Source organism: Miscanthus floridulus, chromosome 14 (assembly GCF_019320115.1).
Source record: "Miscanthus floridulus cultivar M001 chromosome 14, ASM1932011v1, whole genome shotgun sequence".
NCBI classification, from domain to species: Eukaryota; Viridiplantae; Streptophyta; class Magnoliopsida; order Poales; family Poaceae; genus Miscanthus; species Miscanthus floridulus.
Genome location: NC_089593.1, coordinates 93,497,588 through 93,569,676, shown reverse-complemented (window position 1 = coordinate 93,569,676; position 72,089 = coordinate 93,497,588). Strand labels below are relative to the sequence as shown.

The 72,089-nt window shown below is 44.8% G+C and overlaps 2 protein-coding genes across 6 annotated transcripts; one reads left to right on the top strand and one right to left on the bottom strand.

Annotated features, from left to right (window-relative positions):
• The first annotated feature begins 38,582 nt into the window (after positions 1-38,582).
• LOC136505288 (acetyl-CoA acetyltransferase 2-like) lies at positions 38,583-44,594 on the top strand. 3 transcript variants are annotated; one of them, XM_066500443.1, is made up of 15 exons: positions 38,583-38,718; positions 38,891-38,957; positions 39,661-39,759; positions 39,859-40,032; positions 40,154-40,259; positions 40,524-40,662; positions 41,391-41,468; positions 41,556-41,621; positions 41,765-41,850; positions 42,556-42,655; positions 42,857-42,967; positions 43,047-43,088; positions 43,374-43,460; positions 43,910-44,029; positions 44,470-44,594. In XM_066500443.1, the coding sequence occupies exons 2-14, from the start codon at positions 38,930-38,932 to the stop codon at positions 43,997-43,999; spliced, it is 1,206 nt and encodes a 401-aa protein (XP_066356540.1). In that variant the 5' UTR covers positions 38,583-38,718; positions 38,891-38,929; the 3' UTR covers positions 44,000-44,029; positions 44,470-44,594. The 3 variants fall into 3 exon arrangements, with proteins under 3 accessions (XP_066356540.1, XP_066356539.1, XP_066356538.1); XM_066500442.1 differs by having other exon boundaries at positions 44,459-44,591; XM_066500441.1 differs by lacking the exon at positions 44,470-44,594 and adding an exon at positions 44,103-44,373 and having other exon boundaries at positions 38,584-38,718.
• Positions 44,595-44,719: 125 nt separating this feature from the next.
• On the bottom strand, positions 44,720-48,650 carry LOC136505287 (protein NRT1/ PTR FAMILY 2.9-like). 3 transcript variants are annotated; one of them, XM_066500437.1, is made up of 2 exons: positions 48,251-48,650; positions 44,720-46,603 (listed from the first exon to the last, which is right to left on the bottom strand). In XM_066500437.1, the coding sequence occupies exons 1-2, from the start codon at positions 48,540-48,542 to the stop codon at positions 44,994-44,996; spliced, it is 1,902 nt and encodes a 633-aa protein (XP_066356534.1). In that variant the 5' UTR covers positions 48,543-48,650; the 3' UTR covers positions 44,720-44,993. The 3 variants fall into 3 exon arrangements, with proteins under 3 accessions (XP_066356534.1, XP_066356537.1, XP_066356536.1); XM_066500440.1 differs by lacking the exon at positions 48,251-48,650 and adding an exon at positions 48,225-48,240; XM_066500439.1 differs by lacking the exon at positions 48,251-48,650 and adding an exon at positions 46,744-48,217.
• Between the last annotated feature and the right edge of the window lie 23,439 nt (positions 48,651-72,089).

The following is a 72,089-nucleotide window of genomic DNA, read 5'->3' as shown; positions in this document are numbered from 1 at the left end:
GTAATCAGGAACCGGATGGTGACACAAGGCGCAGAGACAATGATTTAGACAGGTTCGGGCTGTCTGATCGACATAATACCCTATGTCATATGTCTTTGGTGTATTGTATTGAGATGTAGTAGATAGATCTTGTCCGCTAGGGGACCCCTGCCTCTCCTTATATAGTCTAGAGGGACAGGGTTACAAGTAAAGTATCCTATTTGGTACTATACAATAGCTTATGGTGCACGCCGAGCAGCACCGTGCATGCCTTGATCTTGTGGGCTGGGTCACCTCTGATGGTGCGGCCCATGTCTTGTCTTGAGGATACCAGGGCCATACCCCCACAGTCCTAATACCCCATTTTCTTCTATCTTGGTGAATTTTGATTCCTCGAACCAATGACGCTTCACCAAGATCATTCACATTGAAACTTGAGGACAAAACTTCTTCTTCTCCAATGATAGATTAACATCACTACTAATGAGTAGAGTGTCATCTATTCACAGGATGTGGAAAGTAAATTTTCCATTCTTGTGCTTTGCATAAACGCTATTGTCCTTCTCATTTTCTTTAAAAACCCAAACATTCTCATTGTTTCATCAACTTCAAATACTATTGTCTAGAGACTTACTTTAACCCATAAATGGATTTCTACAGGCGGCATCCCATACGTTCTTTCTTCCATGACAAAAAACTTTTGGGTTATGCCATGTAAACATTTTCATATAAATCCCCGTTGAGGAATGTCGTCTTTACATCCATCTGATGTAACTCTAAATTGTAATGTGTCATTGACACCATTATGATTCTAGAAGAATTCTTATATAAGACTAGAGGGAAAACTCTCATTGTAATCTTTTCATTCTATTTGCGTAAAGCATATTGCCACAAGTAGTGCTTTATATCTTTCTACATTCCCTTTGGAGTCATATTTTGTCTTGTAGACCCATTAACAGCCTACTAGTTTGGCTCCATTAGGAATTTCATCTAAGTCCCAAACATCGTTGGTATTCATCGAATTCATTTCAACTTTCATAGCTTCTTGCCATTTAAACAAAGTAAACGCTTCTCATGGCTTCTTCAAATGAGGTGGGATCATCCTCCATTTGAATTTCTTCACTAACAGAGACTTCATAGTCATCAAAAAAACTGGTTTACTAATTCTTTGAGACCTTCTAGGGCCTCAGCTGATGGCACTTTCATATGGGGTTGTTGTTGCTCTTCATTGCCAAGAGGTAATTGATTCTACAGGCTCCTGTATAACAAGATCATTGTTTACATTATTCATCTTCTTCGAAGAGCAAACAACAGGTGATGTATAAGTCATACAACATCAACAGGTATTGAGAAACTTGTTGCTCTTGAGTCACTGGTGTGGACATGCAGTCCCACTTCTCTTCAAGTCTTAGGTCTCTACATACCTCTATATACCATGCTTCCCCAGATCTTCCCATCTTTTCTAAAGATAGTGTATCTTCAAATATCTTATTTTGGGTTTAATTCGTTAAACTCTCATATGGCGGTTTAAGCACCACCTTAACATCTTTGAGACTGACTACGCTATTTTCCTGTCGGAACTTTTAAAAGGTCCAAGAATTTAGCTATCTCTCTGCTTAGGGGTATCATTGTTGTAACCGTTGTACTCCTCCAATGGTCTTTATCTCTTAATGAAGAGTATCTTTCTTAATTAATCTTTATCTCACTCTTAATGAAGAGTATTTTCTTAATTGATCTTAATATTCTCCCTCTTGAAATATGGCATGAACTTTACTGCCATAATTTCGATAACTATTCAAAAAACCTGTAAACAAGGAGACACTTATAACTTACTTCATTCACATGGTTATGTCATATAAACAAAGTTATTTCTTGATCTATTTATGAGTATACTTTCTTTAATTCACTTTAAGAACTCAACGAGGTCTTTCATTAGCAGTACTTTTGCAAGTCATGCTTGCATCTTTTCCTTATCCTTTGGTTAGTATTGACCATGACGATGCATTTCTATTGTGCCATGGTCAATACTAGGATAGCATAAGAGCTACCCAAACTTCTCTCGCTATGCGGGATACAAAAACATGAGTCATCACAAAACTTCTCCCATCATGCTGGATGGACTAGCATAATTAGTATGTCAAAACTTCTCTCCATGCGGGATACATCTATACAAAAACTTAGCCATGATGACTAAAACATTCACTTATACTTTATTTTCTAATTAAATATTCCCATTGGTTCCAATTTAATCAGAAAATGAGTAAACTAACAAAAATTATCCTGAACTGGCTTGACTCAAGTCTTTTCATTCACATACCCCAGCATTGCAGCCTGTTGGTATGCAGCCGAGTGATTTCGTCAGTTAAAATAAAACATACAATATGTTTCTACATCAATTCTACATCACCATTGGGCAGAAAATAGAATTAATGCATAAAACTCATAAATTAACTTAAAATCCATATAACTACTCTTCAAAATTAAATGTTCCCGTTGGTTTGAATTTAATTAGAAGATAATCAACGTCATTGCAGTGGAAACTTAATAATGAAATACATTCTTTGAGTTTAGAAGCATTTCTTGGTCCTTATCAACGCTCTGAAAAATTCACCACATTGGTGTAAAATTTTCAAGAGATTTAAACTTCAAACTTAAATTCGTTATAATATTATCATCATCAATGTTGGTCAGAAAATGACAATACCATAATCTTCCTTAAACAAAAAACCGACTACTCCTCTAATTAAATTTTTCTGTTGGTTCCAATTTAATTAGAGGATCAACATAATCATAATTTACTAAACATTACTGCTCTTCAAAATTAAATTCTCTCGTTGGTTCGAATTTAATTGGAAGATAATAAACATTAAACTTTGCAGCGGAAACATAAAAAATTCTTTATCTACTTTTCAGAAGCATTTTACTTTACTCATCTACTTTTAAATTGCTGCTACCTCAAACTAGATCTACAAACTAGCAACCTTGGCTCTGGTACCATTGAAGGTCATTGTACCTCTAAAACGGAGATCAGGGGATAGGCTTGACTTAGATGGGGTAACTTGTTCCTCACCATAGCATAGTTGCGTCCATGGCGCCTCAGCGACATGGACGCCGGTGTCATGGCAGTGTAGGCGCGGTGGAGTCTAGAGGGCGGGGGCGATGCTGAGGCGACGGTGAAGTCGGTGGCGGCTTTTCATCGCTGGCAGCACCCTCTCTCTGAATCGGTTAGCGTTAGGGAATCATCGGTAGGGCGCTTAGTAGCTCAGGGGAACTTCGTACCTTGTGCCCCGGCCTCCACCTCCTTTTTATGGTGTTGTGCAATAGGGGCCCACCAACCATGGAGTGGTTGGGCGCCCTCGATCAGAGGGCGCAAATCCAATAACCCAATTGGCCGTTGGACCAATTGGTGGAGATCAAACTAACATTTTTATGCTTACATAGGCTAATAAGGTTGTTGAACTTTTACTTCAGACGCTTTTTTGAGATGTGTTTTCATGCATACGGTTAGGCTAAAAGGTCACTATCTACTACCACCTTCTTGGGTTGGTAGTTATGTAATCAAGATTAGGGATGAAAACGGATCGGATACGGACGAATATTACCGATATTACATTTGTTTTCATATTTCTGTCCGGATTCGGATTCGAATACGGATAGTGTCAACTATGTCGGATATGATACAATTGGATATCGACATCATAAATATGCGATTTGAGTATTCGGATATGGATACGATATCGGATGTTGGATATCTGGACTCAGATACGGACAGATCTCAACCCCTCTAAACGGATTTGGTTTTGAATACGGTCGGAAAATATCCGTACCGTCTTCACATCCCTAATCAAGATCATTGACCACGTCTTCTGGCTAGAACGCGGGGGGGGGGGGGGTTGTTTGTTTTGGTTCCCTCTTGCCAGGTGCCGCCTTCAGACGCCCCGGGCTACGATCCATGCCTGGTCAATCAGCTTCGCAACCAAACAAGTCATATAACAGTATAAGCTTTGACATGTTTTTCTCTTGGAGAATATGTAACGCATGATTTATTATGTTTCATCTTTTGATGCTACTTATTCAAACTTGGCATTTGATTTGGATGAAACTTTTTTTCCTCGATCACCCAAAAGGTCTTTATATTAAGAGAGAATGGTTTGATTACAATAGGGATGACTTAAACATTTTCAACAAAGGTTGTCATCTCAACTGACACGACACGACGTTTAGCCTATTACTCGTTGTAGAAGACAGCCAAGGTGCTTGGCGTCGGCCTGCACCCACAGCTGGGCTTGATATTTGATGACCGCCATCAGTGCTTGGACTTGAGTGTTTGCTCCTCACAAGCACCTCGCATTCCTCTCTTTCCAAAGCTCCTAGACAATCAATGCAAATAGAGAGTCTGAGCCACTCCTGCAATTTTCTGACCACTGCAAACGCCAAGCATCCCACCAGTCGAGGACGGACGACGGAGTCGGTCGGCAAGAGCTGTTGTGATGAAACTTCATTTTAGATTTGACAATAACATCACACTTTTTATTTTTTTTAGTTGGATCTGTAGCAATACATGGACATGATTGCTGGTATGCACATAAAACTACAATTTTTTTTTGCTATTTATAGTCTCTTAATATTGTTGTTTCTTACTCCCTCCGTCTGTGGCCGTGGCCTTCCTCCTCCAACGGCGCCCCCTTTTCTCTTCTTGTCGTCGACGGACAATGGTCAGCGTGGGCACGCCATCACTGAGATCCGCACATCGGGGACGTCCCATAGATCCGCTGCCCCACCGTCGGCGGAGGCTAGGCGAACCTCGTGGCGGAGGCGTGTTGCTGCTCCACCGCCGGATCCCTCGCCTCCTGCCACTGCATCTTCTCTTCATCAGGCGAGACAAGCGCAGAGGTCCGTGAGGGCATGCTCGGCCCGCGTGCCAGTGAGGAGGAGCGGTGCTCGCCACGAGCCCGGCCCGCGTGCCGGCGAGGAGAACGGCGCTCGCCTGGACGTGGGGTCGGTGGGGCAGGCATAGCCTCCGCCGGCGAAGAGTCGTCTCGCTCGCTTGCGAGATCGACGAGAAACAGGAGAGAGACATCGAGATGAGGATGTAGGGAGTTGTAACACCCTAGTGTTAAACATTGCATTTGGCACTTACATTTCATGAGCACAAGCATGATCCAAGCATTCATGAGCATGAGCGTATAGAATTTCATCTTAATATTTACATATTATAACATGTGATGTTAAGTCTGACCAAATTTATATAAAAATTATTAATATTTATTGTACTAAATAGATATTATTAAATTTGTCATAAAATATATTTTCATAGTAGTCCTAACATTAATATTTTTATTTGTATATTTGAACAAACTTTGGTCCGAGAATGCACATAGAATTGTTCTTTTTTTTGAAAGAGGTAGTATGACGATGCAAGTTAGACATTTGATGAATTCTTTTCACACTCTTATAGCTATTCATCCTGTTCGCGTATTGGTTTCAGCCAGGCTTATTCAACCAGCCAATAGTATTTCTCTCTCACAATAAACCAGCACTAGACAGCCCAAACCAGTCTAGAAATCAACCAGCGAACACGCCGATTGTAGTCTAAACTTAGCTATTTGTTGGCAGGCTTTTACATAAAAAAACCAAAAAACAGATTAAAACATCCATAAGCGGGGCCATGCCGGCGGACACCACCGGGACGGTCGTGCTAGTGCTAGCCATGCTGCAGAACCGTGGCGAACACCGCATCCAGACGACGACTCCACCTGTGCTGTCGTCGTCGGTGACATGCTCCTGCCATGGCCAACGTCGTCTGGATAGTGTCGGATTCAGTAACTTTCCTCTGTAACGTCACGTTGTAACTTTCCGTTGATCTGGTGCCTCCATTCAAGATCCAACGCACCTAGTGATTTTAAGCATAAACAATTACCAAAGTTGGCCATTTCAGCATGGGCAACTGCGCTGGGCGTTCTCGCGCACGCGCGCTAGAGGGTCACCAACGATTTATATCGGTTCGGGTCCTCTTGTCGAGTAATAGTCTTTACGTCTAGTCGGCGTGTAGTCTTTTGCGTTGGATTGACTGTATGATTGTTAGGGTTACAAGGGGTGCACCGTACCTCTCTTTATATAGGGGAAAGGGTAAGGGCACGTATCTAGTCCTAGTCGGATACAAGAGAAGAGTCCTAGTCTTATTATAGAATCTAGTTTTCATAGTAAATCAACTAAGTCGATCTGGAATAGCTTAAAGTCCACGGCACCTTGTCTCGCGTCCTTCAAGCGATCATGGGCCATCTCAGTGCCCACACAAGTAGTACCCCCATGGAGAACCCCTAGGACCCTGGTCCGTCAAGCCCCTTAGCGTGTCATGGTTGAACTCGGAAGCCTTCTTGTTCTTCCTGATCTTGCCGAGTAGAAACAAGCGTAGTCCGAGTGCTTTCGTGAGTGAAGCCATGAGGTGCTCTATAAGCCTCCGAGTGACGTGCACTTTTAAGAAAAGTGCACTCACTAAGTGTAGCCCCTGAGCCTCTTGCTATTTGTAAAACAAAGAGTTAGAGGGTCTAAAAGAAAAAACATCCATAGAGGATATGTACCCTGCAGCCCCCGAGCCTGTGTCCGAGTACCTGTACTCGAGACAAGGATCTAAAAAGAATGTACTCGAGGATGAGAGTGTCAGCGAAAATTATTGTCCTATCTGCTTGTACAGAAACAGGTAAGATATGTTGAAGTCACATGCAAAGCTTTAGTACAGTTGGTCCAAAGATGTTTAGGATATTCGTGGGAATATGCCATCAAAGGTGCTATCGGGTGTACTGTGACTTAACATGTGCTGGGAAAAAGTTGTCTGTACACTTAAAAGGTGTAGTGGGACGCACTGTACTGTTGTAGTGTAGCACATGAACCTATGTAGGAGTCAGTAGCTTGTCCATGTATTTCGTGTGAACCTAGTCCATAGACAACATCAAGACGCCTATAAAAACCCTCCTAGCGAGCACTTGAACCTCAGTTATAGAAGAAGCAAAGTGGCTCAGAGTTTGAAGCTTGCAAATATGGTGGTGAGTGAAGTAGCAGCCTGTTCGTTTAGCTGTGGCTTGTCGTAAACGATCGTAAATTTTCAGCCGGAACGGTATTTTTCTCTCACACAAACCAACCAGCAGTACTTCTTCACGAACCAGCAACGATACGAACCAGCCAACCAAACAGGCTATAGACCATCCCCGAGGAGTACTTAGTTGGTATAACCAAGAGCTGTAGTGACTAGAAGAATTCTTGTGAGAGGGTTTAGAAGTATGTTAAATCCGCAGTTGTGCACAATGGAGTAGCCTAGAGCTACAACTAGAAGAAGCCTTATGACCGCTGTTACGGTGGCACATCCAGCAGTCCCATGTCAGTTCTTCTAGGGTGCCTGTCGACATCTGTTCATGAAGGATCATACCCGAACCCGAATGTGTGCAGATGGCATCGGCTGGGTGGAAAGATGTGCAAGTAGCTCATCCTTCATACCAACCAACAGACTTCTTCATGTAGTAGCTATGCACCTAAGGGTAGTTGGCCAACAAATGTTCATAGTCAGACAGTCTACCTAAGGTTCTAGGCTAGGACACATGTACTTTTGTTATCTACCTAGATGCATTACTCTTTTCCTCTTGGATCCAGGTGCATCGGGTATGAAAATACCTACTGAGAAGCACTTAGAGTATGAGTACTCTATTTTATCCGAGTAGGTGTTGTATTTGTTTTTTATTAAAAAAATCTTGTATCCAATATTTGTAACTCTCTAAATAAATAGTCGCTCATTATTCTGAGTGGTCTTGAATCTTGTAAAGTGTGCAACTCTGTATCTATTGAACTGTTGTTGAACAAGAAATCTTCATCCGAGTATTGCGCTGTTTAGTGCATACTGTCAAGCGATTGTCCAAGTACTGCATCAATCATCCGGGTACTTCATGATGTGGCCATGTAGATAATGGTCATAGCGTGATCAGTACCCGGAAAGAAGAAATTCAAAGGATAAGTCTGAACACATTGTGATGCGTTAGAAATCCTAAAAAGGCGTGTGACCGTCGTATCAATATGCGTGGCGTCATTATACTGGTAGGGAAACCAAAGCACCACACCAGTTGGTGTGATTATCGGGCCACATGGTAGTGGAATTCCTGTATCAAAGGTAACCAACCCTGAGCGTCATCTTCCTCTATCACATTTCGCTTTTTGCTGAAGCCCCCGTGCCTGCTGTGAGCATCATCCACCGCAAACCCTAGATCGGTAAAAGAGCTCCGCTTGATGGGTAAGGGCAAGAACTCGAGTGACACCACCAAGAAGTCTGCTAAAAATAGGGTGTTAGAGGTACCGGAGATGGCCGCCGCCTCCCAGATCTAGCCGACATCGAGCACGAAGCCAAAGCACCTCCATAAACTCCGCGATTAGGGCTATTTGCCAAACCAGAAGCTTGGAGAATGGAAAGCACTCGAAGAGCACTGTATTCCCAATCTTGAGCCGAGTGAGATTGTTCTCTTTGTGTCGTTCATCTAGTATGGGTTAGGATTGCCTGCTTGTCCCTTTTTGCATGGGTTTTTTTGCATTACTATGGCATAACCCTGAATCATCTGAACCCTAACTCCAACCTGCATATTTCAATTTTTGTTCATCTTTGTGAAACTTTTCTTGGTATCCCCCCGTTTATCACTCTTTTCCGCTACTTTTTCAAACTGAAACCACACCCAAACGTAGCAAACCCAAGTGTTTTGGGAGGTGCCGGTATTCAGTTTTGGGTGGGGAAGAAGAAAAAATATCTCCACTATACCCTGGTTTGATTCTATGAAGAATTAGAGGGCCAAGTGGTTTTATGCGGGGAATATGTGGCTGCCGCTAGAGGTTCATAGTAACGCCGCACCGGTGCCCAACGCCCGCTGGGAGAAGGAACCAATGAACATGATAGCTTGAAGGAATTTTCGTCCATTCCTCAAACAGCTTTTCGCAATGAAGGATCAAGGCTTGAATGGAGTTGGAGTAGTCGCCAGCTTTATCAGGCACTGAGTGTAGCTGCTTTTGGATAGGGTACACAATGGCTTCGAGTACATTGGGCCAAATGATCTAGCCCAAGTGACAACTGATGAATTGATAGAAGAAAAAGTCCTAGAGAGGATTCAGGGTATACTTTAGGCGGTATTAGTAATACCATACCAGTACCCAAAACTTGACCACCAAAATCCACCTGCTACCATAAGTACTCTGACCTTTGTGACTTTGCAGTGTCTTGATATTGTGGGGACTGACTCCTATAAATTGATATCTATTGATATAGCATTTGGGGCATAACTTCAATGAATTACTCACCCCACCTCCGTGTGCCGGCTTTGGAGGAGTTGGTGGAAGCGAGGCAGCATCTGTCGGAGCAGATGAAGGGAGCGCTGCCTCCACCATCCCTGTGGACCAGGAAGCCGGGAGCAAATCTAAAGGGAGCCCGAACATCGTCATAGTCTAGGCAAACCCAAGTGCCAGGCAGGAAGCCGCTGGCGGGAAATGGTCGTTGGAGACCGATGTAGCCACCAGGAGCGGGGCAGTCCCCAAGAGGCCCTGTTGAGCCTACACACTGAGACTAGGTAAAATAAATCTTAAAATAACTCTATGTAGTCTGACAGTTATCGTATTCTGAGCCTAATCTTGAATAGTCGTAGCTCAGGATACTGCTGATGAGGAGCTAGACTTGGAGGAAGTAGACATATCATTCTCTGTCAGGCAGTAAATATGCTTTCGAGTAATTTTTTGTACTGGACTTTATCATGAATATATTTGAAGATGTTGCATTGATCTTGACAGGATGCTGCCACCAGATCTGTTGAGCACCCAAGTGCCAACTTAGGGTGACGTGATCGCACTTGGATAGGATGCTAGCACTATGAGTCATTAGGAGGACTGAGTACTGTCAGCATCAATATCAAGCCTGGAGCTAGGTCGATCATTTAGTGGTATATCACTTGGAAAGCCCACCCTGAAGAAGAGATCTAGTGCCAAGTAAGTGTTGAAGTTTCCTCTATATGTTACTTCGTTTCTAGGACATCACTTGACTGCTACTCATATCAGGGTAAAAAGACACTGAGTACTCAGGCATAGAGTGAAGAGCCCAAGGTTGAAGAGAACCTGTGTACTGATCGTGACCAGGTGGAAAAAGGCTAGGCAAGTGGCCCTGTGTCTCCATCTAGGTCCACTAAAATGCCACGAGCGTAGGGTTTGATGTCTGCTGATGGTGAAGCAGAGCAACCTACGTAGCCAGGTACTATGGAGGGTGTGGAGGTGCCATAGCCACAGGTAGCGGTGCTTATTGATGATGAAGCGCACCAGCCGCCAGGACCGGAGCCTGTAGAGGCTACTACTGATGAAGATGTGCGAAGCGCGAGGGCTGACCCAAGCACCGCTACGCTGAGTGCACCTGCCTGAGATATGCTGACGACAAGTGCCCAACAAGTGTAGGAGGATGATGTCGTCCCAGTTACTAGACTAGGTACCCAGCTCCAAACATATAGTCCAGAGTTCGCCAGGTTGATGAGGTCATGGTCCGAGCTGCTGAACTAAGCTTCTGTCTTCGACGGCTAGCTGAGGGTAAGTCTTGTACTTTGTTGCTTCTTATGTGTTGATATTTTCTAGGTTCTCATCTCTAGAACATTCATATACCTAGGACGCGGAGCTGAAGGACTCCATCAAGGTTCAGGAAGCCTAGGCGGAGCTAACTAGGTTGATGGAGGAGAAGGCCAAGAAGGAGGCCGAGTGGATGTCTGCGCAAAAACAGCATGAAGAGAGTCTTTGCATCCTTCGGGCTCAAATTGGTGAGGCTGAGTGCCAAAAGGCAGCCACTGAAACTAGAAAGAATGACGCCTTTGATTCTTTGTTGATGATGATAGAGAAGGCTAAGCTATTTGATACCATGCTGAAAGGTAAGAGATCTATACAACTTCCCTACAGTTCCTGATATGTAGTAGTCGGTGATCATGATTATGATCGTGTATGGTCCTCTTTGCAGAAGAGCAGATCAGGACCCAGCGGTTGGAAGGCGAGGTGAAGGAGCTGAATGAAGCCCTGAGATCCAAGCACAACCAAACCAAAGAGGTAACTGAGCGAGTGAGTAAAGAACTTGCTCGGGCAAAGCTAATAAAGCGAGGAGCTGATCGTGATCTAATGCAGGCTCTGAAATCGGTGACCGGCATGAAGGCCTAGCTGGAGAGGGCACAGTCAGAGCGAAACATGCTCTACGAAGCTATGAAGCCACTTGCCCTCCTCTTTCATAGGCTAGAAGATGGAGAAAAAGGTGGGTTGATATAGTGAAAGATATCCCCAACCGCTTCAAGAGCTATGTATGTGGAGCCGCCAAGGTCTACGTCTGGAATGTAGTCGGTACGCTCTGAGTGCTATACCCGACTATGGATCTCCATCAGGTAGCCATAGACTATGATAATGAAGGCCATCTTGCTACCATGGAAAGAGCTAAGGAGGAACTCGACGGACTCGCAACCACCATAATAGATGAATTAGACCTTATGATGGAGAAGCCTGACGAATAGGCTGTGTAAGTTTGAAAAAACTTGTTAAGCTTGTGTGCCGAGTAGGCACGTTGTAAGAAATAATGTTCTTTTGCTTGCATAGGATGTTAGTTGAATGAAAAACTTAGCCTGTAAGTTTCAAAAAGTAATGCGTCTTATTGGGGTACTTAAACACCAAAGACGGTTTTATTCTAGCTAACTTGTCCATGCAAAGTTAGCATCTTTTAGGCTTGGTATTCTTTTGAGTAAGATTGTAGTCTTCTTAGGCTGTAAGTTTGTCTTGTGGAGTCTTTTAGAAAGGCGTGTAAGACTGAGTAGCCAAGTAAAAAGTGATCAACGTAGTCTCTATGATTAGAAACATGTTAGACCCTTCCATCAATGCTAAGTGCTCGAAGTCACTTATTCAAGAAACCCTAATAACGATTGTTTGCTGTTAGGATCCCGTCCCGTAGCCAATGAATCAGGTTACTTGCTTCTGGGAATCACTCTACCTAGGACGACATACAATAGTTAAACTAAATGTCAGTAATTGGCTCCTGGCCAAGGAGATGTAAGCCATCCGAATAGGAGGCGTATCTCGTAAAATATAGCCCAGTACTCGGTTTACAGAATAAGAACCATGTGTCGAGTAAATTTATCATATTGAGATATGTGTAGCCACGCAATTAGTTAGTCATATATCTCGTATATGATGTAACAAAGGCTGCAACAAAGAGAGACGACTGGAAAGTTGTGTATCTTGCACAAAAGTAAAAAGACAGATTCATCTAGTGAAGAATATTGACTCTGTCTTAATAACAAGGAATCTTAAGTACAAAAGCTAGAACACTAAATTTTACTTAAATAGGAAAACTACTGAATAATATTAAGTATAAAATCTCCATAGTTGATTGATGTTCTAGGAGTTAGGCACAGGATCATCGTCCTCTATGATTAACTTGAAAGAGCCTGGCCGAGTAACTTTGGAGACGATAAAGGGACCTTCCCAGAGGCTAAGTAGCTTGTGTCGTCCCAAGGTATTCTAGATACGCCTAAATCTCCGACTTGAAAGGTACGAGGGCACACGTTCTTATCGTAGTGATGTCATAGGCCTTGCAGGTACCTGGCAGACTAGAAGAGTGCGTTAAGCTTGATTTCTTCGGCACTATCAATTTCTAGCCGCCGGGTTTCATCTGCTTCGCCTTCATTATACTATTCAACCTTGAAAGAGTTCCATATCAAATTTACTGGCAAAATGGCTTCTGAGCCATAAACTAGAAAAAAGGGAGAGTACCCTATCGCTCTGCTCTACAGAGTGCACAGTCCCCAAACTACCTTGGGTAACTCATAGATCCACTTGCCGTCGTAGTCATTAAACTCGTCGAATAGCCTGGACTTTAGTACAGCTAGAAGTAGCCCATTAGCCCGCTCCACTTGGCCGTTTGCTTGAGGATGAGCTACAGAAGCATAGTCGATGCTGATGCCACAATCTTGAGCCTAACTTCTGAACTCGATAGCTATAAAGGGTGAGCCAAGATCTGTAATGATCCGATTAGGCATACCAAATCGGTACATAATGTCTTGCATGAACTTGACTACTTTTGTGGCGTTGAACTTGACAAGTGGCTTGTATTCTATCCACTTAGTGAACTTGTCAATAGCTACATAGATGTACTCGAAACCACCCAGTGCATGTTTGAGGGGTCCAACCATGTCGAGCCCCCAGCATGAAAAAGGCCATGATGGAGGGATGTAGACAAGGTTATGAGCTGGGATGTGGGCTTGCTTGGTGAAGAACTGAAAGCCCTTGCAGTGTCGCACTAACTCTTCCATGTCTTTCAGTGTTGTAGGCCAATAGTACCTACCTAGATCTAAAAGCATTGTCTACTAAGGTCCTAGAGGCTGTGTGGTTGCCACAACACCCGGAGTGAATTTCCTCTAAGATTTTCTGCCCTTCTTTAGGTGTAATGCATTTGAGGAGAACGCCAGATGATGCGCCCCATCGATAGACCCTGTCCCTGACTAAGACATAATTCTTGCTTATGCGCATGATTTGCTTTGCTTCTACCTTGTCGTCGGGCAGCTTATGGTCTTAGATGTAATCAATAAATACTTGCGTCCATGTCGGGTTGACCACTAGTACCTTGACACCAGGATTCGGAGTATCGGTGGATGTGGAGGATTCTTGTTTGATTGAAGGGACTTGGAGTTCCTAAACAAACACATCAGGGGGGGTACTTGGGCTCTATCTGATCCAAATTTGGCCAAAACATTAGCCGTAACATTGAGATCTCACATAACATGGAGGATTTTCTAGGCCTTGGAAGTGTTTCTCGAGTTTACGGACTTCTGCATAGTAAGCATCCATGGTCTCCTTGGTGCACTCCCAATCCTTGTTGACCTGGTTGATGACCATTGAGGAGTCACCATAGACGAGCAAACACTTGATACCGAGTGAGACTGCTACTCGAAGGTCGTGAAGGAGGGCCTCGTACTCGGCTTCATTGTTGGTAGCAGGCCAAAGTATTTGTAGGACATATTTAAGTTGCTTTCCATCTAGAGATATGAAGAGATCGCCAACACCTGTTCCTCCTAGCTTTAGGGAACCATCGAAATACATCTTCTAATGGTCAAGGATAACTATCGGAGTAGGCTGCTAGGCTTCGGTCCACTCGGCTATGAAATTAGCCAAGACTTGAGATTTGATAGCCTTATAGGAGATGAACTCGATGTTCTGAGCTCCGAGTTCCACTGACCACTTGGATATGCATTGTGTTGCATCCTGATTGCGTAGGACATTGCCAAGTGGGAAGTCGGATACCACTGTTACCTTGTTTTTGTCAAAGTAATGGCGTAGCTTGCTTGAAGTGATCAAGAGGGCATAGATGAGCTTTTGCACATGTGTGTACTTGGCCTTGGATTTTGATAGTACCTCGCTAATATAATATATAGGTTATTGTACCTTATATACATGCCCTTCTTTAGCTCGCTTCATGTGGTAGAACCGCCCGAAATAGCACACTTACGGAGGCGCTCGTCTTCCACTAGACACTAAGCACCTCGAAAGCAAGCTACAGCGGGCGGTGTCCGTCGGGCACACCCTAAGGAAGAACCCAAAAGATCCACATTTTTCCCAAGGATCCAATAATGGGAATGAGTTACAATACAAGTCCATTTTATACATCAGAGTTTCTTAAAAAGTACATTATTACAATACCAAATACCAGAGTGCGGAATGATAAACAATGGAATTTAAAAATATACATCTAGCGATAGGGAGGAGGATCCGTCTGAGCCCACCAGAAGAATCCTCCACACAAGGTACTTCTCATGCATCACCTGCAACATGGGTAAATAAACCCTGAGTACACAATATACTCGCAAGACTTATCTGACTAGTGGAAATAATTTCCTGACTCCAAGGAATATGATAGGCTTTATGGTTTGTTAGTTTTCTTTAGCAGAAAGCAACACTAATAGTGAGTCCTTATTCATGTCTTATTATTAGCCGTATTAAGTTACCATCTAGCCAGTCTATATAAGCACCTGTTCTACTTTCAAGCAAGAGTTGAGCAATCAGTTCCATTTCTTCTCCTTTCAACTTTTAGTTCTTACTATGGTGCTAAACCGCGAACAAGCCGTACCAGATTTTCTAGTGATTCACGAAACAATGTGCCCAGCTGGTGCCCCAAAAACACATGTCCCGCTTGTACCCTAGGCACAAGTAGGACTAACCCATCACTCTCCTATCCTGGGTGTCCAGGTCCCCGTCCAAACTTGGACTCCAAGCCCCCACTCCTGAGCCCCGGACTTAGTGTGGTGCAAGGACCTCCACCATCTCCGCCTCCAATCGGTCGGTCCAGAAAGAGCCGAATTCGCGACAAGAGAGCAACAAGTCTTCCCTACGCCCATACCCAAGTATGCGCTCGGGACAATAAATCTGTGACTTGCCTAGAGTTATATGCAACGACTGGTCCGTAATCGACACGAACAGGGAAAAAGTGTAACCAAGTCATGCCCTGTTGGCCACAGGACACAACCCATTACACCCACCAGTACCCAATCCATATCCCTGCCCGGTCATCATTTTTCTTTCCACCATTTTATCATGTGTGATCATATTTTATTACCTATTTGCGAGTAATAGCAGGTTACTCATGCTACCGATATCCTGAGCATAGCAGCTACTCGATCTGTACTAGTAGAACTCATGGGTAGATATATTTATGTATGTAGTTTTCATAAAATGCCTGTAACTTAAAAGCACATCACATATATATATTTAGTGATCATTAAAATAGGGGTTATGCATTAGGGCTTGCCTTGGATAGGCGACGGGTCAGTAAGGTCAGCACCAATAGGCTCCTAGGCTCCCTCCTACACAAGGATCTCCTCCTCGTACTCCTCGATCACCTCTTCGTACTCCTGTTCGGCGACGGGCATAAATTCTACCAGCTCGCGATCTACATGAAATGACAATGCAATGTTTAATAATATGACAACGGAATTTCTTAAAATAAAAGTACATCGATTTACTACTAAGCTAGTGATACCGACCACGATGCTAAGCTACCAATTGTTACCAATAAGTTGAGGTACGACATCCATTGTTATTATAACAACTACGGTTATTTTTACTTCTAATGCTGATTTACGCTAAATACGATAAAGCAAGGGTAATAGCTATTTTATTTAGCAACTCATTCTAAGACTACAAAATTCACAGCAAGTACATAATATCCTAGTGAACCTACAGTAAAAATTTTGGTGTCTATATCTATCACCAATTATCCACAAATATTCCTACAAGTATTAACCTACCTAATATTAGCTCTCTAGTTTTGAATTTATGACCCAATACTTGTCACAGCCAACTGCAATCCAACTGTACTAGCAAGTAGATGGTATTTTTGCGAACCTAACAAAATTAGTCTCACTATTTTTGGACCACTACACAATTTACTACAAATTCTTAAAGTTCAGCTTGAAAACTAAATTGAATAAGCATTAATAAATTCGCTGGAAATTACGAAACCGAATCCTAGCTCGCGGCCCAACATGCACGGCTTGGCCCACCACGGCGCGGCGCGTGCGCCAGCGAAGCGCGGCCTAGCCAGCCAATGGCCCACAGTGGAAAGGGACCTGTGCGCGACGCAAACATGCAAAAACGCCCCCGATCTACTCGGTATTTACAGCGAGCTCCAAGGCACTATTTCTCTAGCCTACGTTTTTACAGATACGCCCTCCCCTTCTTCTTCTTTACCGTGGTGACGTCCCTCGGCACCCGTGTGCGCACTGGCATGACGGCGCGGGCACCGGGCGGCCACACCAGCGTCACTCGTGTCACCAAGGCCTAGCTAAGGGACCAATGATTACCTCCACGACAAGGCGCAGTGGCTGGAAGCGATATGATGAATAGGGGCGTCTTCCTGGGCTCCCTCCCCGGCGGTGGTCCTTGACCTATGATGGCGGGTGCGTTCCCGTGAGCCACAGCGAAAATGGAGCAAACCAAATAGCTAGCGAGCTCGAGGCACTACCCACAGAGACCCTTGAGGTGTCGGTCTGGCCAGAGAAGGCCTAAGCTGAGTTGGCCACGTGCGCACTGATGATGCGATGGTGCCCATTGATGGCATGGCCGCGTCGGTGATGGCTGGCCTACTGTGAAGCGACGGATGAGGTGTACGGGGTGCTCAGGAGGGTACGACTAGGCTGATGGTGCAATGAATCGCTACTGGGTGCTCGGAATGGCTAACTTGCCGATGGTTCGTGTCCATCCTGTCTTATGGACCTGGCGGGGCGGTGATTACAAATTGCGGCTCTATGCAATGGTACACTCGGCAAGGTGGGGATGGTTGCGTGGCCAGCTACCTAGCGGAGCCGAGGGTACGACGAATTGGAGCATAGTGCTGCGTTCACGGCGAATTGAAGGAAAGGGTGTCCTGCCGGCCATGGCGATAGCTCAGGCAGGGGAGCTTTGGCATGGCTTGGTTTGGCCTGGCTATGGATGTCAACGCAACAAACAAGCACACACAACAATGGGGGACAGCAGGACGTGCTCTAGGTGGCTGTCCGCACGTCCGTGACTGCAAGCCAACGAGGCTTGGCACGGCGTCGCAGCGGGCAGTGCTGGACAAAAGAAATACAGTGCAACACGACGCCGAGGTGATGGGGAGCAGGCGGTCGTCTCACGTGGGTGTCGCCACGGTGAGTCAACGGAAGCAGTACCGGGCGTGGCGAATGGTGGCGTGTAGCGCAGGACCCAGTGCACCTCCAGCCAAAGTAGAGCAGAGCATGGCGCAGTCGAGCACGGTCGGAGTCACGGACGCAGCGCGTCAGCCTTGGCGAGGTGACCTGCATGCTAGAGAGTGGCAGCCGGCAGTCAAGGCAACAGCGCCAGGCCCTGCGCGCAGTGCGCATTCATGGCGGCAATGCGGTCAGCGCCTCAGCGCACTAGGCGATCCAGCAGCGACGCCAAACCGGGCAGCGACGGTAGCCGTGACCTGCGCACGGTGGCAGGTGGCCATGGCCCGCAGCGCAAGTGCCGTGCACGTGCGTACATGCACAGGCACGGTAGTGCACGCTGGCAAGCCAGCAACGGTGCTAGGCCAAGTGGTGACCACGCCCAGAGCTAACTCATGTGCCGTGCACGCTTTTTAAAGCGGTTAGAAAACTTGTACACGATGCTCCAAATGGCAAACCAGATGTTTGATTCGCAAGAGGGTACGTCAAGCTACCAACCGAAGTCATGACATCACGCTACTTCCTAAGCCGATCGCTCTACAAAACTTACCAAAAGTGGCATCGTCGACCCTCTTTCAAACTTACGCGAAATGACTTACTCCGAACGATTTCGTGTCGAATTCCAATTCCGACCTACTAGATGTACTAGCTAGCTATCCTCGTCCTCGACCGCATATGTTTTATCGCCGTTCACAAAACGTTCTATAGCATTTTTGTTTCGACCAAAATTCGATTAGAATACTAAACAATATTATGTGACACGAAACGTAACATTCGTTTCGTGTTTCATATAAATGTTTCTAGTGCCGAACATTGATTTGTAAAACATGTCATACACATCTGCACATAAGTGTGATGCTCATGTAATGTTTTAACAAACCGTACAATGTAACACCGAGGGTGTTACAAATCTACCCCCCTAAAACAAAATCTTGACCCGAGATTTCGTGTGCCTAGTGTGAGAAAGGGATAGGAAATACATTTCGACACAACACTAACTACCAGCGCCCGAGAGGAGGTGGGGGTAATGCTGCAATAGGTAACTCTCTTGTTCCCAGGTGGCTTCATCCTCTGAATGGCTTTGCCACTGCACCTTATAGAACTTTACCACTCTATTCCTGGTCACTCTATCCTTCTCATCCAAGATTTTTATAGGGTGCTCCACATAAGTCAAATCTGGCTGGAGGGGAAGGTTTTCAATTTCCACAGCTTCCTTAGGAACACGTAGATATTTCTTCAATTGCGATACAGGAAACACATTGTGTACCACAGATAAAATATCAGAAAGCTAGAGACAATAAGCAGCGGGGCCACACTGTTGCAACACCTACTATGGGCCCACATACTGAGGGGCTAGCTTGCCATGGACACCAAACCGTAGCACCCCTCTCATAGGAGACACTTTGAGATACACATAATCTCCAGCTGCAAACTCCAAAGGCCTCCTTCGCTTATCTGCGTAAGACTTTTGTCGGCTTTGAGCTGTCTTCAAGTGGCTTCGAATAATGTTTACTTTCTCTCGAGCCTCTTTTATGAAATTAGGCCCAAAGTACCCACGGTCTCCCACTTCAACCTAGTTCAGTGGCGTTCTACACTTCTGCCCGTATAGAGCCTCAAATGGTGCCATGCGGATACTCTCTTGGTAGCAGTTATTGTAAGAAAATTTAGCAAACTTCAAGCACTTATCCCACTTCTCAGGGAAAGAGATGGCACAAGCCCTCAACATATCCTCGAGCACCTGATTCACCCTTTCAGTTTGACCATCAGTTTGTGGGTGGTATGCTGAGCTTCTAAGAAGATGAGTTCCTAGACAGTGCTGTAGTTGCTCCTAGAAACGAGACAAAGATCGACCCTCTATTAGAGATGATAGTAAGGGAAACTCCATGAAGGGTCATAATCTGATCGAAATATATCTCAACATACTTCTTTGTTGTATATCTTGTGTCCACCAAGATAAAGTGAGCAGACTTGGTGAGGCGGCCCACAATGACCCAAATAGAATCAAAACCCGCGAAGGTGCGGGGTAAACCCACAATGAAATCTATGGAAATATCCTCCCATTTCCAAATAGGAATAGGCAAGGGCTGCAAAATATCCTAGGGTACGCATATGATCTGCTTTAACTCTACCACAAGTGTCACACTCCACGATGTGACGGGTGATGTCCTGTTTCATGTTAGACCACCAGTACAAGTGGCGCAGATCTTGGTACATCTTGTTACTGCCAGGATGAATAGACAGTTTTGAATGGTGAGCTTCATTCAAAATCTTTCTTTTCAGCTCTTCATTGGATGGAACCACCAGTCTACCCTTATATCTCACCACTCCATGCTCATCAACACTAAAGTGAGGGCCATGCCCTTTAGCCATCAACTTCTTGATGTGAGGAATCTCTTTGGGGTCTTCCTTCTGCTCCCGAATAATCTGCTCTAGCAATTCTGAGGTCAATGCAATGTGAGCCAATATCTCTGCATGGTTGAGAGACAAAGGTGGTTCCTCATCCTATTGTGACTTTTGGCTCAAAGCATCAGCTACAACATTGGCCTTTCCTAGGTGATAATGGACTTTCAAATTGTAATCCTTTATCAATTCTAACCATCTCCTTTGTCTCATGTTTAGCTCAGACTGAGTAAAAATATACTTGAGGCTCTTGTGGTCTGTGAAGATGTGCACTTTGTTGCCTAACAGATAGTGCCTCTAAATCTTTAGAGCATGGACAACAGAAGCCAGCTCTAAGTCATGAGTAGGGTAATTCACCTCGTGCTTCTTTAGTTGGCGCAAAGCATAAGCTATCACACGCCCATCTTGCATAAGCACAAACCCCAACCCCGTCTTCGAAGCATCACAGTATACATCAAAGGGCCTATCAATATCTGGTTGGGCCAACATAGGAGCAGTGGTCAGAAAAGTCTTCAGAGCTTGAAAAGCTTCTTCACAGGCTGGGCTCCAGTCAAACTTAGCTTCTTTTTGGAGTAGCTTGGTCATTGGCTGGGCTATCTTGGAGAAATCAGGAATGAAACACCGATAGTATCTAGCCAGACCAAGGAACTGACGAATCTTATGCACAGACTTAGGAGACTTCTAATCCAATACATCTTGCACCTTGCTGGGATCTATAGAAACGCCTTCAGGTGTCAACACATGCCCCAAAAACTGCACTCGATCTAACCAAAATTCGTACTTGCTGAATTTAGCAAACAGCTTGTGCACCCTTAGTCGAGTCAGTACTATCCGAAGGTGGTGTGCATGCTCTTCATCATTCTTGGAATAGATCAGGATGGCATCAATGACAACTACCATAGACTTATCCAGCTCTGACATGAAAACTGAATTCATCAGGTACATGAAGAAGGTAGGAGCATTTGTAAGACCAAAAGACATCACTAGGTACTCATATAGTCCATACCTAGTAGAGAAAGCTATCTTTGGTATATCATGTGGCCTAATCTTGATATGATGATAGCATGATCGAAGGTCAATCTTCGAGAACACCTTAGCACCAGCCAACTGGTTGAACAAAGTATCTATGTAGGGCAAAGGATACTTGTTCTTACTGTTACTGTATTAAGGGGGCGGTAATCCACACACATCCGCAAGGTACCATCCTTCTTCTTCATGAAAATAGTCGGGCAACCCCATGGTGAAGAACTAGGATGGATGAAACCTTTGTCCATTAACTCTTCCAGCTGCTTCTTCTTTTTAGCTAGCTCCCTTAGAGCCATGTGGTATGGGCATCTGGGGATAGGGGCAGTACTAGGCTCAAGCTCAATAGAGAATTCTACCTCTCGGTCCGGTGGCAACCTAGGAAGATCTTCAGGGAAAATATCCGGGAACTCACATACTATCAGAATGGAGGTAAGATCAGGAGCAGCTTTAGCATGGGCAGCAACAGGTAAGACTAGATCTGAGGGTACAATAAGAGACATCCTATCCTCAGAAGAAGGAAGTCGTAACTCCACACTTCGCTTCATATCCAATACTACCCCACACACCCGCAACCAGTTCATTCCAAGAATAGCATCAATGCCTTACCCAGGCATGACCATGAACTGTAGGCGGTAAGTATGGGTGGCTAATACCAAACTTACTGTATCTGTGCGGGTATTGATGAACAATTGTGATCCCACAGTATGGATCTTATAGGAATATGGTATAGCCATAAGTGGTAAGTTGTGCCGCTCTACAAACCCCATGCTCATAAAGGAATGTGATGCACCAGAATCGAACAACACTAAAGCTGGATGGGAGTCGATGGTAAACATACCAGCCATCATTGGCTCCTACTGCAAAACTTGCTCAGCATCCTTGAAATGCACCTGGCTAGATCTGTTGGGCACTTTCTTCTTGATGATGGTCCTCTTGACAAGCCTAGAATTTGCTGACGGTTGAGCGGACTGAGCTGGCTGGTTTTGGGGGCAAGCTCAAGCATAGTGTCCATCTTTGCCACATTTGAAGCAAGCACCTAGCTTGTTCTTGAACCCCTGATAAGGTGGGACCTGCTATCCCTGAGACTACTAGGGCTGCACCTGCTGTGGAGGTGCCTAGTTGTGGCAGAACCTCCTAAATTATAGGACTCACATGCACTTGTCACTGTCCAATGACCTTTGACAACTATGCATATGTTCTTGGTAACTTAAGAAGTCTGTCGGGTGTCCTCGGGGAACCCTGAATCATCCACGATTTCCAAGCAGGATCATATTACAGAGTCATTGTAGTATTACAACATTTATTCAAATATATACATCAGAGTAAAATAGCGGAAGTCTTACGATAACTTAATTTACAAACTAGTTGTTTCAAACCTTACAAACTAAGTTCGAAAATTATTACAAACCATAGTAGTAGTGGAGTGGCATAATTAACATAAACATAACACACAAAATAAGCATCCTGCCCAAGGATCACACATTCACTTATCGTCATCGACAGGAACAACAGTCATGCAGCAAGGTCCAAAACAAACCTGCTCATGAGGCTCACCTGCAACAAGGGTCAACGAACCCTGAGTACAAAAGTACTCAACAAGACTTAACTGAAATAAAAACTAAGAAGACTCAGGAATGCAGGCTCAAGGATTCAAGGTATGGCTTTAGCAATACTCAAAGTTCTTTTGCATAAAAGCTCTTTACAAGATTTCAGTATTTCAATATTTAAACTTCATAAGAACAATATATGAATCTGCCATGATCCGTAATGAGATCATGAACTTCATATCAACTCTTTCTCAAAACTAGCTCAAGTTTCAGTTATTAACTACGATGATGAACAGTGAGTTGAGTCTCCATAACCGAGGAGCAACGATGATTCGAACCGATTAACCCAGCTGGGGATTCTAGACCACACAACATATGCAGGTCCCCGACTTACATATATCAACCTACCCTCGGATCTTCTAAAACAAGAATGGGTCCGCGCCACCCGAGAATACAGTACTCCACCAATCCGGACCATTGCCACATGGGTACACGCTATTCCCGCCATCTCTCCACTCCCAGTGCGTGAGTAGCCATTCTCGTAATAGAATAGCCAAGTTAAGGCTTACCGGAGTATGTGGTTAGTACTACAAAGTCTCATCTCATGCAATTCAACAACGGACGGACCTTAATCGACACAGGCAGAAAGAAGCCGCTCACAAGACCTCCATGTCTTGTGGCTCTCATACACCAAGTCCGCCCGGTCTAGATTTATTACTTCCATGCTCATATCTCATGATAACATAAGTAACCAAAGATCCATTTAAAATTCTCAGGTGACAGGTAATCACCCGACTAAGCATGACTAAGCATAACTAGACATTTACGAATAAAACAGGTAATCAAGGTAGATATGGAAAAACAAGGTTGGTGATGCACCAATTAGGTTTCCACTTGACTCCTAATCACTTAATGCAGTATAGAAAAGCAAAAGCGATAAAATTTGTAAAACACAAGGTAGGGTTAAATGCATCCGGGGCTTGCCTTCGTTGACGTAAAAGTTAGGTTCCTGCGACGTTCCACAAGTATCAGATCTGACCTCAATAGATGGATTAACCTCCTCCGCAACTTGATTAGCTACCACGTGTTCACCTTCATTCACTACACGTAGTAACAATGCCATGTTTAACATGATGCGGAATATGAAACATGTTGCTTGATGATGAATGTAAAATTAACAATTCGAATACAACTTTCCTTCGTGGTACAGTTGCAAGTCAAACTAACTAAACCTTTTTCATAACACATTCATCAATTGCCAAGTATCATTATCAACTAATGACCCAAGGTCATCACTCAATCCAAAATTTCAAACAAAACCTAAATCATTAAAGGTTACTATTTGCTTTTATGAATTAATTATTTAATTCAAAATTATGAAATAAATCAACTTATTCTAATTAAGCTCAAAATTTTTGTAAATGTTCACCACATGATAATTAAGTGGCAAAACAATTTTCATAATTTTTGTATAATTAATTAAGCCTAGAAAAATCATGGAAACCCATTTATTAATTAATTAAGCAATTTTTATCACATTCAAAAAGTACTGTAAATCAATATTTCATATTTTTCCTAAATAATATACATCACAGAGAAGTCACACAAAAATTTTCATAATTTTTGGAGCTCTAACTAAATTTACACAAAAATAACAAAAATAGACACTATTCATTCAACTCTGAAAAAGGAAAATCATTTTCAAACTGCTGAGTCACTGACACTCGGGTCCCACCTGTCATCTTCAACCTCCCGCCTTGACCACGACGACGACGGCGCTGACCGACGAAAACTCATCGACGGTGAGTCCAACGGCGACGGCCAAGGTACCAAAATATTCACCAAGACAAGGCGCACCTACTAACGTCCCTACTTGCACCAATTACGGCCCTATACTAGCTCAACACCGGCCATGGCGGACGCGGCGGCTCGGCGACACTACGCCGGCGAAACGAAGCTGAAATCAGTGAAACAAAAGGCACGGGAAGGTTCAGTAGCTCACCACGAACACGTTGGAGCAAAGAGCGAGACTGGAGAAGCAACGGTGACGCGGGTCGACGTTGATAGTGGCCACGGCGGAGCAAGCGACGATGACGGTGGCGCTCAAGCGACTATGATGGACAAAATGAGCAAGCAACTGGTCATAGAGCATCACAAGAACAAGGCAGAGCTAGCGGCATGCCAAGCATGAGCAGAGACAGACTGTGGAGCTCTGGCCACGGCGAAGCGTGCTCGACGGAGATGCTGCCGGCCGCGAGGAAGAAAGGCTGCTAGCGGCGGTTCCCGGCAGAATCAGGTGACCACAGTTGGTTGTCTAGGCATGCAAGGAGTAGGCAAAGCTATTGGGCACTTTGCTGCGATGGCACAGGCACTGGTTCGATGGTGAGGGCTCGCCGGAGTTGAGCAAGAGCGACGAGAAAAGCAGAGCAACGAAAGGAAGGTCGGCGACGGCGTCTGAGCTTTATAGAGCGGCCAAGGGATCAAGGAGATGACATGCAGTGCCCTTCTCCACGCCAGCGCGAAGCCAAGGGTGGCCACAGGTGCGTCTGGAACAGAGCAGAAGGTCGCCGACGGTGGGGCGGTGGTCGTGGCACTGTTCCACATATTTATAGAATTGCCATCCGTTTTAAAATCCAAATTACTCCCAAATTTGTATAACAACTCAAAAATCTCCAAAAATAAAAGTTGCTCAAAATCCAAAGTTCTACAACTTTTCTTTTATAACCACCCCCTAATTTGGTCTACATTTTGAAATGAACTTTTGAATTCAAATAGGGGACATTTAACGAATTACGCCTTTTCAAATTACTTCAAATTTTTCATAACAACTTTGAAAACTCCAAAAACAAACTTTGTATAACTTGACAAGCTCTACATTTTTGCTTTTAGGTTCAACCCCAAAATATGCTTAGATTTTGAAATGAGTTTTCAGGGTAGGATTTAAATGCTGAAAATCAGGGTTTTCTTGAAAATTCAAATCCAAACCAAATTTTGAACTTGATTCAAACAATACAATTCAACACATACCACATAAAGGTAAACTTGTTTTAGTGTATGCATATCAAAATTTTCACTAAATGCCAAATGTTTTGCAATGCATATGATGACATGGCAGGTTATAGTATTTAAACACCCGAGGTGTTACACTAGTACTGTGTGGAGAAAGCTTACGAAGTCTGCTAGGGTTGCTAGAATGAAGGCCCGCTGGATGATTGATAGGGCCCTCGCTAGACAACCTTGAATCTTCTGTGTGTGATGGTGGCTAGAGGATCCAACTGCCACCCGCTTCCTCTTCCAATCGGCCTAGGATTCCTGCTGAAAACCCTCCATGGCAATGGCGGCGCTCATTAGTGTCCCAAAGGTCTGATAGTTCACCATGTACATCTTTTCCTAGAGGAGGGGAGTTAGACCATGAAAGAAGCGGTCCTTCTTCTTGTCATCAGTATCCACCTGACTGCCAGCATATTGGGCCAAGTGATTGAACTTGTTCACATAGTCCATCACTAACCTATTCCCCTGGCGCAGCTCCAGGAACTCAGTCACCTTCTGGTTGATGACACCAGCAGGGATAAAGAACTCTCAGAATGCGGTGTGAACTCTTGCCATGTTGCTGGATGATCAGGCTGCTCCATGACATGGAAGGTTTCCCACCATGCACCTGCGGACCCCAAAAGCTACTGCGCTGCAAAGCACACCTTCTGCTCATCGGCCACATCGAGTAGCAGAAACTTCTGCTCTAGAGTGCAAAGATAGTGCTCCACCTCTAGAGGCTCATCGGATGGGGTGAAGGTGGGTGGGTGAGTCTTGAGGAAGTCCTGATAGGAGGACGGTCCCTCAGGACGGTGGGCACCACCCCTGTTCCCACTGTTGCCCCCGTGGCCTCCACGGGCGAGGCCTGCGATAGCTTGTGCCATTATGTCCATGGCATGAGCTGACTCTCGGCGAGCCACCAACAGCTCAGCCATCATCTCAGCATGGGTCATCGGAGGTGGCAGTGGCGGTGGAGGAGGAGGAGCCAAAAGCAGAGCCCCATGGCTCTCCCCGTTGTGCTCATGGGCTTGGCCACAATCACCATGGCCCTCGCCAAGCCCGTGAGCTGCCCCAGCACTGGTGCTTCCACGTCTAGACCTTAGGTTCATCTGTAAGAGATAGGAACCATCCATTAAAACACCCTTCCGGTTAGAATCAAGGGATTAGAGAAATGACAACACCTTTATTAAAGCATCCATTTAGTTAGTCCTATCAATTTACTAATTCCATTATACGTGAAGGGGGATTTCAGTTGAAGTAAAATGCTATTATCATGATGCATGCTTCGACCTATATGTTCACTCAAGCCAGAATATAGCGGCATTCGCAAAACTTTTTGGCACATCGCACACTCACTTTCTGTATACTAAGTGATTTCTTACGCAACGTAAGTCAGTGTACCTACAGAAAATTGATTAGATAAAACCAATGCCGCTATCCTAGATAGACCATATTGCTAGGGCTTATACTTATGTAACTTAACTTAATCGCATCCTATTTTTCGCAAAACTTTTGTTGGTCAAATTTTTAGTTTTGGAAAAGAGTGATGAAACTCGTGACTATTATTGGCTCCGATACCAACTGTGGTAGAACCGCCCGAAATAGCACACTTACGGAGGCGCTCGTCTTCCACCAGACATTAAGCACCCCGAAAGTAAGCTACAGCGGGCGGTGTCCGTCGGGCACACCCCAAGGGAGAACCCAAAAGATCCACATTTTTCCCAAGGATCCAATAATGGGAATGAGTTACAATACAAGTCCATTTCATACATCAGAGTTTCTTAAAAAGTACATTATTACAATACCAAATACCCGAGTGTGGAATGATAAACAGCAGAATTTAAAAATATACATCTAGCGATAGGGACGAGGATCCATCTGAGCCCACAAGAAGAATCCTCCACACAAGGTACTTCTCATGCATCACCTGCAACTGGGGTAAATAAACCCTGAGTACACAATATACTCGCAAGACTTATCCGACTAGTGGAAATAATTTTCCGACTCCAAGGAATATGATAGGTTTTATGGTTTGCTAGTTTTCTTTAGCAGAAAGCAACACTAATAGTGAGTCTGTATTCATGTCTTATTATTAGTCGTATTAAGTTATCATCTAGCCAGTCTATATAAGCACATGTTCTACTTTCAAGCAAGAGTTGAGCAATCAGTTCCATTTCTTCTCTTTTCAACTTTCAGTTCTTACTACGGTGCTAATCCGTAGACAAGCTGTACTGGATTTCCCGGCGATTCGCGAATCAATATGCCTAGCTTGGTGCCCCAAAAACACACGCCCCGCTTATACCCCAGGCACAAGTAGGACTAACCCATCACTCTCCTATCTCGGGTGTCCAGGTCCCCGTCCAAACTTGGACTCCAAGCCCCCACTCTTGAGCCCCAGACTCAGTGTGGTGCAAGGACCTCCACCATCTCCGCCTCTAATCAGTCGGTCCAGAAAGAGCCAGATCCGCGACAAGAGAGCAACAAGTCTTCCCTATGCCCATACCCAAGTATGCGCTCGGGACAATAAATCTGTGACTTGCCTAGAGTCATATGCAACGACCAGTCCTTAATCGACACAGATAGGGAAAAAGTGTAACCAAGTCATGCCCTGTTAGCCATAGGACACAACTCCTTACACCCACCAGTACCCAATCCATATCCCTGCCCGATCACTATTTTTCTTTCCACCATTTTCTCATGGGTGATCATATTTTATTACCTATTTGCGAGTAACGGTAGGTTACTCACGCTACCGATATCCTGAGCATAGCAGCTACTCGATCTGTACTAGTAGGACTCATGGTAAGATATATTTATGCATGTAGTTTTCATAAAATGCCTGTAACTTAAATGCACATCACATATATATATTCAGTGATCATTACAATAGGGGTTATGCATCAGGGTTTGTCTTGGGCAGGCGACGAGTCAGTAAGGTCAGCACCAAAAGGCTCCTGGGCTCCCTCCTGTATGAGGATCTCCTCCTCGTACTCCTGTTCGTCGACGAGCACAAATTCTACCAGCTCGCGATCTACATGAAATGACAATGCAATGTTTAATAATATGACAACGGAATTTCTTAAAATAAAAGTACATCGATTTACTAATAAGCTAGTGATATCGACCATGGTGCTAAGCTACCTATTGTTACCGATAAGTTGAGGTATGACATCCATTGTTATTATAACAACTACGGTTATTTTTACTCCTAATGCTGATTTACGCTAAATACGATAAAGCAAGGATAATAGCTACTTTATTTAGCAACTCGTTCTAAGACTACAAAATCCACAGCAAGTACATAATATCCTAGTGAACCTACTGTAAAATTTCGTGTCTATATCTATCACCAATTATCCACAAATATTCCTACATGTATTAACCTACCTAATATTAGCTCTCTAGTTTTGAATTTATGACCCAATACTTGTCATAGCTAACTGCAATCCAACTGTACTAGCAGGTAGATGGTATTTTTGTGAACCTAACAAAATTAGTCTCACCATTTTTGGACCACTACGCAATTTACTACAAATTCTTAAAGTTCAGCTTAAAAACTAAATTGAATAAGCATTAATAAATTCGCTGGAAATTAAGAAACCAAATCCTAGCTCGCAGCTTGGCCCACCACGGCGTGGCGCGCGCGCCAGCGAAGCACGGCCCACGCGGGGGTGCAACCCAGTCGGCCAACGGCCCACGATGGAAAGGGACCCGCGCGCGACGCAAACATGCAAAAACGCCCCCGATCTACTCGGTATTTACAGCGATCTCCAAGGCACTATTTCTCTAGCCTACATTTTTACAGATACGCCCTCCCCCTTCTTCTTCTTTACCACAGCGACGTCCCCTGGCACCCATGCGTGAACTGGCGTGACGACGCGGGCACTGGGCGGCCACACCGACGTCACTTGGGTTACCAAGGCCTAGCTAAGGGACCGATGATTACCTGCACGACGACACGCAGCGGCTAGAAGCGCTACGACGAATAGGGGCATCGTCCCGGGCTCCCTCCCCTGTGGTGGTCCTTGACCTACGATGGCGGGTGCGTTCCCATGAGCCATAGCGAAAATGGAGCAAACCAAATAGCTAGTGAGCTCGAGGCACTACCCACGGAGACCCTTGAGGTGTTGGTCTAGCCGGAGAAAGCCCGAGCTGAGTTGGCCGCGTGCGCACCGACAATGCGATGGCGCCCGGTGATGGCACGGCCGTGTCGGTGATGGTTGGCCTGCTATGAAGCTATGGATGAGGTGTGTAGGGGTGCTTAGGAGGGTACAACTAGGCTGATGGTGCAATGAATCGCTACTGGGTGCTTGGGATGGCTGACTTGCCGATGGTGCATGTCCGTCCGGTCTTATGGACCCGATGGGGCAGCGATTACAAATTGCGGCTCTGTGCAACGGTACACTCGGCAAGGTGGGGATGGTTGTGCGGCCAGCTACCTAGTGGAGTCGAGGGTGCGATGAATTGGAGCATAGCGTTGCGGTCACGACGAATTGAAGGAAAGGGTGTCCAGCCGGCCATGGCGACAGCTAAGGTAGGGGAGCTTTCGCACGGCTTGGTTTGGTCCGGCTACGGATGTCAACACAACAAACAAGCACGCACAACAATGGGGGACAGTGGGATGTGCTCTAGGCGGCTGTCCGCACGGCCGCGGCTGCAAGCCAACGAGGCTCGGCACGGCGTCATAGCGGGTAGCACCGGACAAAAGAAATACAGTGCAATGCGACACTGAGGTGATGGGGAGCAGGCGGTCGTCTCACGTGCGTGTCGCCACAGTGAGTCAACAGAAGCAGTACCGGGTGTGGCAAATGGCGGCGTGTAGCGCGGGACCCGGCACACCTCTGGCCAAAGCAGAGCAGAGCATGGCACAGCCGAGCACGGTTGGAGTCTCAAACGCAGTGCGTCAGCCTCGGCGAGGTGACCCACGTGCCAGAGAGTGGCAGCCAGCAGTCAAGGCAACAACACTAGGCAATACGCATGGTGCGCATTCACGATGGCAATGCGGCCGGCGCCTCAGCGCACTGGGCGAGCCAGCAGCGGTACCAAACCGGGAAGCGGCGATAGCCGCGACTAGCGCACGGTGGCAGGTGACCATGGCTCATAGCGCAAGTGCCGTGCGTGTGCGTACATGCATAGGCGTGGTAGTAGGACATGGCCGGCGAGGTAGTGCGTGCTGGCAAGCCAGCAGCGGTGCTAGGCCAAGTGGTGACCATGCCCAGAGCTAACCTATGTGTCGTGCATGCTTTTTAAAGCAGTTAGAAAACTTGTACACAATACTCCAAATGGCAAACTAGATGTTCGATTCGCAAGAGGGTACATCAAGCTACCAATCGAAGTCATGACATCGTGCTACTTCCTAAGCTGATCGCTCTACAAAACTTGCCAAAAGTGGCATCGTTGACTCTCTTTCAAACTTACGCGAAACGACTTACTCCGAACGGTTTCGCGTCGAATTCCAATTCCGACCTACTGGATGTACTAGCTAGCTATCCTTGTCCTCGACCGCACATGTTTTATCGCCGTTTGCAAAACATTCTATAGCATTTTTGTTTCGACCAAAATTTGATTAGAATACTAAACAATATTATGCGATACGAAACGTAACATTCATTTCTTGTTGAATATAAATGTTTCCAGTGCCGAACATTGATTTGTAAATCATGTCATACACATCTGCACATAAGTGTGATGCTCATGCAATGTTTTAACAAACCGTATAATGTAACACCAAGGGTGTTACACTCCATGACTATTGTCGTGCTGACTACCATAGTAGTAGCCGCAATGTAGAGTAGGAGTGGCCCATGCTTCTCGGGTGGAGTAAGTATTAGAGAGGTGGACAGGTACCCTTTGAGCTTCTAGAAGGCTTCATTAGCTTTAGCTATCCACTCGAACTTGCCCGACTTTTTCAACAACTTGAAGAAAGGTAAACCTTTCTCCTTGAGTCATGAGATAAAACGATTGAGGGCAGCCATGCACCTTGTCAGTTTCTAAACATCTTTGATGCAGTGAGGTCAAGTCATCTGAGTGATTGCTTGAATCTGTTTCGTGCTAGCTTCGATACCCCGATGGCTCATGAGGAAACCCAATAGTTGTCTAGAAGGAACTCCAAACACACACTTTGTTGGGTTAAGCTTCCACTTGTACTGACAAAGATTGTCAAATGTTTACTTCAAGTCTGCGATTAGAGTAGAAGGATCCTTGGTCTTGACGACGACATCATCCATGTAGGCTTCTACATTATGGTCGACCTATTCACTTAGGCATGTCTGGATAGCACGTTGATAGGTTGCATCGGCATTTTTTAACCCAAAGGACATGGTCGTTAACAGTAGACACCAAACAGAGTGATGAATGATGTTTTGCTCTAATCTTCTTTACGGAGGGCAATCTGATGATAACCCGAGTAGCAATCAAGGAAGGATAAAAGAGCTAACCTGGCCATAGAGTCTACGATCTGATCAATGCGAGGTAAGTCGAAGGGATCCTTCAGACAGTGTTTGTTGAGATCTGTGTAGTCGACGCACATGCGCCACTCTTTTGAGTTCTTCTTCTAGATGAGTACAGGATTGGCTAGCCAGTCAGGGTTAAGGATTTCCCTAATGAATTCGACTACCAATAGCTTGGTGATTTCCTTCTTGATTGTTGCTTTATTATCTAGTGAGAACCATCATAGACATTGCTTGACCAGCTTTGAGCTAGGGTTTAAATCCAATTTGTGCTCAGCCAAGTCTCTAAGAACACCCGGCATATTAGCCGGCTTCCATACAAAGATATCCTTGTTTTCCCTGAGAAAGTTGGTGAGCACGAGTTCCTATTCTTTGGAAAGGTAGGCGTTGATGATAGCCATTTTAGAGGGATCACCAGTACCTAGATCAATCTCTATGGTATCCATCTTAGACTGTCTCCAACAACTCATGCATCACGGCATGCAAACCCAAAATGCCTACTCCAGGTTGATTTATCGATGGAAAACGTGGTCCAACATATGACGCAAATGAGGAACCTATTTTGGGTGGGACGCGATGCACGACCCAAATAAGCGTCGCCTCTCTCCTTGAACCCAAATCTCTGGTGCCGTGGAGAAGGCCCACTCACTTGAGATATGACGGATGCCGGAACATGGTGGTCATGCACTCGGATCGACGCTGCCACCGTGGGGGCCATCTATGCGGACGTTGAGGTTGGATCCACCATGAAAGGGGCGTCGCCACGCCCAATCGATCGAGGCCGCTCGTAGCTGACCTGAAGGGGAGAGGGAGCCACCACCGGTGGAGGAGGAGCAGCCATGACCACGTGCCATAGGTGGGGTAGGAGGATGTGCACTGTCGGTGGGGAGAGGACCCACTGGCCTTAGCTGCCTTGCCAGATCTAGACCCGCTCTCTTGCCACTGGTGATGAGCAGCACCACGTGGGGGCAGAGGTGCTCGCTGGCGCTCGCCCAGCGCTCATCGAATCTCGTAGGGAGGGAACGCCGAAGGGAGGGAGGGAGGCGCTCGCATTTCTTGAGGCCACGTAGGGAGGGAGCTCACCATGTTTCTTCTCTGGAGCCACATCGAAGCATGCAGCCAGCACCGACCGCCGGGGAAGGCCCGTGAGCAGCCGCGAGGTGGGGTCACCGGGGCTCCCACGTGCTCGACCGAGGCGGCAGCAGCGGAGCTCCCACATGACCACCCAAGGGAAATAGGAACTCCGACCGGGGGCTAGGATGGGTCCATGGTGGGAGCAGGGCATGGCCAATAGGGCAAGGCGGGTCTACGGTGGGGTCTACGGTGGGGAGCGGCTGGAGTGGCGTGGCGTGCCCATGGTGAGCTATCGAAGCGGCGTGGTAGTTTTGGGTGCTCTACTTTTGCGGTCGCTGTTGGAGAAGAAAAGTTTTGGGTGTGCGACCCTTTTATTTTGCGTGACCTAAACCATAGAATGGGTCTCTATTTTAGGTTCATGCTGTTGGAGATAGTCTTAGAGGGTGGTGCAATGTTTCCTGCCTTCTTAGTCAGAATCTTCATGTCTTTTGGCTTAGTCTGCTGTGCAATGTTGGCAATCTCCTATGCTTCATAGGCTTGTTGTGTTCTAGCTACAATCTGGACGGCTTCCGTGTCACAGTCATATGAGTGCTTGAGGTCGTCTTAGAAGGAGAGTACACCATTGGGACCTGACATCTTGAGCAAGAGGTACGGTAGTGTGGTACGGCCATGAACATGGCCAAGGTAGGTCGACCAAAGATAGGATGGTATGATGATTCGAAGTCAACCACCTCAAACTTGATGAACTCCGTTCGGAAATTGTTTGGGTTGCCAAACGTTACCGGGAGCATGATCTATTCGAGTGGCATGGCAGCCTTATTGGGTACTATCCCATAGAAAGGGACATCACTAGGGGTGATTAGGATGGTAAAGTCTAGGCCTATCTTCTTCAGCGTATCTGCAAATATTATATTCAATCCTATGTCACCATCGATCAGGACCTTGGGGAGTGTCATGCCGGCTATTGTTGGACCCAAGACGAGTGGATAGTGGCCGACATTAGTCACCCTAGTCCATTGATCTTTTCTGGAAAACTGGATTGGGTATTATGACCAATTAAGTTACTTTGGTGTTGAGGGCTCTCCTACCATGATGTCCCAAAGAGCCAACTTCCTTGAGCGCTTGTTTGATGAAATCGGTAGCCCCATAAAGATTACTGCAATTTGGCCCTTAGACTATTGAAAGTAAGGGTCAGGGTTGTCATCTCCATCTTTGTTGTTATCAGCTTTACCTTTACCCTTATTGCTTTGGTCATAGAAACCTAGTTCTTGGAGTTGTCTACACTCGCCCATCGTGTGCTTGGCGTTCTTGTGGAAAGGGCAGGGTAAATGCTTGAGGTCTTCGAACTTCTTATTTTTTTGTTAGACTTCTTGGTCCTATCCATGGAAGCAAGGGTGTTGTTGGGTCCTTTTTCTACCGGACTATCCACCCTGATTGCTTCTAGGGTCATAACCTTTGTCTTGTTGGCCACGTGGGAATCGTTCACGAGTACGCTCTTTAGATGCAATCATCTTCTGTACTATATGCTTAAATTTCCCAGCGGTCTTTGGATTATCATCACAGAATTTTTCAAACTGCCACTTGTATTTGATCCCGTTAGCGAAGTGATCTATCACCTCCCTATCTGTGATATCATAGACTTGGGCTCGTAACTTAGCAAAGCAGCGATAATATTGTTGGTAGGTTTCATCTGGTTTTTGCTTGCAAGTTCTAAGCTCATTCTGAGTACTTGAGTGGGTGAGGATGCCATAAAAATTTTCACAGAATTTACACTGAAGCTGTCCCCAAGTATCGATGGAGTTGGCTTGTAGCTTATCAAACCAGGCGAGAGGCACGGTGTTGAGTGCCATGGGAAAATATGACACTTTGATGTGGTCGTCATCGCCTGCCAACTTGATGGACTGAGAGGAGATGCGCAACCATTGGTTGGGTTCTATCTTCCCATCGTACTTGGTATGGTTGGATGACTTGAATTTGTAGGGAAGCCGAATGGAGAGTAGTCTGTTAGAGAAACATGGAAACCTATCCGATGAGATGCCGGCCTCTCTATACTCAGACTCACCTCTGTCTTCCCTGTTGCTGTACTGGTGCCCATGATACGCCGACTATGTGGCACCCTGATTCCTATTCTGGTTACCCTGCGGCCCTAGACGGGAGTAGGTTAGTAGTCGTTGTTCTCCTCCTTGGCTACCCTATGGTCCTAGACGAGAGTGGGCTAGTGCCCACACCTCTGGTCCTTAGGAAGGGTTAGCTTGGGATGTCACTTTTGTAGCCTACATCTGAAGGGCTGTGGATTCCAGAATGACTTTGAGTCGTTGCTGATCAGGAGTAGGGTTTTCTATGGCCGCCATCTCTTCTATCGGGGCATAGACGTTGGCGTAGGGCATAGTGAAGACCCTATGGCCAGCTACTTCTATGAACTCAGGCTCAAGGTTGTGTGAAGCAGAGGCTCTAGCGGCATCACAGTTTTGGTGCTGTCGGTCTACTTCTTCATCCCGTAGACGCTGTTCATATGCTGCCTCTGTAGCCAAGCGCCTTCGTTCAACGTCTCGACAAGCCAACTGATACCGCTGCCACTCTTCCTTGCGGTGTTGGGCGTGGTTGCGCCAAGCCTGTCGAGCTCTATTTTTCTTTTCCCTAGCCATCTTCTGCTCATCCATCTCTCCGTTGGGTGGATCAGTGTCCGAGAAGATGTCGGACAAGGCTTCCTCTCCATCTTGGATATCTGGTGGATTAGGCATAGAAATCTAAGGTGGTTCCCCGGCCATAAAGACTTCTCTGGAGTGCCTCGTGGCCGAGTGAGTTCTAGATTCTGCAATCATCGTGATGTCCAAGATCTATGTAGAACCGTGATCGTTGTTGTCCGCTGGAAGAGTTCTACCATCCTGATAAGGGAAGAGTTCCACCATGCCAACTAGACGAGATAGATCTGTTAAAGAAGTGTCGGTCGAGCACCCAGCCAATGGACGATGCCTCCTTCAGGTGTGATGGATAGAACCAAACCTCTCTGGGCACCCTTAAGAGGGATCTCTTGCTCAGACTGCACGAGGTAGCTGATCGTATCTTGATAGATTGAAGCTAAATTCTTGAGTCCGAGTGGAAAACGAATTGGGTCTTCATGTTGGACTTCCGATGGGATCTCTAGCCCGGACAAAGGTGACGTGTCCGAGCGGGAGTCGTGGTTGATGGTGACCTCTTGAGTTCGAGTTGAATTAGAGATTGAGAGGTGCAAAAACTTCTCGGCGAGTTGATCCAGCGTCGAGACGTCTGGTGAAGCTTGAGGAGCCAGGATCTCCATGAGAAAACTTTGGAGCTTGCCGTTGTTGTTGTCGTCTGCCTTGTAGATCCAAGAGCTAAAGATGAAGGTGATACCCGCCGAGAAAATCATATCATCGAGGTCCACCAAGCTCTTGATCGCGAAGTCGCCGAAAGCCCCTACCTGGCGCGCCAGCTGTCGGTGTTTGATGACCGGCAACCCGTCACGGGGGTACCCGGGACGGTGTTTGAAGGGCTTCGGCGTACGCAAAACTCAAAAGTAAACGCAAAGAGACGAATGATTTATATTGGTTTGGGCCATCTTGTCGAATAATAGCCTTTACGTCTAGTCGGCGTGTAGCCTTTTGCGTTGGATTGATTGTATGATTGTTAGGGTTAAAGGGGTGCACCGTACCTCTCTTTATATAGCGGAGAGGGTAAGGGCACGTATCTAGTCCTAGTCGGTTACAAGAGAAGAGTCCTAATTTTATTACAGAACCTAGCTTTCATAGTAAGCCGACTAAGTCGATCTGGAATAGTTTGAAGTCCACGACACCTTGTCTTGCGTTCTTCAACAGATCGTGGGCCATCCCAGGGCCCATCCAAGTAGTACCCCCCAGGACCATGGTCCGTCAGTATTAGTATTTGCAGATCTATGAGCTCCTAAATCTAGTCCCATTTAGTTCTGTTTAGTCATTTTTTATCCAAACACTATAACTAAATGAGACTAAAAGGACTTTAGTCCTCTCTAACAACTCTGACGTGACCAAATAAAACTAAACCATTTAGAAGGGGCTAAATTTAGCGGTTGCAATCTAAAACAGAGCCTTAGCAGCTCTTGGTATTGTGAGGGAGATTGCTGCTCTTCTGGAAAAAGCAATGCATAAAAAAATTTCAATTAATTTCGGTTGTCTAGTAGGTAGCTGAACTCTCACCAGTCTATTTATTATCAAAATAAATAAAGTCAATCCATGGTGCCATAATGTGCTTCAAGACCAATCTACTTCATCGTATCAAAAATGTTTATTTGTTTTTTTTAAACACCCACCTCCATGTATAGAAGTTCTCTCATTGTTTGAAGTACCAGTGGCATAGGTTTATGTGACCTTACTTCTAGAAATAGTTAGGTGAGCTCTAGCTAGCCCGACACTTTTGTTGTCTAACTAGGATTTTTATAAGGTGTTTGTGAACTTCGATAGATGGGTGCAGTCTTGGCTAGACCGATAATTTTAATTCCGTATTTGTTTCGGTTAGCCAGCGCGATTAAGTTTAAGAAAGAACTATTCACCCCCCCTCTAGTCCGTCATCTAGACCCTACAGGGGTGCACCGTACCTCTCTTTATATAGGGGAGAGGGTAAGGGCACGTATCTAGTTCTAGTCGGTTACAAAAGAAGAGTCCTAATTTTATTATAGAATCTAGCTTTTATAGTAAGTCGACTAAATCGATCTGGAATAGCTTGAAGTCTACGTCACCTTGTCTCGCATTCTTCAACAGATTGTGGGCCATCCCAGGGCCCATCCAAGTAGTATCCCCTAGGACCCTGGTCCGTTAGTATTAGCATTAGCGGATCTAATTAGGAGGTGTTTTGTTCAGCTATGAGCTTCTAAATCTAGTCATATTTAGTCATTTTTATCCAAACACTATGACTAAATGAGACTAAAAGAGCTTTAGTTCTCTCTAGCTCTTGAGTCACTAAATGAGACTAAACCATTTAGGAGAGACTAAATTTAGCGGCAACGATCCAAACAGAGCCTTTAACAGCTCTCGGTATTGTGAGGGAGACTGCTGCTCTTCTAGAGAAAGCAATGCATAAAATAATTTTAAATAATTTCTGTTGTCTAGTAGGTAGCTGAACTCTCACCTGTCTATTTATTGTCAAAATAAATAAAGTCCATCCATGGTGCCATAATGTGCTTCAAGACCAATCTACTTCATCCTATCAAAAATGTTTATTTGTTTTCTAAAAAAAAACACCCAGCTCCATTCAGGTCTGGCCGAGCCCAACTGAAGCCTACTCAGAAGGCTAGAAATAACGGACTGCCATCTCCTCGTGCACTCCGCCAACCGCCGTCACCACTCGCCCGCCCCGCCCCGCCCCGCCAGGCTAGAAATAACGGACTGCCATCTCCTCGTGCACTCCGCCAACCGCCGTCACCACTCGCCACTCTCGCCCGCCCCGCCAGGCGCAACTGCCGCTCTCCAGGCAGGCTGTGAGGTGAGCTCTCGTCTCCTCCTCTCTCCTCTCTCCTCTGCTCTTCTCTTGGCGGCCTACCCTAGTCGGCCGGCGGCCCGCCTCTGCAGGCGCCGGCGTGATCTCTCTCTCTTTCTATTGGGACGGATGGATCACGGATTGATGCTCCATTGTTGTTGCGTTTCTGGATTCGCAGGTGCTCGGTGTTGCCGAATAGTCCGGACCGCCGGCGGCCATGGCATCCAACGGCATCGCCCCCAGAGGTATTATCGCGTCTTCTCTGACTCTGATAAGCATCCTCTCTCATTCACACTTCGGCATCCTCATGCCCGGCGCGTCCATTCGCATTCTAGTTCCACTTCCAGCGACCGATCTGACATGTTGGGAGGCGGTCTTCCCCTGTATTTGGTGAAATTTTGGTTTATGTTACTCGCGAGCTAGGAATTGGTTGTTCTCCATGTAAATCTAGCGCCTTTAATTTGGTTCTGCGGCCATTGGGGGCGTTCTAGTTGCTTGCTCTCATGTCTCAGTCCTTGTGTATGCGTAGCGATATCTCTTTGCCAGACAGTACACTAGATTTCATAGGACTCATTGCTAGCTTTCCACGGTTTGTTGGTATGGTATTTCCTAGTGTCCTGCAAAATACGTCCACAATTTCTATTTCTCCCCTTTGGTGGACTGCACAGGTGGGAGTGCCACACACACTACTTTACTTGGCTGTATGTACAAGTTACTGCAATTACTTGATTTTGTTATAGTTTTCAAGTTTTGTTTGTTTTTTCTTTGTACCATCGGAAGGATGTATAAGTAACCATAAGTTTATTCCACTCAAAAAAAGTAACCATAGTTTATACATTCAGTGTGAGGAAGGTGCATTCTACATGTTCTTTTTTTTAAAAAAAAAGAAAAAATCCACATGGTTTTTCTATGTTCACCAGTCGATAATCTTTTCTTCCTTGCTCACAGATGTATGTGTTGTTGGGATTGCACGCACCCCTATGGGTGGTTTCCTTGGTGCCTTGTCTTCCTTGCCCGCGACGAAGCTTGGCTCTATAGCAATTGAAGGTGACATCCAAATAATCTTTTTTTTTCTGAGCTACAAACAAGGTGTATCTGTTTCGCCCCAATAATAGCACTGACATGAGCATTGGTTGGGGCCGTTAGCTGCTCTGAAAAGAGCAAATGTGGATCCGGCCCTCGTGCAGGAGGTCTTTTTCGGAAACGTCTTGAGCGCTAATTTGGGACAGGCTCCTGCAAGGCAAGCCGCTCTGGGCGCAGGGATACCAAACACTGTTGTTTGCACCACTGTTAACAAAGTTTGCGCATCTGGCATGAAAGGTCTGAACCTAATTCATCTATCTGTGCTTGTATAATCTGCTCGCTGTTTGGTCTTTGTTTATATGTGTGAGACATATATATATCATCTGACCATGCTCTTCCTCTTCTTCACACTCTGCAGCTACTATGTTCGCCGCGCAGTCAATTCAGCTGGGTATCAATGATATTGTTGTGGCAGGTGGCATGGAAAGCATGTCCAATGCCCCAAAGTACATTGCTGAAGCTAGGTATGCAAAGTACTGTTTTGATACATCCAGTATCATGGTGCATAACGCCATATAACCAAAGCACCATCTTGAGTTATTTGACAGATAAAAGCCGTTTACTTTTTTAAATTGCACTTTCTACACTTGGTTTTAGTGATTCGAGCATTTACCATCAGCAAGGCAATTAAAAAGTGGCCAGTTTCATGCTGAAATTATTATATATGTTCTGGGTTAAAACAGATTCCAACTGCTATAATCTGACAAACCTGCTAATTACAAATGCAGGAAAGGATCTCGTTTTGGACATGACACACTTGTTGATGCCATGCTTAAGGATGGACTTTGGGATGTATACAACGATTGTGCCATGGGACTGTGTGCCGAGCTTTGTGCTGACAATCATGCCCTCACAAGAGAAGACCAGGTCCCTCACTGCAGATAATAGTATTTGCCTTCTGTTATAATTTTATACCTATGTTTGTCAACACATAGTTGGTGGTTTTCAATAGTTGGGTCAATATTGCCAATTATTCTTTTGAGAGCACTCTGATTTTCTTTTCATCACCATCATGCGCCTTACTGTTTGAATTTCTTGTTGGCATTTGTTTTAAGGGTGCCCTGATTTTGTTTTCATTACCACCATATCCCGAACATCTGAATATCTTCTTCTTCTCTTCTTTTTTTTTTCCAATTTTTATCATGCTTATCATCCTGAACAGTCTGGACTGGCATCTTCATTCCCAGTCTCTATGGTGAATTAGTAGTTTCGACCTTTCTAGGAGCAATGAATATCAGGATTGTAGCTTGATTGCTAGAGTGGGCTTAATTGATACTCTGGATCTTCAAGGAAACCATTTCTTTGCTTGCTCCGAAAGATGGAAGTAGATGTGCCATGCAAAAAATGAGTACTATCCATGTCCTTCAAGCTATATAGATATTATTAGTCTCTTAAAAGCTGCTCTTCAGTACACAACATTAGACTTTGATACTTTAGTTATTTTCCTGTATCCGTTTTCTTTTTTCTTCTAATTACATTCCTGTATCAGTTGCCTGGGAATATCTTCCCGTATCTGATGATATGTATTTTCGTATATGTTGCAGTGCAATATATTTGCCATTTCTGGTGTATTGATTTTACTTGTTTGCTCGTAGGATGCTTTTGCTATCCAAAGCAATGAGCGTGGAATTGCTGCTCGTGACAGTGGTGCTTTTGCATGGGAGATTGTTCCGGTGATTTTCTTTCACTTTGCTAGGACTTGAAATTACAGTATATGCTTTGTTTGGTTTCCATGTTATGTTCAATGTTTTGTCAACCAGATTGAAGTTCCCGTTGGGAGAGGAAAACCACCTGTACTTATTGAGAAAGATGAAAGCCTGGATAAGGTAATTTTTCTCATGCAGCAAAGACATTAGACTGGCGTGCCCTTTGATTCATTATTGTTCCTACGGTGCAACAGGCCTCCTTACATGGGGACTTGTGCAGATGATTGTTTCACTTATGCCGTGCAATTTCTTGTGTCTCTTAGTTTGACCCAGCAAAACTGAAGAAACTTCGCCCAAGTTTCAAGGAGAATGGTGGTACCGTTACAGCTGGAAATGCTTCTAGTATAAGGTAACTTCTCGACATTTACGTTATTGTTAGTCCTTTTAAGTTTACCTTCAGTTGTATTATAATTCTTGTGATTAGCTATGATGATAGTTAACTTCTTTCTTTACATTATGCTTGCATTTTGTTATTTTTGTTGCTGTCCTGTGCATACCATATTTGACTTGTGTTTGTTCTTATGAATTGGCACTCCTATTGTGTTTTAGGGGCCTGGTATGCTCTAATTTGTTAAATAGATTGTAACTTTTCTTCTTGTAAATGATTTATTATCACATAAGAAAGTAAAGAACTGAAGGGCGGGCCTGGTGCAAGCGGTAGAGTCTTACCGCCTGTGACTGGAAGGTCCTGGGTTCGAGTCGCGGTCTCCTCGCATTGCACAGGCGAGGGTAAGGCTTGCCACTAACACCCTTCCCTAGACCCCGCACAGAGTGTGAGCTCTCTGCACTGGGTACGCCGTACGCCCCAAGAAAGTGAAGAACTGTTTGTAATGCCTTATGCCCATTCAAAGGAAAATCAGCCTATGTGTATAATTTCTTCTTGGTTGTCTTCAAAATTCTTTCATCTCACTTTGCACTTGCTATTTTTTTTCCATTGACTGGTACTGTCCATTGTGTATTGGGTATGCCCACTGGTACTGTCCATTGTGTACTACCTACTATCCGCTTGTGTAGCTACAATCGATCATATCTAATTTGCTTTTATATGGATCAGTGATGGGGCTGCTGCATTAGTTTTGGTGAGTGGGCAGAAGGCTCAAGAGCTTGGCCTGCAAGTCCTTGCAAGGATCAGAGGATATGCAGATGCAGCTCAAGTAAGCTACAGTAACAGTTATCTCACTTGAGAGTAGAGTATGTTTCGTCTTGATATTTACATTGTGATCTAAATGTTTAAGGATATTGGGAGTTTATTTTCTCGGACAGTTTTATGTTACTATTTTATACATAAAAGTTTCTCAACTATTAAAATTGTATTCTGGAATTTTATTTTGTAACCATGAATGTTGTTTATACAGGCTCCGGAACTCTTTACAACCACCCCAGCACTTGCGATACCAAAGGCTATAGCAAATGCTGGATTAGAGTCATCCCATGTTGATTTTTATGAGATTAATGAAGCATTTTCGGTATGTGCTGACTACTGAGAGTTTCTTTCACTGAATAATTGTTTTTTTGTAATAATATCTATTTTTACTTCGAGTACAGGCTGTTGCACTTGCAAATCAAAAGCTTCTTGGGATTCCTTCAGTAAGTGCTACCAATATTGAGCTGTCATTTCTTGTGTGTAAATTTAAAAGGCTAAAAATGTCATTTTCAGAAAATGTACCTTGATTTTTTTTTTTGTAGTTTGCTATGCAGCTGCAGGATTTAATAGCATGATAATAACATTTCTTGTGTGTGAATTTAAAAGGCTAAAATGTCATTTTCAGAAAATGCACCTTGATTCTTTTGTAGTAGTAGTTTGCTGTAGGCAACAGCAGCATTTAATAGCATGATAATAAAGTTCTGTACTAACAACACATGTGGTTGCAGGAAAAGATTAACGTTCATGGAGGAGCTGTATCTTTAGGGCATCCTCTTGGGTGCAGTGGTGCTCGCATTTTGGTCACCCTTCTTGGTGTAAGTTTTATCTTAATCCCTTTGTTTAAAGATGCACAATGTTTTTATAGTAGAAAAGTTGAAGGTAATCTGTAATTAAATAATGAATTGCGTCAAATACTTGAGGCCTTGAGCATATCATAGCGTTTGCCAGGAAGGGTAAAAGTTAAAAGATCTTTACTAGTGTTCTGTTAGTGAATTTTCAGCGTGTAAATAGGAACTTAGGTAACCCTGCAAATCCAAGCTTTGACATTGATACTTGACTCACAGATTATGAAAACTGTATCCATAAGTTCATATTTGAAAAGAATCCATAAGTTCATATTTGAAAAGAATCCATAAGTTCATATGACAGCATACTATTACCCTTTGTTTCACAAATCTTTGGTATCGTCTGTTGCCATCATTTTGGGACATTGCACATATGGTGGTCATTCCTCAATAGTCCTTGTTTCTTTTCTTTTTAACAGGTTCTTAGGGAGAAGGGTGGCAAGATCGGGGTTGCTGGTGTTTGTAACGGTGGAGGTGGAGCATCAGCTCTTGTTGTTGAGCTCGCATAAGAAATATTGAGCTTTGTCAGACTCAAAACAGTGAGTATTCCTATTTCAATAGCATTCATTTATTACATGATGGAGCATTGAAAATGACCAGAAGTTATCCCAGGTGCTACTATCTGCAATAATTCAACCGAACATGATTGAGCAATCATTCTGTCGTGCCGCTTCACTAGCCATAGCAACATTACGTCGCAGGCGCAATCATTCTAGCAATTAGCACCAGCTCCCTGAGGCGACCTTGTACTCTTACGTTCGTGTATGCTTAGTGTTGTAGCTTGATTCTTAAGTTAATCCGGCAATAAAGCGTGTTGTGCTTCTGCTACCTGCATCTGCAATAATAAGAGAAATGGAGCCGCCTCTTTGCTCAATTCTATCCATCTTTACATCCCATTTGGAGAGACTGGTTTTAAATGTTTGTGTGAACTGAAATTCATCTACTGAAACGATGTTACAATGGAGAAGCCGGGTTCCAGTCCAGGGAGCAGGGATTGGAACGGGATGACATGGTGCAAGTCAGTTCTTGTTACTGTTGCTTCCAGTTGCCTTGGTGTCCTCGACGAGTTGAAGATACTTGGAGCCTGCCTGCCTTTAGCTACTCATCACTAGTTGTCAGCGTTTTCTGTGAATGGAACTCTGTTCTGTTCTGAGCCCTGTGAATTGTGGATTGCTCTGCATGTGCTATAACATGCTCTGTTATCTCCTTGTGTTAATTAATTGCTGTCAGTCTCCAAAATTGAGATGGATGCTAATCATGTTGATCTCATGAATGGAGGAGTAATCAACCAATAATTATATCGATTTGGATTTGCATCGCAACCTGTACTGGACTGTCCCTCTCCCTCCCTTGTGGCCTTTAATTATACGTCTACTTCTACCTATACTAGTACTCTTTACTACAGTGCTACTTTTCTTAATACCCTGCACTGCACGGCAAGTTCGTCCTTTTTTTTGGATTGACGAGGAAAAAGAAAAGAAAATAGCTCCTCGTCCTCAGCATTCAGACTGGAGGCGCCGCAACCTTTCCCTCCAGCTCCAGCTCCGTGTCGGCGTCGGCGGCTGCCGGCTTCTTGAACCTGTACCAGCGCGCGCAGACGGCGAAGTAGACGAGGTTGACCGCGGCCATGGCGGCGATGAGCTGGTAGTAGAGGTCGACGCGTCCCTGGTTGAGGTCCTGCGCCAGCCAGTCGGGGCGCCCGTCGCGGCCGGCCGTGGTCCGGTGCACGACGCTGACCATGAGCCCGCTGGCGTAGCTGGCGATGGCGAATCCCAGGAAGAGGAGCGCCCCCGCGACGCTGCGCATGTTCTCCGGGAACTGCTTGTAGTAGAAGTCGACCTGACCGATGACGGCGAACGCCTCGGAGAAGCCGGCCAGCATCTGCTGCGGCACGAGCAGGAAGCAGGAGGTGGCGTCGCCGACCCTGCGGCGGTGTCTCTCGACGGCGGCGGCGACGAGCATGGTGACGATGGAGAGCACGATCCCGACGCCGATCCGCTGCAGCTGGGTGATGCCGCCCTCGCGCTTGGTGACGCGCTGCATGGCCGGCACGAGCACGCTGTCGTAGAAGGGGAGCCAGAGCGTGAGCGCCAGCATGTTGAAGACGACGAAGGAGCCCGCGGGGATCTGGAAGCCGCCGCGGCCGACGTGGCGGTCGGTCTGCATGGCCTGGAGCACGTTGTAGTTGCCGAGGTTGGTGAGCACGATGTAGTAGACGATGCCGGAGGACCAGACGGGGAGCAGCCGCGCCAGGCACTTGACCTCCTCCACCTGCTGCAGCGTGCAGAGGCGCCAGGGGTTGATCGGGTGGTTGGCGTCGTCGTCAGGGGTGCGCACGGCGGCCTTGTCGAGGCAGAGGAACTGGTCGGTGTACGCGATCTTGGAGACGAGGCTGCTGCGGTGCGGCGGGTCGTAGAGGTCGGCGGGCGAAGGCGCGGGGAGACGGCGCTTGCGCGCGGCGGCGACGAGGACCTGCGCGAAGCTGGTGAAGGGGCTGCCCTCGGGGCGGACGCGGACGTAGAGGCGCGTGCCCATGAAGAAGAGCGCGCAGGAGAGGCCCATGAGCGTGGCGGGGACGGCGAGCCCCAGCGCCCAGTTGACGTTGCTCTGGAGGTAGATGATGACGGTGGCGGAGATCATCATGGCGATGGTGAAGGTGAAGTAGTACCAGTTGAAGAAGCTGTTGATGCCCCGGCGGCCGGCGGGGGTGCGCGGGTCGAACTGGTCGGCGCCGAAGGCCAGGTTGCAGGGGCGGATGCCGCCGGCGCCGACGGCCAGGAGGGCGAAGGAGGCGAGGAGCACGGCCATCTGGAGGGTCGACGGGCCGGTCGGGTTGGGGTGAGCCGCGGGGTGGAGGGACGGCACGGCGGCGGTGAGGGTGAGGATGATCATGCCGAGGAAGGAGGCGATGGAGGCGAAGGCGATGGTGGCGTAGCGGCCCAGGTAGGAGTCGCTGAGGAAGGCGCCCAGGAGCGGCGCCAGGTTGACGGTGCCCGACCAGAGGCTGAGCAGCGTGGCGGCGCTGGCGCCCGTCATGCCGTACACGGTGGTGAGGTAGACGAGCAGGTTGGCCGTGGTGCCGATGGTGCCCAGCTTCTCGCACGTCTCGTTCCCTGCATGCCCATGAATAATCATGATCGATTACGAATTTACGATTATTAGCCATTGCATGCGCGTGCAGTACTTTGCGTTCATGGATCTTTTAGCTCAGCGAACGAATGATTGCTCGATCGAGAGCGAGTGATGCTCATACATGCATGCAGCTTCCCCTTCTGGGTGCCACGTAGGCACGCGGTTATTGGGTTGGCTTTTCTACTGGGTGCACACAGCCACACACACGGATCGATCCAAGTGACGAAGTCGAAGCAGTGCAGCCGCTTGTCGGCGGCCGGCGACGCCGACGCAGGAAGCCAGCGGCAGCTTTTTAGCTTTTCATTTCACTGGTTGGTGGTGTACGTGCCTACATCTACATCTACCTCTACCTCTACCTCTACATGGTTGTGGTTGTGCATGCTAAGGCCCTGTTTAGTTCCTCTACAAAACGCCAAATTTTTCAAGATTTTCCGTCACATCGAATCTTTGGACGCATGCATGAAGCATTAAATATAAATAAAAAATAAAACTAATTACACAGTTTAGACGAAATCCACGAGACGAATCTTTTAAGCCTAATTAGACTATAATTAGACACTAATTACCAAATAACAACGAAAACGCTATAGTAGCATTTGCCAAATTTTTCGCGAACCAAACTGGCCCTAACCCGCCTAATAAGCTACCCGTGGTCTCCATGATGGACGATGGACCACATGCAGGACCAGTGTCCAGTGCAGTAGCAGAGAAGCAGCTTGCCTTGCCCCCGGGCCCCGGCCCGGTCCCAATATATAATGATTGACAACAACAGCTAGCCAATTAACAGGTAATAACCATCACACCATGCATAACACTTGACTTGATACAAGATGGCTACATCAGGCAGGCATCATATATACTCTTACACACTAACTATATATTATATATGTTAGTGATGGTAGGTATCTAGTTGATGTACTCCGATCCAGTTGATTTTCTATTTCTCTGTGCCGCTTTAATTTACACATATAGATATATTATTATGCAACAGCTGGTAGGAAGGCTATTTATAATATAATTGTACCGATTAATTTACTTTTAACGTGCCCATATAAGCCAAAAAAAAAAAGAAGGAGCCGAGACTTGATGAGGTTTAATTTGTTTTCTACTATACGTACTACTCCTAGCTAGCTTTGTTGTGGGGACAATTAAAAACAATTGAAATCCTAGTAGCAGTTGTGTGTGTGAGGTACGTTAACTCCAATCCGTAGGTGATAAACCAAAGAAAAGATGCGTGGCATAATATGATATATATGCAACTCTTGGTTGTTTTATCCACCAATTTCAAATAGTACAGTGAATAATCAGCTAGCAATAGGAGTATCTATCTATGTAATTCAGTACGTACGCACTGTACATTTTGATTGATTACTAAAGTTACGGTGAATATTATTAACATTTATGTCTCTAATAGCTAGATTTCCTACAAAAATAGATTTCAAACTTAATTTGGTGGTACTTATCGTGTATCATAAATAAATGTTATATTTTTTTATTTATATAATAACTTTGATCAAACCACAAAACGTTTACTTTTTGTAAAGTGAAAATTGATTACATTATCTTTTAATTATGAACGGAAGGAGGAGGAAGTATGTATGCCTGTAACCTAGGAGTGCTGACATCACCTATGACGTAGGGCATGGCTTTCCATCCGCGGTAGTTCTCCTCCTCTGGCTCGCCGGCGTCGGATTCGTCGGAAAGCTGCTTCGTCATCGTGGTGGTGGTCGCCGTCTCGTCCACGGCGACGGCGGCGAACGCCTTGTCGTGCTGCGGCATCTCCAGTTGCGGCTGCGGCCGCTGATCGTCGTCGGCTTGTTCCATGATCGTCGGCGGTCGTGCTGGGATCGAGGACGACGACGACGGGCAGGCTAGCAGGCTAGAGCTGCTGCTGCTGCTAAGTGCTCTACTGCTGCTCATGGATGGATGGATCTGCTAAGGTAGCAGTTACTCTGCTCTGCTGGTGGTTTGTTTTGAGCGAGCGAGCGAGCTCAAAAAATAAGCTGGTCTGAGGAGAGCGAGGAGAAGCCACCGCGTCGGGCGTATAAATAAGCAAGCGAGCGAGCGAGCCCAGCCGCGGAATCGGATGGCCTGCTGGGAATGAAGAGAAGCAGGCAGGCAGGCGAGTATGCGAGATACCAGGATTTGTGGTCTGCTCTCCACTGACCGTAGGTCGATCTGAGGGCCGAGATACAGTCAGTGCAATGCGAGCTACTGCGATGCCTATCACTCACCTATCAGTAGCATAGGTTTTAAATTTCCAGCTATAGCTGTAGTTACAATCGACTATAGATGTTTGATACTGATCGAGCTATTTTTGTTTACGTAGAACATAGTGGCTACAGTGAGCTATAGCCGCATTTAGCCTCCGTTATAGCTATTTTAGATGTTATCTGCTAAATATCTTTATCCGAAGATTTAAAACCTTGTCATCTAAGATTCTAAACTCCGGTTATAGCTATAGTTATAGCCAGATATAACTGTTTGTGTTTATGTAGAACTTAGCCGCTATAGTTCCCTATAACCCTATTTAATCTCCGCTGTAGCTGTTTTAGATGTCATCCGCTAAATAACTTTAACCGATGATTTAAAACCCTTGGTCATATCATCCCGGCCCCGTCAGCTCGTCCGTCGTCGGCTACCAAGCGTACACACACGGACTCGGCTCAGCTAGCAGCCTCCAGTCCCCTCTCTCTGTGTCTTTTCTTCATACTACGTACAGTACAGATACGTATGCCGCAGAAAGCGACAAGAAACAGGCCCGACGCCAGGGTGCCATTACCTTGAGGCTTCAGCACCTACCTAAGCTTTGATATCGGTCTGCAAATAAATATAGGAGTACGTTTACGCGCACACGGTACGGTACTAGCACGATAGAGAGAGAGGGAGAGGGAGCGAGATGCACCTGCTAGATAGTACTCACGCACATGCACGCGTTTCAGACTCATCATCACACTGACACATGCACACAGATCGACACGTCTGTCACGCGGACACTCCCGCTCTCTCTACACATGCCTGCCATGGACCTCTGTAACGTACGTACGTGTAGCTACCACCAGTCCACGGCGCGTTTACTGAGGTGGTGTTTAAAACCATAAGCTAAAATTTAAGGACATTACATCAGGATATTATACGAGAGTGTTTGATAAGTAATAATAAAATAAATTATAAAATTCTTAGTAGTCCACGAGACAGATTTATTAAGCCTAATTAATCATGAACTAATTAGGATTAAAAAATCATCTCATAAATTAATCGTAATATGTGCAATTAGTTATTTTTAGTCTATATTTAATATTTTATGTATGTGTCTAAATATCCGATAAGATAAGGACTAAATTTTAAGGTGAAAAACTAAACAAGTCCTGAATATGTACAAACTCCGTACGTTTGTTATTCTACACTACTACTGCTGCTGCACGTTTGTTAGCCACAGTCCGATTATTTCGGTCTCTTTGATATGGCTCCTCATGCTCCGGTGCGCTATAATAAGGCTACAATATATGTGAGAGCCGGAGCATGTAATACCTTCGTGCTAGAAATAATGTAAATATCGCTTTTTGAGGCAAGATTAGTATAGGTGTAAAATTACGTATTTACCTCTCCTTCATCATTCTCCCCTAAGTAGAAACGGAAAAATAATCATTGCATTCTAGAATGTTCTTCTTATGGATAGATAAAGTAGTGGTATTTTAATAGGTGGGTCCTAATAGAAATGTTTATCTCATGTCTACAATTACATTCTTTCTGAGATAAGATTTGAAATGCAAGATTTCATTCTTTTTAGGACGAAAGGAGTAGGAGCGAGCCCGGCCAAACAGTCCCTTACTATTACTACCACCTAGCGATCTTAATTATTAGATATAGATGAATACAGGTACAAGACCACCTTTCACTAGCTAGCTACCTGTCAGATTACATGCACAAATTCTACGACGATAGGCGTGAAGGCATGATTAGTTACACAAATCTCACTGCACTGACCATGGTAAACTCCTTCTCGTTGTACCAAGATGTAGATATGATTTGAACAACCAAGTAGATCATCGTCACATTTGACACCCGAGGAAGGTACAACCAAACTATGAGGTACATATCAGCGGGTGTTACAATCATACGTAGATGAGTTTTGGCCGGTACAACCACTCTATCGTCAACTTCTAAATATAATAAACGTGATCGACCCAATTCTGGATCATCTTCTGGAATCGTATAACTGTCAAAAGTGATCCATGACTGTTCAGCAGAACTGTTATATATAGTCCGAATACTCATAAGGTTGATATACATATCTTTTCACTACAAAATTGAGTAAGTTGATAGCCAAACTACCTTAATTTGTAAAGAGAAAAAATAGTCTCCCACCAAACTAACAAATAAAACTCTTCCTAGGGTATCTTTGGAGGTGTGTCGTCCACCTGCCTCTGCCTACCTGTGTACGTACCTTCCTGTCCATATGTAAGCGGGCCTGTATATATTGCGTGCAGGTTCAGGTTGCATGCCAGGATACGTTAACGTTAGTTCGTTGCACCAGCGTAGCATATATATTCTAGCAGCCACAGACACACCTTTATTTGCACCCTCCTCCTAGCCCTATCCTACTGATATCTCTGCCACGCTGTCGTTCACGATGAATTAGCAGCTAGGCACGCCTGTTCCTGCCCTCCAAACCAAATCATAAACTAGTAAACTAATTAAGTACTAGTGTAGTTAGGCACTCTACTTTCGTTCGTATATGTTTTTTTTTTTGTTTTGTTAGCGTTTGGATCAGATCATCACCAATAATTCAAATCCAAAGAGAAAATTGCATGCATTCTTTTCCTCCTTTTATCTTTTTTTCCAGAAGAGACAGATAGATCAGAGAGAAAGGGCGACCCGTGATACCGATACATGCAGCAGGGCTGTCCCAGCCCATGATCGACATTCACATGCCGTGATTCATACACTGCTCTGCTCTGCTGATGACAACAACAAGCATTCTAGACATATGCAGACCAAGTTTGACCCTTTTCTCAAGTAGGAGTACTGACGTGGTGAAAATGTTGAGTAAAATTACAAACGGTGGTCTTCAAGCTTGACATGAGGTGTTATGATCACAACTGGATTTAGGTTCTTTGCCGAGTGCCTGAGGCACTCGGCAAAGGCCAAATTGTACTTGGCAAAGCCTTTGCCGAGTACGGCACTCGGCAAAGAACACACGGCAAAAAATTGATCGGCAAAGCCCTTTTTGCCGAGTGTTTTTTTATCGGGCACTCGGCAAAGGCTTTGCCGAGAGCCCCGGGGGCACTCGGCAAAGAAAAGCGACCGTCACGGCGCCGGCCCCGTTGACGGTCGCTTTGCCGAGTGCCAACCCTGCAGGCACTCGGCAAAGATTTTTTATTTTTTTTTTAAAAAAAATCTTTTCCGAGTGCCCTCTATCCGGCCCTTGGCAAAGATGTCTTTTTTTTCTAAAAATTCTTTGCCGAGTGCCCCTTGGCCGGCGCTCGGCAAAGTTTGATTTTTTTTTAAAAAAAATTCTTTGCCGAGTGCCCTCTGACCGGCACTCGGTAAAGTTTGAATTTTTAAAAAAAAATCTTTGCCGAGTGCTATGGTCATGGCACTCGGCAAAGCTACAAAAATGGTTTTCCGAGCGCCCATTTTTCTAGCTTTGCCGAGTGCTGTGACCATGGCACTCGGCAACGGGGTCCTTTGCCGAGTGCAACACTCAGCAAAGTGTCCCAAAATGGCATTTTTTAATTTTTTTACATTCCATCATGACAAATAAATTCATACAAACATATATCACATATATATCTCATCCATCACATATATATCTCATCCATCCACACATATCACATCCATCACAATATATATCACATATATAATAATAAGTGCTCAAATCCATCCAAATAAATCCACAAGTCCATCAAAGTCCACAAGTGCATCACAAGTATATCACAAGTCCATCACCAAGTGAACAACAAATGAAAAAAATACAACGTGCACTCATCTCGGGCACTGCGACTGTGGTGAAGGCCCAGCTCCATCATTCGGAGGTGCATGAGGTGGATTATTCGAACCACCGTTAGATGGAGACTGCACAAAGAAGAAAAAATTGCATGTGAGACAAGATTATTTGGGTAGCTAATATAGAAAAGTAGAGGCCATACAAGCAAAGCACAAACGAAAGTAAAAAACTTTCATACTCACAGGAGTAGCTGTAGCTGCAAGACGCGGATGCGAAGGTGGAACCAACAGCCCAGCTGGCAGAGAGAAGCCCACATGTTGCCCAAGCCCTTGTAGGAACTCCATAATGTCCGTCAGCCTCTACGCCTAGGCCTGCCGCTCGGCCTCTAGCTGGGCCGCCATCCTCTGCTGCCCGGCCTCCAGCTCCTGACGTTGCCTCATTTCTTATTCCAGCCGGGCCTGCAATATTTCACTCTAATGTTTCAGTAATGCAAAGCTAATTAAGGCATGTAAAGATCAATGTATGACGAGTAAAATAGGAATAACCTTGAGTGCGTCGACCCGGTGCTGTGCAGTGGTCGGCCGTGTGCGAATGGCCGGGCTCTCTGAAAGCTCTAGTTTGGTTTTAGTTAATTGATGAAACCCTAAGTGCTAACCTAGTTTATAAAGTGATTATAAGATAGGTAGCACTACTCCAAGTGATGAAGCAATGGCAAAGATCATGACGATGGTGATAGCATGGTGATGATCAAATGCTTAAACTTGGAAAAGAAGAAAGAGAAAAACAAAAGGCTCAAGGCAAAGGTACAAATGATAGGAGCCATTTTGTTTTTGTGATCAAGACACTTAGTGAGTGTGATCACATTTAGGATCGATAGTTGTACTATTAAGAGAGGTGAAACTCGCATTGGAATGCGGTTATCAAAGTGCCACTAGATGCTCTAACTCATTGCATATGCATTTAGGATCTAGTAGAATGCTAACACCCATGAAAATGTTTGTGAAAATATGCTAACACATGTGCACAAGGTGATACACTTGGTGGTTGGCACATTTGATCAAGGGTGGTGAAGTTTGGGAGCAAGAGTAAGGAACTCCACCGGCACCCTAGACAGAAAAATTGGAGGTCACTGTAAGTGACCGGATGATGGCCTTGGTTGGACCGGAGCGTCTGGTCAGTGGCAGCAGAGGGCGCGTGTTTTGGTCTTCGACCGGACGCTGGCGCTAAAAGCGACCGGACGCTGGTAGGGTGCGTTCGGTCAGTGCTGACGTACGCTGACATAGGGCGTACAGAAGAGAAGTTGAGTGACCGGACGCTGGGTGAGTCCGAGTCTGGTCATGAAATCTCACGTTTGGAACCTTACTAGAAACGACCGGACGCTGAGATCCAGCGTCCGGTCACTTTGTAACTGACGCGTCCGGTCATGTCATGACCGTTGAGATCAGATGACTCTTGTTGAACGTAGGATGACACGTGGCTTATATCGATTGACCGGATGCTAGGTCTTGAGTCTGGTCAGTCTGACCGGAGCGTCCGGTCAGCCCGCAGTGTGCCCAATGAAGGGGTACAACGGCTCTATTTCGTGGGGGCTTCTATTTAAGCCCCATGGCCGGCTCAAGCTCACTATCTTGCACATTTTCATTGACATAGCAACCTTGTGAGCTTAGCCAAAGTCCTCCCACTCATCTCCATCATTGATTCATCATCTTTATGAGATTGGGAGAGAATCCAAGTGCATTGCTTGAGTGATTGCATCTAGAGGCACTTAGTATTCGTGTTGCGCTACGGATTTCGCTTGTTACTCTTGGTGGTTGCCACCACCTAGATGGCTCGGTGCAGCGGTGGAGGATCGGCATGAGTTGGTGATTGTTCGTGGCCGTCTCCGGTGATTGTGAGGGGAGTTGTACCTTCCCCGGCGGAGCACCAAAAGGTAACTCTATTAAATTGCTCGTGTCATTGAGTTACCTCACTTGTGGGTCGGTTCTTGCGGTGTCCAATTGTGTGGACGAGGTTTGTGAAACACCTCTTAGCCACCGAACCACCAAGTGTTGGTCGACACAACGGGGACGTAGCGTGTTGGCAAGCACGTGAACCTCGGGAGAAAATCGATTGTCTCTTGTCTTTGGCATTCTCCCGGTGATTGGCTATATATTCTTCTTGTGATTGGTTTATCCCCTACATGTTATTTACATTCTTGCAAACTAGTTGATACAAGCTCTTTAGTGTAATTAGAATTGAGAGCTTGCTTTATTATTTACATTCATCTAGTTGAGCTCTTTAGAGTAGCAAGATTGAGAGCTTTTAGTGAGTAATTACATTGGAAGTTGTGTGCCTAAGTAATCATTGCAACTAGAATTGTTGGATAGGTGGCTTGCAACCCTTGTAGAGCTAGAGCAAGTTTGCATTACGCTATTTGTCACACTAATCAAATTGCTCTAGTTGATTTGTAGATTTTTAAATAGGCTATTCACCCCCCCCCTTTAGCCATATTAGGACCTTTCACTCTCGCTCATGCTCCCTACTCGGACCTGGGAGAGAGAGGGAGTAGAGGTCGTGTCGATGACGTCGTCGCCAAGCCAGAACAGCCCATGCTTCTTGCCTTGCCCGCCCTCATGTACTCACTGATGCGGGAGTGGACGCTCGGGGTCGTGTATGCCTCAGGCGGGTCCTCCAGGTTGAAGGAGACGTCGAACGTCGCCTTGCCCTTGTGGGCCATACAACATGCCTGGAAGTCCGAGCAAGCCTAGCCACTATATGACGCCAACTGCGAGAAAGACAACACGATGATTAGAAATCAGGCAGAACTGAGCATCACAATAGATAAATGAATTCGTGTACCCATGCTTGTTTGTATCCGGTGAGACTGCGGCTGCCTTGATGGTGTGCTGGACCTTGCATCTACAAATGATGGTCCCGAGCATCCCTGTGCATCTTGAGGTACTCCTCCATGAACCACCTCTCCACCATCATCGCCCAGCACTCGGGATACACTTGGCACCACTAGGGAATCATCTACACATCATCAAGTATTGGACATATAAGAAGATCAAATTCAACCAACTTAATCTCAAAACAAATCAATATTGATGTTCTTCATTTACCTCAAGGTACTGTTCCTGGGTCAGCTGCATCTCTCTTGTGTCTTTCTTGGTTTTCCACTCTCCAAGCTTTGACCCGTAGTAGGCTACGATGGCCTAGATGCGCACCTCGTGATGCATGTCGGTGATGAGTTTTTTTACAGGCTTTAGTAGTCTCCTGCTCCGCCCTAGCCTCAAATCCCTCCTCGCATCTATAATAAGTCTACATATAAAAGCGATGTATCCATTCATTATTTCAAGAAAAGCCTAATGAATGCGATGTATTGAGCAATGTTGTGCGAGGGAGACTTACCCAAAACTCTGCCTTCACCCGCGCCGCCTTGTTGGGGTACTCCGTATCGAGGGCGACTGCGTAGTGGTCAAACGAGTAGGCCGGCTCCGTCTTTGATGCGTACATGACAATGCCGGGGAAGTGTTGCCTGCACAGAAGACCCAGGATGCCGTTGACTAGCCGTGCGCTACCACCTGACACAACCACCCAGTTCCTGCACAAGTGTTTAAGAAAAATTATTAGTTTTTTTCATCACATCTTATGAAGTAGTGGTGATAACATATAAAGTTACTTACTTTTGCCCTTCGGGGTGAATCACTGGGCGTTGGAGAGGAAGCGGAACCTGTGGGAGGCTCGTGGGACCTCGCAAGTAGACACTTGAAGAGGAGTCGGAGGAAGCGGAACCCATGCCTGCCGCCTCCCCCTCCTCCTCCTCGTCCGTCTGTCGAACCAGCTCATCAAACACGGGCTCCATGAACACACCCATATTACTCCCTAGGTGTCCAGGAATTATCAACGACAAGAATATGTTATGTCGTTGAAAGGAGACACCGGAGGGGGGGAGATTAAGGGGGATAATGAAGATGGGCCAACATGTGTATGGGGCAGCCATCATTCTATAAGGATTCAACCCATCTGTTGCCAGTGCGACACGTACATTACGAGCCTCATCTGCTTTGTCATGATGTTTGTCATTAAAGCGGATCCAAGCTTCACCATCGGATGGATGTACCATCTTGTCAGGATTGTACCGTTTGCCATTTTTGTGCCATGTCATCTATTTCGCGGATTCCTCGGTCATGTATAGCCGTTGGATCCTCGGTAGGAACGGAAGGTACCGTAGGATTTTCACGGGGATCGTAAGTTGCCTCTTCTAGCCATCATCAGAGTCTACCTCTAGGTACCTGGAGGATTTACACTTTGGACAGAACTTTGCATGCTCGTGTTCTTTCCTTAATAGGACGCACCCCTTCGGACAAGCATGTATCTGCTCATACGGCATCTTAAGTGCACGAAGGAGTTTCTGTGACTCGTACATGCTCTTTGGCAGAATGTGGCCCTCTGGAAGCAGGGTGCCAATCACGGCCAACATCTTATCGAAGCCTTCTCGACTCAAGTTTAACTCGGACTACAACCCCATTAAGCATCCAATGGCATCCAGTTGAGACACCGTTGACCGATCGTGAAAGGGTTTCTGTGCCGAGTCCATCATGTCATAGAACGCCTGTGCAGCTTCCTCCATCTCCTCCTTCTCACGTCCCTCATTGAACTGTCCTTGGTGAAAGTCATCTAACATGTCTACTACCCCTACATCAGCATCAAAAGCCTCCACCTGTGGTCTCACCACCTCCTCTCTCATACGATGGGCTTCACCATGGTGGACCCACCGGGTGTAGTCCGGCGTAAATCCATTCTTCACAAGATGTTTACCCATTTCCAACTTGTTTACCCTTCTCCTGTTTCTACATTTGCTGCAGGGACAGAAAACTAGGCAATGTCCTTTAGCAGCCTTGCCAAATGCACTGTTCAAGAAAGCATCGGTCTTGTTCATCCATTCCGTGGTGTAATCACTCTAACTTCTCCAGCCTGTGTACATCCACTAAAGGTCATCCATCCTCTAACATATGTATCAGCGAGTAATGTAACCATCAATTACATCTACATGGTGTTCCTACTGTCTAATAGGTGAGGATATGTCCTAATTCCACCCGTGGATGCGTAGATGAGGTTAGTTTCCATGCTCTACTCCTATCCGAGACAGAATTTCGGCAGCACCTCCCCACTGTTCTCCAGATACACATCCTGCCAAAGAAGAGTGCGTATCCGGAGAACAACAGGGAGGTGATGCCGAAACTATGTCTCAGATCGGAGCAGACCATGGAAACTAACTCATCTACGTATCCGCGGGCTGTCCAAAAAACGTGGACAATCCAAAACAGATACGGTCATAGATATGCAAAGATCTGCATACCTCCAACCGTATCTCTTTCGAACGGGAGACGCCTAACTAGGTTACGTGATCTACGACCATGATACGGAAAGAGGGGTTATACCTAGGGTGGCGGCGAAGTCAGGCTAGCGGGGCCGTGGTGGGTCAGTGCAGTGGCGAGGCGACGTGGTGTACGCAGACCGGCACGGCGATGGGAACTCCAACTCGGCTCCGACGGGCTCTTCTCTACAAAAATGGAACAAAAAACTTTTATTTAAAAAATTTTTGGCAGAACCTCCCCTGCACGGTGAGGTTTCTAAAACCTGTAAAAAACAACGGCACGATGGCCGACAAGCACATATGTCTCAAGAGAAGCCATGTAGTTTGGATATCAATCCATGCAGAAGAATATATCCAAGTAGTACCACTACTTCTACTGCTACTTCCACTATTGCTACTACTACTACTATCACTACTTCTAATACTACTACTACTACCACTAGCACTACTACTACAACTAATACTGCTACAACTATCACTACCACGACAACAACAAGAGAGAGGGCATACCTGACGGGCGTCGGGGGTAGGGGCGGGCGGCATCGGGGTCGGGGTCGCCGGAGTCGGGAACGAGGTCGGGCACGGGCGGCGTCGGGGCGGGCGGTCCACGGTGCGCGGCTGGGGGTAGGGCCGGCTCCTACTCCTCCTCCTTCTCCTCCTCCTCCTCCCCTCCTCCCCCGACTCCTCCTCCTCCTCCTCCTCGCCTCCTCCTCACCTCCTTCCCCTCCTCCTCCTCCTCCCCTCCTCCACCCGCCGGTGTTGGTGGGCGCGTGGGCGGCCTGGCGTCGCGGTGGCGCGGGCGGCACGGGCGTGGGCGGTGGCTGGCGGTGGTGGGCAGTGGCGGGCGGTGGCGGCGCGGGAGGCACGGGCGGGCGGCGCGGGTGTGTATGCGTGGTGTGTGGGCCGGCCCAGCCGTCGGGGTTAATTCCCCCCTTTGCCGAGTGCCCCCGATTTGCACCCGACAAAGGTTTTTTTTATTTTTTTTAACTGCCTCTTTGCCGAGTGTCACCTGGCTTAGCACTCGGCAAATAAGTTTTTTTTAAAAAAAAATCTTTGCCGAGTGTCCCAGATCTGGCACTCGGCAACGTTTTTTTTGGAAAATTCTTTGTCGAGAGCCCCTGACACGGCGTTCGGCAAAGATTCAATATTTTTTTATCGTAGCCTCGTTTGTAAGCATCGTACGTGACAACGTGCACGAAATCTTCTAAAATTTTTATCATAGCCTCCACATATGATATCACGACATCTCAACAAGTTTCATGATTTTCGGACTTCGTTTGCTTTTTATAGAATTTAAAAATACTTCGCACGCAAGTTCGCGGTCATGTTTCGTGAACAAGATATCTGAAATTTCGGTTCGTTCCTGGATACGGCCTCACACTACACTCAGTAACATGACTATCATTTTTTGGATCATTAAATTCCATTATTCGTACCACGTGCAGTTCAAATTTATATTTTTCGAAAAAATTCAAGTAAACAAAATAAAGTAACTAAATATATAAAAAAGCCACAAAAAATCCTCAAATTCTAACGAGGAGTTCCTGGTACTTTAAAAGGGCTGCACAAAAAATTTGAAGGCAAAAAAAAAACTTTGCCGAGCGCCGGGGCATGGCACTCGGCAAAGGGGGTCTTTGCTGAGTGCCAAGAATAAGGCGCTCGACAAAGAGGATTTTTGAATTTTTTTTAGAAATTTTCTCTTTGCTGAGTGCCTTCACATGGGCACTCGGCAAAGACATTTCAAAAAAAAAATATTGAATCTTTACCGAGCGCCGTGTCAGGGACACTCGACAAAATATTTTTCAAAAAAAAAAATCTTTGCTGAGTGCCTAACAGTAGGCATTCGGCAAAGAAGGACATGGCCGAACACCGTTACGCGGGGCAGCCTATGCCAAGTGCCGAGATTTTACCGAAAATCTGACACTCGACAAATAAGTCCTTTGCCGAGTGCTCTTATTTGCCGAGGTGTCCGGCACTTGACAAATAACTCTTTATCAAGTGTAATTCTTTATCGAGTACGGCACTCGATAAAGAAGGTCTTTATCAAATACTCGATTTTTAACACTCGACAAAATAGTTTGCACTCGACAAATGTCCTGTTTTCAGTAATGCATCCCGATCGGTTCTTTAACTCGCTGGACGACAGACCTGCTATCAACAGCAGTGTGGTGTGGAAATATCTAGTAGTACCCAGCGCGGGTACGTGCTGTAGCAGGCAGCGACAGTTGGTTTCCATTTTTTTCCCTCTCTTTCTCTTTCAAAGTTAAATTAATTTATTTAGTGAGCGGCGGTGACCGGTGAGGCACACGTAAAACCCAAAAGGCCGGCCGGAGGACAAAATTTTACAGGTCAAGGTTTCCGCCTTAATTTCAGACTAGTAATCGATCACTGACCTGAATTGGTACTACCACCTGCTGAGAGCCTCCGAGTCGTTGAATTCAGACTGATCGATCCAAATATATGCGGCATTTATGTTCATCGCGACACGAATGCAGACCGGGGAAAAGTAAAGGTTTGCTGAAAATATAAGACCTACCTTTTGTTGAAACAGATGTTTCTTGTTTCATTTATACGGCATAAACTATTGTTCTTGCGTGCGTTAGCAACACAAGAAGGTTGGAAGTTTTCAGAGGATGGATGGTACGCGCGAGCGACAAAGTTGAGAAGAACGGGGATCATCTAGATGCTAGTGCTGAAGGAGTCAACGACTGCAGACAAGAGTGGGTGATCGACATACATGATACATGGATGGATGGATCGGTATGACTGAGTATGACATGCGATTAAGCAGCCACTGATCAGTGCTCAAGGAGTAGGAGCACTACTCTATGCTGCAGACGAGTGCAGGTTACAGGACGAAACGTCTCATGTCACGGGGCCGACCGGCCGGGCAACAACGTAACGATCGAGCACGCGCCCGCAACATTTGACTAGCTAGCTAGCTGAGAGTCTGAGACCATCTTGTGCTAGTACTCCGATACATCCATCCACGCTGCAACACATTATTGTACATCCATCCATCCCCTGTGCAGCTTGGCAGCATGCATGCACATGACGCAAACGGCCGGTACACTCTAGTGAGAGTAGTAGTACTTATTTGCACCCTAGCATGGCATAGCTTGAAGAAATGAATGAATGCATGATCCAGTTTGGTTTAGTTACTGTTGCTCCTCCATGCGTGTCACAGTGCATAGACAGTGATCCCTTCACTTGTCTTTCCGTTGCATGTTTCCTAAAGTTGTAGCACGGCTCTTGGTTTTTACTACGCAACTAAATATACACAAATCTTTTGGACATTCGAGAAAAAAATAATTAAATACGTCAATGGTAAAAAAAAAGAAAAAATAATATAAATATAGTTCTTAAACTTATCTTAAAATACAATTCGAGTTCCAAACTCTCAAAATGTATTTTTAGATCTACATGCTTAAACTTGCATTGTCGTCCCTCCGTGCTGCAATATCATTCACATCGTAAACTCTCGTATAATACCACTTTTAGGTCCTACATACACCGCTGCTAGCTTTTCCTCAAGTATCAATCGCACTTTTCTCTCGGAGCGTGCATGGAGGTGGCGAAGCAGAATTTGGAAACCAATGGATCAAAAAGCAGCGCCGGCCGAAGTAAGCAGTCCACAGAACCTGATCTGAGGTGCACGTGTGGCCCAATATCATCATCAATCAATAATATATTAGAAATTTCCTGAAACAAGTGATGATCATCGATCGGGCAGATGATGGTGATCGAGTGGTTCCGATTTCGATGATCCTTCCAGCAGTTTCTATTTTTGCTAGCTTGTGGCTAGCTAGGGCCGCCGTGTGTGCGTACGTTTTGCCCGCTCGTGGTCTCAATGATAAGACTACCCAAGATTTAGATCCAACACCTGTCTGTCTGTCAGTCTGTCTACTTATCATAGCTTTTCATTTCCATTATTATTTCCACCTTATCAGTTCATCACTGGCCGGCCGGCCGTGCCCGTGCGGTTCGTAGGTCCCGTTGCTTCCTGAAAAATACTGTTCTGACTAATTTGTTATGAGAGAAAAATATCGTTTTAGCTAAAATAATTAACCAAAAAGTATGGATTATAACACAAACGAACATCTATTAGTGGCCGGCCGGTCAATGGATAGTGCAGCTTGCATTGGATCAGCGGCCCGTATATCGATCTCATCAACAGATCATCGTCGGTCGATCTCATGGCGTGCGTTTTCATCTGTCACAAACACACACTGATTAGCTAGCTAGCTTAGTGTACACATGCATCATCCGCGTGCAGTAGTAGCAAATTGAGGTGGTGTTTGGTTGCCCCTGCTAAATTTTAGTCGTTGTCCCATCAAATGTTTGGACACATGCATAGAGTATTAAATATAGACTAATTACGAAACTAATTACATAGTTTGCGACTAATTTACGAGATGAATCTTTCAAACCTAATTAGTCCATGATTTGACAATGTGGTGCTACAGTAAACATGTGCTAATAACGGGTTAATTAGGCTTAAAAATTCGTCTCATGGAGTACCGACGGATTATGTAATTTGTTTTTTATTAGTATCCAAACACCACATACAACATCTTCTCAACACACCTCTTAAATTTTAGTCACCACATCCGAACACCATCTGAAGTGTACAACTGGGCCTTTAATTTGCCACTATGCACGCACTATATGATATGATATATACATGACTGATGATGACTAGCTAGCTAATAATAATGGCAGCGCGATGACTCACTCTGCAAAAGTACTATATATATATTTATTTATTTATTTTTCTATGAAAAAGATACACAGATAGCTACATGCACTATACAGGCACGAGGGCACCCCAGTCAACTGCGTACATACCGTTGGTTGCCATCATATTCCGATCCTTTAATTTATGGGATCGGAATCGAGGTCGACGCATACCACGACAGGAGAGCATATCGTCGAGAAACGGATGGATGGATCCAATAATACAGTCCATACATATATACATACATACATACATACATGTGCACACAACCAGCTCAAGCGACGACAGAGAGATACATGCATATACATGTGTACTAGATCGAGTAGAGAATGACACACTGCAATGCAAGTACCGCATGTGCAAGTTGGGTTGATTAGTGTCCAATGTAACAGCGTAACTTTAAGTACACTAAGGAAGATCCGAGCGTCCATGTATTACTCTTCTAACCTCTTAGGACTTCGTTAAAGCGTGTTGTATTAAACATTTTCTTTATCTTAATACAAAGACGCGCAAACCTTTTACGTAATCCAGAAAAAAAATACTGTATGTGCTATTTATTTGCTGTCCTTTTCCGGCCGGGCGTCGTCGTCTGAATATGTAACTTGACTAACTAATAGCTGCGTGCAGCAGCAGTGATGTGTATGTATTATTACTGGATAGTGTAGTGCACCGGCCGCCACGCTGCTCCGACGATATGTATGTGTATGATCCTGAAGGCTGAAGGCGATAGATTCTCCGTCTCGCGTATTCTCGATGCTCATGACATGTCCGTGCAAATGCTAAAGAAGGCAGGCAGGCATGTCGGCCCTGCATCAGCCACAGAAAACGAAGGAATCACACTCACACCCGGTACTTAATAATAAATTAGTACTATTGAACGCGTACCCATGACACATATCGTCGACCATAATTTGTTTAACCTAGCTTCTCTCCTTGACTAAGTCTTATGACAGTCGACTAGGATAGTTTCTACGGCATTAATTAAGGTGTCAAGTAATAATAAGTAAAACGCTGGGACAGCGAAGTTAGGTTGTCTCTTGCGCGAGTAATCGGCTTGTAACGAAGTCCGCTAGACGGGGATAAGCTACGTGTAAGATCATTTGCCCCTCCTAGTGCGTCACATCGTGTCGCGTCGATGTAAAACTCTATTTCTCGATCTTAATATAATGATGCGTAAATATTTTGCGCATTCAAGAAAAATAATAGGTAAAATCATGGTGCAATATATATTAGAATCATGCGATGATGATTTTTCTCGAGCTATCAAGAAGCTCACGCATCCCCTAGTCCTCGTTGTAGCCCCTCACGAGGGTTAAGCTACCGATCAGGTAACTCTGTAGATAGCCCCAGGCTTTCCCTATGTGCATGGGGGGCTCCAAGATGGCCTTTCTCATACCACTCTCCACCATCTTCACTATCGAGCTTCCCGCTCAAATGTTGTGGGCCTCATTACCTCCTATACACCGTAGGCAGCCATACCACAAACGTGATTGGCGTGTTCTCGCAAGATTAGAAGCTCGTAGGGTACAACAATGATGCAGAGAAGCACCAAGATGGCAAGTGGTATGAAAACCTCACTAAACACTAAGCATAAGCCTATAACAAGCACCAAATGCGAGGTCTTACTAGCCAAAATCTATTGGCGGCCTGGAGCCTAAGCTCCGGAGTTTGCCAACCCAATACCACCAGAGAAATCCAGTAAGTGCATTGTGACGATCAGACCGACTCCATTGGATACTGCCTCTTTCTTTGGTGCCTTCTTCCATAGCACCACTAGAGATTTCGAGTGTGTAACGCCCCAGCCCGAGAAGACGGCTAAGATTCACTCTACACGTCGAATGGACCACACCTGCTAATTAACTCTCTTGCGCTTTCGTCCTCGCTTCATACAAAAGGTTCGAACCGGAGTTAATTCCCCCCTAGGCTCAGGCTTTTAAGCTGGTTCGGCACCTCCTCTAGTTCCGATGTGGGACTAAAGCGACGTAGCTATAGTACCTTTTTTGTTGCTATAGTATCACCAGCACCGAGCTACAGTGCCTCATCCATTCGGCCCAGCCCACCAGACCGGCCCATCTTGGCCCATTTAGCGGGGTCTCACATACACCCACCCTACCTACCCCAATCGGGATAAATATTCAGGATTGACTCTCTTGGCCACGTCCATATTCCCAGCTCCCCGCCCCAAGTGCCATGCTCTTGCAGAACCATGCGTAACCTGTCCGAGCTCCCGAGCCATATGTCCGTGAAACCGCGAGAGTTGACTCTGATACCATTTGTAACGCCCCAGCCCGGGAAGACGGCTAAGATCCACTCTACACGTTGAATGGACCACACCTGCTAATTAACTCTTTTGCGCTTTCGTCCTCTCTTCACGCAAAAAGGTTCAAATCAGAGTTAATTCCCTCCCAGGCTCAGGCTTTTAAGCTGGTTCGGCACCTCCTCTGGTTCCGATGTGGGACTAAAGTCCCGTACCTACAGTACCTTTCATTGCTATAGTACCAGCAACCCTGAGCTACAGTAGCTCAGCCGTTCGGCCCAGTCCACCAAACTAGCCCAACTTGGGCCATTTAGCGGGGTCTCACAGAGTGCTACTGTACTTAGCTTGGCCACACTACTGTAGAAACAACTTCCAAAAGCGTCCGCACTTTTAGCAGAAGCGGCTCAATTCGTAGCTACCTTTATTGTGGCCTTCATCAGGTCCCACTAACTGCCTTTGGTAATACACTTTTAGAGCCCAACAGAAAAAGATTATCTATATCTATTATAAAGAAAACACCCACTGCAAGGTCTATATTATTCCATAATGATCTACATCATCAACTAATCTAAACCATCTGATTCGTATTGCTAGCTATATCCATCCATCCATGGACGGCCATGGTCATTCACTGTCTTCCATCCCACTAGAGTGATCATTAACTAAAAATCAACTAAATGTATTGATTGAAATTTGTCTTACACCATACCTAGAAATTTGGCCCGTCCAACAGAGAACAGAACTCACTACTGTAGAAATGGTTATCACCAATGGTATTTTCACCGAGGCTATTAAGACCATTGGTGATAATATATCATTGTGTGTTTGTGTCTTAAATCGGTGGTGAAAATTGACCTAGTTTTCACTGTTGATTCAAGCAACAAATTGGCCTTAGTACAAACCGACCACAAACCCTAGCTCATACACCTACCCTCCTCTCTTTCTCCCCCTCCATCCCTGACACAAAGCGCCCCTCTAAAATCTCTAACTTTGGTTTTGATAATTGAATGGCAACTAGTAAAATAATGCTTTCAATAAGTTGTGATTGAGCTAGGTCCACATGAAGATGGTGGGCAAGGCTAGGAAATGGATGAGAGGATGATCAAGCCATATGGAGCATGCTCACACATTGGAGAGAAGAAGGATATGAAAATAAGCCTGACAACAAAGGTATATGCTAATACTACTAAGAGGGGAACTATAAAGAAAATACAATTATCTAGTGTTATTAGGTGATGATTAACTTGCATATGCATTAGATCTAGTGATGTGGTGAGTTGCAAGCAAAGATGTTTTTGAAAACACTCCGAAAAATGCTAACTTAGTGCTTCAATATATGTTTGGCAAAAACTTGTGAAGTTAGCGCGCTTGCAAAGTTGGTTGAAACTTCACTTGGTGGTGATGTTTAGACCTCACCAGATAGGTTCGGTGTGCCACTGGAGTGGGCCCCAGAGCTTATCTGCAGTGCACTAATTTTGGTTGGGTTTGAGCGCACACAACCTAACTTCCGGTGCACACTGAAAGTGTTGCAACGGAACTTAGGGACAGTGAAGACCAAGAGCATAGGTTCAGCACAGGTGGTCACCGGAGATGTCCTATGCGGCACCGGAGTATGCACCGGATCATTCTACATGAGAGCTTGTTTTCTGCACTTTCGAGCTCAACGCTCACCAGAGCTGTCTGGTGTACCACCGTAGTGATCACAGGAGTTCTGATACAAGTCAATGGATAGTTTTTGCAACGTTGGAATATAGTCATTGGGAGCTCCGATGTGAACTTCGGTGCGGTAACCGAAGGTCTTCAGTGCACACGCAAAAAGCAGCACAAAGGGGTGACGACTCTATTTGTTGTTGGGCTTATAAATAGAGGTGGTGGCTAGCCTTGGCCACTCTTTTGGCACTCCTTGTTGATGCTTACACCCTTTAGTGCTTGATACATACTCCACTCACTTTGTTCATCAAAAATCACATTTGGGTGACATTGAGAGTGCTCTAGTGTATTTGCATAGTTGATTTGCGTATTATGGCACTAGTTGAGCGTGATAGCCTTGGTGTTCTTGATACTCTTGGTGGTTGCCGTCACCTAGACATCTTGGAGCTGTTTGGATCATCGAGCACCTTGTGGTGATTATTTGGTGGCTCTGATCAAGTTCATTGTGAGAGGTATCAAGAACACCTAGTGTATTGTTTTGTGCTCACCCTGACGGAGATCGCGAAAGGTGTCGCTTTAATTGGCGATGGCTCTATGTGAGCATCAATCAAACTAGCTAATTAATCAGCTTCCATGTATCCATGTGGCCATTTTTTTTTATTGTGGTCATTATCACACGCACACTATATACATACAGTATATAGTACTGTACTCGACAAGGAGTAATATAAATACTACTGCTGGCCATTTTCCAGTAGTGGTTGCTAATAAGCGCTTTATTTAAACCAATTAAGGTCACAGCCGGAGTATATTTATTTATATGTACGTATACTGTCGGACATGGCAATTGACGACAATATCTAGGTCGCTGTACGCATGATTCACTCCAGGATCTACTGAACAATCATGGCTCTAATTGACCAATTAGGTACCTTCCGAATTGAATAAGCTAGAATCAATAATGCAAGATGATAGATTGTGTAGTCATGGTTTTCCATCTCTCTCTCTCTCTCTCTCTCTCTCTCTCTCTCTCTCTCTCTCTCTCTCTCTCTCTCTATATATATATATATATATATATATATATATATATATATATATATATATATATATATATATATATATATATATATATATATATATATATATATATATATATATATATATATATATATATAATTTTATATACTAATTTACCATAATATAAATACATATTTACGATAGTTGGGTTACTATAACACATGGGGATATTTACCATAACGTTATATTAAACCACTTAGTAAGGAGTTACTATAATCTCGTAAAATAACATAGTAATTATCGTAACTCAAAGTGGCTACAGAATAAGTTATTCTGTAGCCAGCTACAGGATAGTAGTTCTATATATATATATATATATATATATATATATATAGACACACACTGAAGGGAGTATCTGTACAAGCTACGAGTGTTAGGCACCGCAACCTACGCTAGCTTTATTCAAATGCTGCCTCCCCCCCCCCCCCCCCACCCCAAAAAAAAATCTAGATGCATTCTTTGTTAAAAGTATTTAAAGTTCGATAAAATATATAGATAAAAATATTAATACTAATAACATTAAATAGAAAATATCTCATAAAAAATAAATTATACTTATTTAATACGATAAATATTAATTTTTTAAATATAATTGGAAGTGGGAGAAGAGGAATTACCCAGGCATATTGATATGTATGTTCCATAAGAAAAGAAATAGCAATTTTTAGTTTAAATTTATAGTTCAATTTTTCTATAAAATTGTTTCCCATTCACCAAACCTATTCTTATCTCTTTCTAAAGGAATTCAAAAAACAAAATAAGAAAAAGAAAAAATACTGGAATTCTGGATTTTTCTAATTTCTCTCATTAAAATATTCCAAAATTAAGAATGGGTTTAGTTACTTAAATTCAAAAAGTGAATCAAAGAATTTCAGTATCTAGTTATTAGTAAAAAAAAAATTTAGTCAAACTTAAGATACTTTAACTTAATTCTGTGCTAAAATTATATTATTTTTTTTATGCACACTCCTCACATTTTAACTGATTTTTCTATCTATCATCATCAGCCAGTCAAACTGAAGATACTTCAACGTAATGTATGAGACGCACATGTGCAGATTGAGTAGCAGGGAGAGTACTCATGATTGTGATCTACTGAACAATCACGGCTCTAATTGACCAATTACGTAGCTTCCGAATTGAATAAGCTATTAGAATCAATGATAATGCATTGCATGATAGATTGTGTATCTAGCCATTGTTTTCCATCTCTCTCTCTGTCTCCGAATGTCGTATCTGTACAGGATACGAGTGATAGGCACCGCCACCTAGGCTAGCTTTTACTATTCAAATAATGCTGCCTCCTCCCGCCAAAAAAGCGATATATCTAGATGCATTCTTTGTTAAAACTATCTAAAGTTCGCTGAAATATATAGATAAAAATATTAATATGTTATTATACATTAAGTAGATATACTATAAAACTCATGAAAAATGTAATAATACTTATTCAATATGATAAATATTAATGTTTATATATAATTAGTCAAACTTAAGATACTTTAACTTAATTCTGTGCTAGAATTGTACTCCCTCCGTTCCTTAATATAAGTCATATAGTTTTTAGCACTAATATAACGCACGGCTTGGGGAAGGATATGAGACCGGGGAAAAAAAGAAAAATCAGGCCATCTTCTCTCTCCCAATCAGATTGCTTCCTAAATCTAAGGGATTGGTTGGGGCATGTGCTATGTACGGTGGGAATGTTTCCAAACTAATCGGCGTAGGAGCTGATGCGTACCTATATTTTGGAATTTTCTTTAAAAATCTATATAGCTTATATTAAGGAACGGAGGGAGTATTTTTTTTTATGCACACTCCTCCTCACATTTTAACTGATTTTTCTATCTATCATCATCAGCCAGTCAAACTGAAGATACTTCAACGTAATGTATTGAGACGCACATGTGCAGATTCAGTAGCAGGGAGAGTACTCATGATTGTGATCTACTGAACAATCACGGCTCTAATTGACCAAGTACGTAGCTTCCGAATTGAATAAGCTATTAGAATCAATGATAATGCATTGCATGATAGATTGTGTATCTAGCCATTGTTTTCCATCTCTCTCTCTCTCTCTCTCCGAATGTCGTATCTGTACAAGATACGAGTGATAGGCACCGGCCGCCACCTAGGCTAGCTTTTACTATTCAAATAATGCTGCCTCCTCCCGCCAAAAAAGCGATATAACTAGATGCATTCTTTGTTAAAACTATCTAAAGTTCGCTGAAATATATAGATAAAAATATTAATATGTTATTATACATTAAATAGATATACTATAAAACTCATGAAAAATGTAATAATACTTATTCAATATGATAAATATTAATATTTATATATAATTAGTCAAACTTAAGATACTTCAACTTAATTTTGTGCTAGAATTGTATTTTTTTTATGCACACTCCTCGTCACATTCTAGCTGATTTTTCTATCTATCTATCTATCATCAGCCAGTCAAAACTGAAGATACTTCAACGTAATTAATGTTTGAGACGCACATGTGCAGATAGATGGAGTAGCAGGCAGAGCACGCAGGCGACTAATATAAGATCTTGTCTTTGCGCGGCGGCCACTACCGATGTTACTTGTTAATAATTGCTTTTGTTCTGACTTGTGTGGACTAGCCTAGCTGCTGGCCTAATAAACCAGATGAAAACAAAAGGAAGAAGAATCCAGTTCATTCGTTCATATATATTATGCATATGTCATGTGTGAATCCAGTTAGTCTTTGTTCACATGCATGCATGGACGTCGCCGTCGTCCGTCTCATTAATTCACGGTTGATTTCTTCTCTTGCTTGCATGATTTACTGCTGGAGCTGGGGATGGATCTGTATGCTTTTGTACTACATACTCCAGCACATGCATGCAAGACTTTAACTAGCTAGTTTACGGCTGACAGAGAACACATTATAATTAACTAGTTTGCGCATGGCCGGTAGCCCTTCATTATATGTATAAATGTTCACTCTAACCCTTGCTAATTTTCGAGCCGACAGTACGTAGTTAATTAGTTCAACGAAACGGATCGATGACGAGACCGCCGCCAATGCAAGCAAGCCCGCCGGCCCCTAGCTCTAGCTATAGCTAAGGTAGCTAGCTTTGCCGGTGGATACTATAACACCGGCCAGTTAGGCGTTTGTCAGTGTCATTGCTAGTCTGATTAATTACGCACCAGCTAGCACAGGAGTGTGCGTGATGATAATACTGAAGACGATCGAAGAAACCAAGTTGATCGAAACTGTATTTTTTTTTGCAAATATAGCAATGCAACCGTGCTGTATGTTGTGTGTTCATCGCCTCATCATGATCAGTAGTCATCATCACAATAATTGGCGGTCGTATATATACGCAACAAATAAATCAGTCTTCCTGCATGCCCATACTTACTGGATGTGCAGCAGTTCATCAGTAGTCCCCTCAAGGAAGAATGGAAGATGTATGACGCGGCTAGCTAGCCTACTCAATCAGTCGGTCAATCTAACCGCACCGGAATACATGGCGGATGGCACCGGATAGCTAGAAATTAAATAAACCAATTAACAAAACAAAAAAAGGCCACTCGGGTTTCTCGCTCCATCATACATCTTCTCTTCAGCATGCGTGCTTTATCTTATCTTTTTTGTTGTGATCGTTGTATTTGAATCCAACACAAGTTTAATTTTTTCCTTTAGTAAGAAAGAAAAGAAAAATACTATGAATCAGCAGAAGCAGCCAGCAAGTGGTACGGTGTGAATTCTCAAGCCATACGTTTTAGAATAGGATCAACACATTACTTGCTTCAAGTTGGCCATCAGTTCAATATACAATGCATTGTTTGAGTGACCACGTACTTGTATTTCCCTATCATTATTTACCATGCATATTTCTTTTCTTTTCTTTTGTTTTCAAAAGGATATATGTATACGGGAAGGGTGTGTGCGTGGTTTTCCCTCCTCCTCCATTTAGTGAGATGTGAGCTACTACAGTACTAGTTACCATTATTGTGAAATGCATGCAAAGGGATATGATGAATGCTGTATAGTGTGAGTTAGTACATTCTGTATTGTATATATATATATAGTACTAAATCCGTTCCAAGTTATAGTTCATTTGATTTTTTTATCCTAAGTTTGACCACTCATCTTATTCAAAAATGTGTACTAAATATCACTTCTTTTGTTGTGGCTTGCTTTATTAACAAAAGTTCTTCAAGAATGATTTAAATTTGACTGTGTTTGCACAAATTTTTTGAATGAGACGAGCGATCAAACTTAGAGTAAAAAAAAAGTCAAACAAATGGTAATTTGAAAAAGTATGAGCTGAGAAGCATGCATGTAGTGTGTGTGAGCTATATATGTACGATCAATCGAGCAAGGTGTTGAGCTATGATCCAAATTCAAGCTTGGGCCGAAGCGAAGCGATCCATTAGCGTTAAAAGGGACTACACCA

Excerpts from the sequence above, each read along its gene's own strand:
- LOC136505288 (XM_066500443.1), top strand. The coding sequence starts at position 38,930 with ATGGCATCCAACGGCATCGCCCCCAGAG. Across the intron at positions 40,260-40,523 it reads AAGTACATTGCTGAAGCTAG|GAAAGGATCTCGTTTTGGAC; the intron begins GTATGCAAAGTA and ends TTACAAATGCAG. Across the intron at positions 41,469-41,555 it reads TTGCATGGGAGATTGTTCCG|ATTGAAGTTCCCGTTGGGAG; the intron begins GTGATTTTCTTT and ends TTTGTCAACCAG.
- LOC136505287 (XM_066500437.1), bottom strand. The coding sequence starts at position 48,542 with ATGAGCAGCAGTAGAGCACTTAGCAGCAGCAGCAGCTCTAGCCTGCTA. Across the intron at positions 46,604-48,250 it reads AGCCATGCCCTACGTCATAG|GGAACGAGACGTGCGAGAAG; the intron begins GTGATGTCAGCA and ends ATGGGCATGCAG.